Source organism: Nicotiana tabacum, chromosome 18 (genome assembly GCF_000715075.1).
Source record: "Nicotiana tabacum cultivar K326 chromosome 18, ASM71507v2, whole genome shotgun sequence".
Classification (NCBI taxonomy): Eukaryota; Viridiplantae; Streptophyta; class Magnoliopsida; order Solanales; family Solanaceae; genus Nicotiana; species Nicotiana tabacum.
Window position 1 is genome coordinate 280,297 of NC_134097.1, and position 72,089 is coordinate 352,385.

A 72,089-nucleotide genomic window follows, 5' to 3' on the forward strand; every position below is an offset into this window, starting at 1 on the left:
GTTTGAAGAAGAGCCTACAACTGAGAATAGGATTGTGCTTCAAAAGGCTCAATCTGAATTGAAGAAATACTTGAGTATTGAGGAGCAGTATTGGAAGCAAAAAGCTGGGATGACTTGGTTTGCTGAAGGAGATAGGAATACAAGTTTCTTTCACAATCATGTCAATGGAAAAAGAAAGAAATTGAAACTGAAGAGGATCAAAAGTGGCAGTGGGGTATGGAATAGACCAGGAGCAATTGGCTACAGCTGCAGTGGACTTCTATCAAAAACAGTTCACAAATGAAGGTGATGCTTCTGAATTTTCCTTGCTCAATAATGTACCGTCAATGGTCACTATGGATCAGAATTTGAAACTTAGCAGATTGCCAACAATTGAAGAAGTAAGGGCAACAGTTTTTGAGATTAGTGGGGAGAGTGCTAGTGGTCCTGATGGATTCACTGGCTTGTTTTATCAAACATGCTGGGATGTTATTGGTGCTGATATACACAACATGGTGCTACACTTCTATGGAGGAGCTGCATTGCCTAAATCCATCACTCACACCAATTTAGTGTTGCTGCCCAAGAAACCTAGAGTTGAGACCTTCTCTGACTTAAGACCTATTAGTTTGAGCAACTTCATTAACAAGGTCTTGTCTAGGGTGTTACATGACAGATTGGAGAGTTTTTTGCCATCTCTAATAACTCCTAATCAATTCAGATTTGTAAAGGGTAGGAGTATATTTGAGAACATCTTATTGACTCAAGAAATTATCACTGACATAAGGTTAAGGGGAAAGCCAGCTAATGTGGTGATCAAGCTTGATATGGCTAAGGCCTATGATAGGGTTTCATAGAAGTACGTATTGCATGTGCTAAGGAAGATGGGATTTTCTGAACACTTCATCAACATGGTGTGGAACTTGATGTCAAATAACTGGTATTCAGTATTGGTAAATGGGCAGTCCTCAGGGTTCTTTAAGTCAACAAGGGGTGTGAAACAAGGGGATCCCCTATCTCCAGCATTGTTCATTCTGTCAGCTGAGGTACTTTTCAGGTCTTTGAATAAGCTCTTTGAAGACAAGTCATTTGTGGGATTTGGAATGCCTAAGTGGTCTGATCCTTTAAACCAATTGGCATATGCCGATGATACGATAATCTTTGCATCTGCTCATCCTCCCTCTTTGAGCAAGATTATGGTAGTGTTGGGGAACTATGAGAAGATATCAGGTCAGATGATCAACAAAGATAAGAGTTCATACTACATGTATTCAAAGGTTGCTAATGGATTGTTTCAGGCAGTTGGAGCTATTACAGGATTTGCAAGAGGTAAATTCCCCTTCACATATCTAGGGTGTCCTATTTTTTACACTAGAAGGAGGAAGGACTATTATGAGGATCTTATCAAGAAGGTGAAGGCTAAATTGCATTCATGGAAAGGAAAGCTGCTGTCATTTGGAGGAAAGGCAACACTCATCTCTAGTGTGTTGCAAAGTATGCCAGTTCACATGTTATCAGTCTTTGATCCACCAAACAGCATCCTGGGCATCTACATAAGACTTTTGCTAGGTTCTTTTGGAGCACTAAAGAAGAAGGGAGAAGCAGACACTGGGCTTCATGGCAAAATCTTTGCCTTCCTAAAGAGGAAGGGGGCTAGGTTTTAGGTCCTTAAATGATGTCTCAAGGGCACTGTTTGCTAAACTATGGTGGAGGTTTAGGACCACAAAATCTTTGTGGTTTAATTTCATATGGAATAAGTATTGCAAGAAGGAGCTACCAACAATGGTGCATTTTAGGGGAGGGTCTCATGTTTGGAGATAAATGCTGAATGCTAGGGAAGAAGTAGAACATGAGATCGTATGGGAATTGAAGAGTGGAACAACTAACATTTGGCATGAAAATTGGACTGGATTGGGTGCACTTTATCATGTATTACCTGAAGACTTTCCAATCAATGAAGGTCTTCAGGAGGTGGCAGAACTGCGGCAAGGGGAAACATGGGATGATCAGCTGCTAGATCAAACTTTCAATGAGGAAATTGCAGAATATATAAGGCTAAATGTGCATTATGAAGGCAGTGAGGGATATTGGGATAGGCCATACTGGATGCCAACTCCTTCAGGCAAGTTCAGTGTTAGCAGTGCTTGGCAAATATTAAGGCATATGGCTGATCCTAATCAGGAATTCAAGTTAATGTGGATTAAAGGTTTGCCATTCAAGATATCCTTCTTCTTGTGGAGATTGTGGAGGCAGAAAATAGCCACCGATGACATGTGGAGGAGGCAAGGGCAAATGGTGATGTCTAGGTGTTGGTCTTGTCAGCAGCCCCAAGAGGAATCCATTGAGCATATATTTGTCACAAGTCCTACTACCTCTAAGGTATGAAACTTGTTCATGGGGGCTGCTGGAATTTCTGTGCAATTGATTCAATTGAAGCAGATTATAAGGCATTGGTGGTATGCTCAGTGTTGTCCAAAATGAAAGCCAATATTCCAAGCAGTACCAGCTATCATCACTTGGGAGCTTTGGAAGAGAAGAAATGCAGGTAAACATGGTTGTTCAGTGTCCACAAATAGGGTGATTCATGAGATAAATAGGACATTGCATCAACTGGCAAGGGTGAGGTATGCTTGGATCCCTAATATTCCATTGTTATGGCCAGATATGATTCAATACTTTGAAGGATATAAACCTATATTGATCACTACAAGAGTAACATGGCAGCTTCCTTTTCATGGTTGGTACAAATGTAATACTGATGGACCTTTAAAGGGCAATCCTGGACCTAGCTCCCTAGGCTTTTGTGTGAGGGATGATAAATGTGATGTGGTGTATGCTAGGGCAGTTGACCTGGGAGTGACAACTAATGTAGTGGCTGAAGCTAAGGCTATTCTTCAAGGGTTGGAATATTGTGTGGAGCATGATCTTCACCCTCTTATACTGGAGACTGATTCATTGGTAATGAAGAAGGACAATTGCACAGGATGTGAAGAAAATGTTGGTGAGACGATTCATTGGTGAGACGATCGCAAAAACGCTGCAATACCGCTATGGCAATGGTTTTTCTTATATACTGCATCGGTTTTTCTTGCGTTGCCATAAGTTTATTTTCCAGTAGTGCTTCCTCTCCTTCTTGATTACTCTGTCTACTAATACCCTCTCCCATTTGCCTTGGAAACGTTAGCTGCAATCCAGATTCTGCCAATATGTTGAACCCATTAATCATGCTGACTGTATCATCTCTTGGCTTCTCCCTGGTCCTAGCTACTGATTTCCCTATAGCTTTTTTCTAAGCATGTTCCTCCCCCCCTCTAGCTAGCCTTGTAGGTGAGCTTACAAGGTTATTGTTTGTATCATTTGCACCAGTAGGAATTGCTAACTCACTACTATTATTGGTTGCTGCAGGTGGATTACTCACCTTATCATTTGGAATAGCTTTGGGTTGCCATTTTTGTTTCTGTTTTTGCTGCCTAGGTCTGGGCTTAGGTGCTGGCTGCTCTTCTTTGTTGCACTTGTGTCCCACTTGCAGGTAGGTATGACGAAACTTAGGAACCCAGTCATAAGCTACCTCCTGCATGAATTCTCTCCCATTAGGATCAGTCACCTTAATAGCTCTGGGAAGTTCTTTAGTAACATCTATCTCAATTAGTACTCTAGCATAGGAAATTCGATCCAACTGCGTGGTACATGCATCTGCATATAAGGGAATCCCTAGTCCACTGCTTATCCTGCTCAATAACTTTGCTCCCAACAATTGAGTGGGAGATTAGGATACTTGACCCATACAAGAATGCTCTGCAGTACCTCCTTGTTGAAATCAAAATCAACTGACCATACTTTCATGATAATCGACTTATTATTTAGCATATGAGGTCCAGAATACAGAACTTCATCTCTGTCATTTGTAGAGTTAAACCTTACCACAAAATACCCATCATTATGGAAATAGACTTTTGATTTTGTTGTAAAATTCTATGCTGAAACAATAAAGCGTTCCATAGCTCGTATGGTTGGGGCTACTCCAACTACATAGAGGATTAGGGCTTGGTTCCATTTATGTGTCTCCTCTTCAACTTCTTCTTTGCCTGGTTCAACAATTACTTCACCATTTTTTATAGTTGGTGCAATGAAACTTAGATCCATTCCTTTCGCTGCCAACCTATTACCCATAAATAAATTTGCCCACGTCTTTTGGTCCTGCTCTGCATTCTCAGTTGGTAATTTGTCTTGGCTTTTATAAGCTCCTTCCCTGTCCCCAATTAACCCCAAATTTCCATTAATTGCTACTAGATTACTCACATATATATCAGTTCGCCTTGATCTAGGGTTAGCATTCTTCAACTGATTTTCAGTAGCTATCTTCGCGCCATCAATCATCGGTAAACGAATCATAGCAGGAGATGTTTTCATACATTCCTTCGTGGTTGATAATGGTGGCCACTATTCCATTGATGTTTTCTCTGCATCTACGATTTTAGCACTCTGCATCTGCGATACACATACATATATTTTATATACATACTATATAAAATATATTGACAAAGTAAACTATTTTCACGATCAACATAATATAAAGTTTTCTACCTTTTTTTCATGTTACCGATCAATGCTTATTATAAAATGAGTTAATTACAATTATTTTAAAGTAATTTAATTATAAGTTATTTAGAAAATATAGGAAGGTTCTATGATTTTATGTTCCCTTTTTCTTATCATCGTGGCCCCACATTTTTGTCTTGCGAGATTAGAGGCATATCAGGCAAATAGGGAATGGATGACTAAATATACTCAGAGCAGAAGCCCTTATAGATCGGAAGAAAAATCATAATGCCGTATTGCTTTCCTCCATATGGCATCTTCTTCTTTACCTCCTAAGAAGAAAAACAACAACCGCTATACTCTTTCAACAATTTTCCTTCTCCTTTTGTTCCTCTCAAGTCTCTTCTATTTCAGCAAAAGAGCTCTTGAACCTAAACTTTCTCTCTACAGAGACGTCCTTTCTCAATCCCCTTCGCTATTTTCTCCAAGATCTGCTGATACTGAACTTCTTGATAATACACTAACAACTCCATTTGGTGATACCAAAGTCCTAAAGACAAATATAAAGACACCTTTTACATCAAAATCTGAGACACCCCTTTTGTCAAAATCTGATTTTGACGATAGTTTGGATCAGAAAGTAACACCAATTTCATCAGAATCTAATGATACTGAAGGCTTAAAAGCTTCTAAGAAAACACCCATTTCTGATTTCAATGATAATTTAGTTGAGAAAAGCTCAGCACCTGTTTTATCAGAGTATAAGGAGGTATACAATGCAACAACAAAACGAGTGGTTGATTCTGCAAGAAATGAGGAGAAGTTGGTTGACTCTGATTTTAAAGTAGGAGGACAAAGTTGTGATCTTTACAAGGGAAGATGGGTGAAAGATGAGAAGCACCCAATATATAAAGCAGGGTCTTGCCCTTATGTTGATGAGGCTTTTGATTGCCAGAGCAATGGTAGGCCTGACTCAGAGTATCTTAATTGGAGATGGAAGCCACATGGATGTGATCTTCCTAGGTAAATTGCTGCTGCTTTTTTGTAATTGTTCTCTAATTAGATAATATATGTGTGTGTGTGTAAATGATGATCTAGTCCCTGCATATCTTATGTCTTATTCTGTAGTTTTTTGTCATGTGTCTATTGTCGAACTGAGCTTCTCTAAACAACAAGCAATGAGATAATTGTCAAGCCAAAAAAAGCATTTTAACCATTTTGAGATTCTTTTATTAGTGCTTTTATACTTCAAATGATTTCTTTTTCCATAATTGGTACTTTTGTCATGTTTGAAGATGTTGCACTAAACCTGTTTCCATGAAAATAAATGAACTTTGCTTCCAGAGTATCTTCCTTAAATGATAGCAATATTGAGATTCTGATGGCTATACCATTTATAGCACCTTCCTTAAAACCAATTTGCTGTAAATTTTCACACGTTACACCTATCTTTGATTCCCCTTAAGGCCTGCCCTTATTGTCCTTCAGCTGTCATGCTTAAATAGAAAGCTAGATTATATTTCTTACTATAGGATCTTTTACTTTGCTAAAGAGGAACAGTGGACATGATCTGAGAAAGAGTAACTGAAAACTCTTTATCTTTGCCTCTTTGGTGATAGGGACAGCGTTGCCAGCTCTGATGATATTTTCCTGTTTCTGCATTTCCATTTCTGATATAGTCTAGGGTCATTACTAATTATCAATGTTAAGTAGTAATGCTTTTCATATTTGATTTCATTATGCTTAGTTACCAACACGATCACGGTATATAGTCTTATACTACAATTTGCTTTCTCAGTCAAAACCTGTGTCTATAGGTGCTTTAAACTGAAAATCATCTGTCAACTTTCATTTCACTTTGTGTGAATTACTTATTATAACCAGAAAGAATTAACAGTCTCTCTGAGTTAGCTTTTAAGTCTCTTAGTGGGAAAGAGGATTGCTTGTATTTCCTGTTCCTTTTTTTTTTGTTATGTCAAAACAGAAAACTGAATCTTTTGAATTCCAAAGTCTTTCTTGTTTGCATACAAAAAGCTCAGTTGTGATGAACACTTCTTGCTTTATTTTTTTGTGGTGTTGGAGGAAAACAGTTTAAGGAAGTTTCCAAATTGCTCATGTTGTTAATTTAGGTTGGAATGAAGTTTCAACATCTCTTACTCTTTTACTAAAGACTATCTATCAATCCACCTAATTTCTTGTTGTACTTGTAAAACAAAAAAGTTTCTAATAGTAGAAGTCTTTCCATTTGACACTCAGACTAGACCATAGCCTTGGAGGCATTCCTGAGGATGTACTCTTGTTTTTGTATTGTGTTTTCAGGGCTATAATCCTGTTTGTTTAACTAATTTTTTCTCTTCGTGTTGTAAGATAAATTATAGTTAAAAATATCAAGGGTGGAGTTTCAATTTAGTAAAAGTTGTTTTCAAATAGTGTGCTCTACATATCAACTAAAAATAATTAAGAGTTACCTGGCTGTGTTTCATCAGGCGATCTGACTGAAACTTATGTACGAGAGCCCAGCGATGAGAAAATTCTTTTTTCCTAAGCTCATGTTGTCTTAAACTTAATGTTCATCTTCATAAAAAATGCTGTCATTTGTTCATACATTTGTATCCTGAAACCAGTTCTATATTTGTAGGTTTAGTGCTACAAATTTTTTGAAGAGATTGAAAGGAAAGAGGCTGATGCTGGTTGGAGACTCTATGAACCGGAACCAGTTTGAATCTCTCCTTTGCCTTCTTCGTGAAGGCCTTGTTAATAAGAGTAAAATGTACGAGATCCATGGATATAAGATAACAAAAGGAAGAGGCTACTATGTTTTCAAATTTGAGGTGATTTTACATATTCATTTATTGAAATTTCATTCCACCTAAATTGACAGCATTTGTATCGATTGAAGATCTCTTCTTTGTATGTATATGTAGAGAGAGATAGAGTTTGTGTACTTGAGTCAGTAGTTATCACTGTGGTCGATTATTTGATGGCAAGAGAATTGAGTTATCTTGCTGTCTGGTAGATTAATTTTCTAAAACTTAAAATGATGAATGTTGGAAAAGCTTATTCTAGGAAAGACAGCAGTGGACTAAAATATTGTGATTTTGCAGGATTATAACTGCACAGTAGAATTCGTGCGCTCTCATTTCCTTGTTAGAGAAGGAGTACGTATCAATGCTCAAGGGAACTCGAATCCAACTCTATCAATAGATCGCATCGACAAATCATCTAACCGTTGGAAGCAAGCTGACATTGTGGTCTTCAATACGGGCCATTGGTGGACACATGGAAAGACTGCCAGAGGGTGTGTGAGCTTTACATTTTCTCTCTGCTGAGATGCAACATATAAACTATCATTGCAGTTAAAACATAAGTGTCTCTTTTCTTTACCTTCCGCCACTTCTTGTGTTTTGGGTGAGATAGTTTGGAACTATCTGAGGCTCTTCGTTATGAGCGAGTGCATCAACTGGCTTATCCTTCTAATGTGATAAGAGAGCATTATGCTTACTTCAAAGTGTCGAGCTTATACACTAACATGTCTCATTAACATAATTTTTTTTTTTTTGATTTTCTTCTCTATGTAAAACTTATACTAGCTATCTAGAAAACTAATAAAGTACTGATCTGCAGCTGCCAGAAAAATACATTATCTCAGCTTTATTATTTTTGTTTGACTAAATGGAGCTGCTGAGGCATCTAAAAGAAAGGATTTGATTGTGCAGGAAAAATTACTACAAAGAAAGTGATCATGTTTACCCTAAATTTGATGCCGTTGAAGCTTACAGGAGAGCATTGAAGACGTGGGCTAAGTGGATTGATGAAAATATGAGTCATGAAAAGTTGATTATATATCGTGGTTACTCATCAGCTCACTACAGGTACTTATGCTTTAAGATATTAATGCTTCCACCATATAAAAGTTTGAAACCTAACGCTGAGGATTATCCAAAGAAGAGCTCGTCACATGACATATATTGCTGTCGCTGATCAATATTGGCCATTTTCTCCATTTGGTTGTATGAACTCAAGTGGATTGGTCTTACTGTTTGTGTAATTCTATATTAATGCAATTCTGGAAGTTGTATTTTTCAAATTTGGCTAGCGTGGTTTAAGTTTATTGTTATTTAAATCTTTGTATACAGAGGCGGAGATTGGGATTCGGGTGGCTCCTGTAATAAAGAGACTGAACCTGTTTCAACTGGGGCCATCCTTGGTAACTACCCTATGAAAATGAAGATTGTCGAGGAGGTAATCAACGAAATGCAGCATCCCGTGGTCCTCTTGAATGTAACGAAGTTAACAAATTTCCGCAAGGATGGGCACCCATCAGTATATGGGAAGGTTGCTAGTGGTGGTAGAAAGGTGAAGCAAGATTGTAGCCATTGGTGTCTCCCCGGAGTCCCTGATGCATGGAATGAGCTAATCTATGCCACTTTGGTCTTGCAACAACAATCATCTGTCAACCAACAATGAGCTTAGCATTTTCATCCTTTGGTTCTTGAACAAGCAGGTGATTCAAACCCCCCCCCCCCCCCCCCCCCAAGGGAGGACATCACAGGCTGATCAGACTGTTTTCAGCTACGTCAAATCCCAAGTTTTTGTAGATAAAAGAGGCTGATTATACCAAATGTAGTAGTGCCCCGCCGCAATGGTGTAACAGTTTTTGTAAAAAAGAGATGAACATAGTTATGGCGGAACTTGCATCTTTTCATTGTTATCAAGTTTCTGTACCAAAAATAGGCAGTAATATTGTATTCTTATTTCCGGGATCCACTGTAAGTCAGGTGATGATGCAATTTGTGCAATTTTTTCATACTCATAGTTAATATCCCAAATTCCCAATTGGTAAATGAGAATAGCTTATTAGTAGGTAAGAGAGGAAAAGTGGTTTACTGATGTTATATTTCAGATGATTTTTGCTATCCCCTGAGGATATCTATCTTTAATTTTCATGCTAGTTCTAACAAGTTATATACTGGACATGTTGTTGTTATAACCTGTGGCCCATGTCATGTTCAAGCCTCTAATCGACCAATTCTATTGCTCCAACTAGAAGTACCAACAAGATCCATAGCAATAACAAGAGTTGTGCCAACAACTTAATCCAAATCCTATTATGTTTTTTAATTAAGCTGTAAACCGTATCCATTTTTGACAACCCCTTAATGTATGTTATATCATATATGCAAGGGTTGAGATTTGAAGGCAGTTGAAGAGATCGTTTTTCAATTGTATCGTGAAAGAAGCACACTGGACGGACGTGCTTTAATGATTTGACCTTGTCTCTGCACCACAAGTCTACACTTGTAATTCAAATGATCTAATTTGGGAGGGGTTTTAAAAAAAAAAAATCAAATGATCAACTGCTTTCTTTTCTTAGTTAAAACTTAAAAACATGAGTTATCTAGCTAGTGGATCGAGGGAACACTTTTCTTTTTGACGATAAATTGTGTAAAAAAAAGAGTCTCGTGCTGATAACGTGTTATAAAATAAAGACTGTAAAGTAAAGACAAGTATAGAGAGAAACTGATATATTATTCAAACTTCAAACTTATGTACATAATGAACTGAATTCTCCTCTATTTATAGAAGAAAGGAAGCTGCTGTGTAAGCTGCTACTGCAAGCTGCTGTGTAAACTGTTGTGCCAGATATAGATAATCTTCTATCATGGGTAATATTTATCCATAACGGAGTACCGAAAGGATAAGCTTCTTCAGGAGGATTATTTCCAATAGAGTACTAAATAGATAAACATATTTATAACGGAGTCTCATATAGATAAACTTCTTCAGGAAGCTTATTTACAACGGAGTACTAAATGAACATCCATAATATAATATATTCATAACACTCCCCCTTGGATGTTCATTAGAAGATAATGTGCCTCGTTAAAACCTTACTAGGAAAAACCCCGTGGGAAAAAATCCTAGTGAAGGAAAAAGAGTACACATATTTAGTAATACGCATTGCTAGCTGCCTCATTAAAAACCTTATAAGGAAAACCCTGTGGGAAAAAACCTTAATAAGGAAAAAAGAGTACATCGCGTATTTTACTTCCCCTGATGAAAATCTTGTTTCAAATATTTAAATCTCCGCATTCCAATCATGTATACCATCTTCTCAAAAGTTGAAGTTGGTAAAGATTTGGTGAATAAATCTGCCGGATTGTCACTTGAACGGATTTGTTGCACATCAATGTCACCATTTTTCTGAAGATCGTGTGTGTAGAATAATTTTGGTGAAATGTGCTTCGTCCTATCTCTTTTTATAAATCCTCCCTTCAATTGGGCTATGCATGCAACATTGTCTTCGTATAAAATTGTGGGTCTTTTCTCACATTCCAAACCACATTTTTCTCGAATAAAATGAATTATTGATCTCAACCATACGCATTCCCTACTTGCTTCATGAATAGCTATTATTTCAGCATGATTTGAAGAAGTAGCAACAATAGATTATTTTGTGGAGCGCCATGATATGATAGTACCTCCACATGTAAACACGTACCATGTTTGAGATCTAGCTTTATGGGCATCAGATAAATAACCTGCATCTGCATAACCAACAAGATCTACACTATCTTTGTTAGCATAAAACAAACCCATATCAAGAGTTCCCTTTAAATATCGCAATATATGTTTAATCCCGTTCCAATATCTCCGTGTAGGAGAAGAGCTATATCTTGCTAGTAAATTAACAGAAAATACTATGTCAGGCCTTGTAGCATTAGCAAGATACATAAGTGCACCAATTGCACTGAGATAGGGTGTTTCAGGACCCAGGAGTTCCTCATCCTCTTGTGGAGGTCGGAACAGGTCCTTATTCACTTCAAGTGATCGAACAACCATTGGTGTACTCAATGGGTGCGCTTTGTCCATATAAAAGCGTTTTAAGACCCTTTCTGTATAGGCAGATTGATGCATAAAGATCCCATTTGCTAAATGTTCAATTTGCAGTCCAAGACAAAGTTTTGTCTTTCCAAGATCCTTCATCTCAAATTCTTTCTTAAGATATTCAATTGCCTTTTGGAGCTCTTCTGGAGTTCCAACAAGATTTATGTCATCAACATAAACAACAAGTATAACAAATTCTAATGTCATTTTCTTTATAAAAATACATGGACAAATAACATCATTTATGTAACCCTCTTTTAACAAATATTCACTGAGGCGATTATACCACATGCGCCCAGATTGTTTTAAACCGTACAAAGATTTTTGTAATCTGATTGAGTACATTTCCCGAGATTTTGAATATGCTTCAGGCATTTTAAATCCTTCAGGGATTTTCATGTAAATCTCATTATCAAGTGACCCGTACAGATAAGCTGTAACCACATCCATCATATGGCATCCATAACAGGTGAATATGTTTCTTCATAATCGACTCCAGGTCATTGTGAGAATCCTTGTGCAACAAGGCGAGCCTTGTATCTTTCAACTTCATTTTTATCATTCCTTTTTCGCACAAAAACCCATTTATGACCAACTGATTTTATACCAGCAGGTGTTTGGACTACTGGTCCAAAGACCTCTCTTTTAGCAAGTACACTCAATTCTGATTGAATTGCCCCTTGCCATTTTGGCCAATCAGATCTTTGTTGACATTCTTCGACAGATCGGGGTTCAAAATCCTCACTATCTTGCATAATGTTAAGTGCAACATTATATGCAAAAATATTATCCACCACTATTTCAAATCGATTTAAATTAATTCCATCACCAGTAGAACTTATTAAAAGTTCCTCGCTCACTTGAGTCTCGGGTTCATTGGTTTCTTCAGGAATCTCATAACTAATCAGATCTTGGGTCTCTTCAGGAGATCCCTTCATAATATCATTTTGATCATTTGTCGATTTTCTTTTTCTAGAATTTCGATCCTTAGAACCCACAGGCCTGCCACGTTTCAGGCGTGCTTTAGGTTCACTAGCTCTCATGCTAATAGATGGCCCTGCTGGGACATCATTTCGGATAGGCATATTCTCTGTAGGGATATGTGACTTAGTTATCCTTTTCAAATCAGTAAATACGTCTGGCATTTGATTTGTTATATTCTGTAAATGGATGATCTTCTGGACCTCCTGATTACATATAGGGGTACGTGGATCAAAGTGAGATAATGATAAAACTTTTCACATAATTTCTCTTTTGATTTCCTTTTTCTCTCCCCCTAATTGTGGGAAATTTGTTTCATCAAATTGACAATCTGCAAATCGAGCAGTAAATAAATCTCCCGTCAATGGTTCAAGATAGCGAATAATAGAGGGTGATTCAAACCCAATATATATTCCTAACCTTCTTTGGGGGCCCATCTTACTGCGCTGTGGTGGTGCTACTGGCACATATACAGCACATCCAAAAATTCGTAGATGGGCAATATTTGGTTCATGACCAAAAACTAATTGTGACGGAGAATATTTATTATAATGTGTTGGTCTGAGACGGATAAGTGATGCTGCGTGCAAGATAGCATGGCCCCAAACAGTAGTGGGCAATTTTGTTTTCATAAGTAGTGGTCTTGCTATTAATTGCAGCCGTTTAATGAATGACTCTGCAAGGCCATTTTGAGTATGAACATAAGCTATAGGATGTTCAACTTTTATCCCAACTGATAGGCAGTAATCATCAAAAGCTTGAGATGAGAATTCTCCAGCATTATCAAGGCGAATAGCCTTTATAGGATAATCTGGGAATTGTGCCCTTAATCGAATTATTTGGGCTAATAACTTTGCAAACACCAGATTGCGAGATGATAATAGGCACACATGAGACCATCTTGAAGATGCATCTATTATGACCATAAAATATCTAAACGACCCACTTGGTGGGTGAATAGGTCCACATATATCCCCATGTATACGTTCTAAAAAGGTAGGAGACTCAATGCCAACCTTCATTGGTGATGGTTTAGTAATCATTTTGCCTTGATAACAAGCATCACAAGAAAATTTATCATTTGTAAGAATCTTCAGGTTCTTTAATGGATGCCCACTCGAATTTTTAGTAATTCGTCTCATCATTATTGATCCAGGATGGCCCAAACGGCCATTCCAAAGCACAAAAGTATTTGAATCAGTAAACTTCTGGTTTACGATAGAGTGTGCTTCAACTGTACTAATCCTTGAATAGTATAAGCCAGAAGATAAAGTTGGTAATTTTTCTACAATGCATTTCTGGCGAGAAATATTCTTTGTAATACAAATATATTCCACGTTCATTTCATCTATTGTCTCAACATGATACCCATTTCGGCGGATATCTATAAAACTCAACAAGTTTCTTCGGGACTTGGAGGAGTACAATGCATTGTCGATAATAAGTTTTGTTCCCTTAGACAGAAATACAATAGCTCTTCCGGAGCCTTCAATCAAACTTATATTACCAGAAATTGTAGAAACATTTGCTTTTTCCTTATGCAAATAAGAAAAGTATTTCTGATCTTTGAATATGGCATGAGTTGTTCCACTATCAACTACACAAATATCTTCATGATTGGTCTTTGATCCAAACATAATTTGAGAATTATCCATATTCTTCAAAATGACATAAACAAAATAAATATGATAGTAAACATTATTATCAAAGCATAACTTTTATTTATGTACAACAATTACATAACCATACCATCTACTACAAATAACAAAAATTAAAATATTTACATCTCTACAGATTCACTACCGATCACATGATTTGTTTCTCCTTCTGGGAGTGCAAAGTAATCAGCTACATCCAAATGCATGAAGTCTAAATTATCTTCAGAAATAAAATTTGCTTCAGCATTTTTCTCTGTCTTCTTCAGGGAAGCTTGATATAGCTCAACCAGGTGCTTTGGTGTACGGCATGTACGTGACCAGTGACCTTTTCCTCCACATCTATAGCATGCATTTTTCTGGCTTTGCTGCTTGCACCGCTTCATGCTTTTGCTCCTTCCTTTTCCACTGCTGGTGGTGAGGCGGGTTCTTTGGTGCATTATTATTACCACGATTAGAGTTTCCTCCCCGACCACGGCCATGACCACGACTGGGGCCACGTCCTCTTCCACGTTTAGCTTGGTGGAAGTTCGTCTCATTCACTTCAGGGAATGGACAAGAACCAATAGGTCGGCTTTCATGGTTTTTCATTAATAGCCCATTATGTTGCTCGGTTACAAGAAGATGTGAGATAAGTTCAGAATACTTTTTGAATCCCATCTCTCGATATTGCTGTTGCAGGAGCATATTCGAGGCATGAGAAGTGGTGAAAGTTTTCTCCAACATATCATGATCAGTAATATTATCACCACATAGTTTCAATTGGGAAATAATTCTGAACATAGCAGAATTATACTCACTGATAGATTTAAAATCTTGTAGCTTTAGATGAGTCCAATCATAACGTGCCTGTGGAAGAACGACCATTTTCAGGTGGTCATATCTATCTTTCAAATTATTCCACAGTATGACTGGATATTTAATTGTAAGATATTCTATTTTCAGGCCCTCATCAAAGTGATGGCGTAGGAATATCATTGCTTTGGCACGGTCTTGGTTTGATGCCTGATTTTTATCTTTGATGGTGTCTGCCAGACCCATCGCATCAAGATGAATTTCGGCATCAAACACCCAAGACATGTAGCTTTTGCCCGATATATCCAGGGCTACAAACTCAAGTTTAGAAAGATTTGACATTATTTAGAAAAAGAAAGTTCGTACCTCTGATACTTTCAAAGTATTTTCTCGAGACGGCAGAGTCCCGTGCTGATAACGTGTTATAAAATAAAAACTGTAAAGTAAAGACAAGTATAGAGAGAAACTGATATATTATTCAAACTTCAAACTTATGTACATAATGAACTGAATTCTCCTCTATTTATAGAAGAAAGGAAGCTGCTACTACAAGCTGCTGCTCTAAACTATTGGGCCAGATATAGATAATCTTCTATCATGGATAATATTTATCCATAACGGAGTACCGAAAGGATAAGCTTCTTCAGGAGGCTTATTTCCAATAGAGTACTAAATAGATAAACATATTTATGGCGGAGTCTCATATGAATAAACTTGTTCAAAAAACTTATTTACAACGGAATATTAAATGAACATCTATAATATAATATATTCATAACATAAGAAATAATTTTAGACATATTTGAAGTTAAAACCTCATGCAATCAAAATATCTAAAGGTGGTCCTACAACAAGTAACGACCCACTTGACCTAATCACTTAAAACAGTGGACACAACACATTAATTAAGGATAAGTTTTAGCCTTTAAATCTCAATCGCTTTCTCTTTTTATGATTGTGTTCAACTGTCCTGTCGGTGCATGCCCGTGATTTTCTCCTAAACAATTCTCTAACAGTGTGAAAACTGCAGTACCCGACGCTATATCGGTTGTACATACCCTTAGTACGATGGTACTTCTACGCTTTGCTAGTTGCACCTAACTCCCTACTTAACGAATATTCTATTAACTGGTTTTACCTCAATCACTCCGCTTAACGTGCCTTCCCCGACAAAACCCTCTTTCTCTGTGTCCATAAATATAAGTTTTAAAAAAAATATATATTTGACATTCCCACTTTACTTTTGAAAATCTTGAAAAAGAATTAAAAGAAAAAAACTGTTATTTTGAGCTCACTCTTCAGTGAAACAGAGATTTTGGGTGTATCCTGATTCAGTGCATGAGTTGAAAATTAGGTGTAGAAGCCAGGTACAGAAAAAGTGTGTGTGTGTGTGTGTGTGAGAGAGAGAGAGAGAGAGAGAGAGAGAGAGAGAGAGAGAGAGAGAGAGAGATGCTGGGGTTTTTGATGAGCAAAAATGTGAGGAAAATACTGAAGAGGAAGGACAGTGATGCTGGGGAAAAAGGTACACCTCTTCCTTCATTGCATTCCCATTCTTTCTTCTTCTAATTTGAAGATTTATTTACCCAAGATTGCATTTTTATTTATTTTATTTTTCCTTATGGGGCTTTACTGTTGGGGATTTACCATTTAGCTAAAATGTGTATTCTTTTGCTGTTGTGCCTATTTTTTGTGTTTTGGTTAATATTTTGAATTTAATGATTGCTTGGGATTTTTGTGGTTAGAATTTGGGAAATTTTTTCTGGTTATTTCTTTTCTAGTGTTGACAAAAGTTCTGGCATTCTGTTGTTGAGGGATTTGGTTCTCTTTGAGGGGTATATTTGCACTTGAATTCTTCTTTTGCTTATCTGTAATCATTATGTTACTGGCTGTGATTCAAATTGGAGCTTAAGCTACTTTGTATTTTAAAAAGAAGGAACTTTTGTATGGTAATTGAGGTAACAATGAATCTGAAGGGAGGCACTTTATGGTGGTTTAAAGAGAGGGAGAGAGAGGAAAAAGGAATACCATAGCAACATTTTATGGTGGTTTAGTAAACCTCGTTTCTTTTTGCTATTTGGTTGTTTAGGATTTTGAAATTTCAATTTAAGTAGGGGCCAATAGGTAACAAAGAGTGCGTATGCTGATGCCGATTTCTAATGGGTCTCTACTGGTTATTCTGATGGGGTTACTTCTGGTACTATCAATGGACTCAGAGTTTCAGATGGTGCTAGCAATTGGAGGCAAAGTTCAACAAATTTGTTGCCATGGACCATGAGCTATAGGCATGGACAAGCTCCTATACTGTTGAATGACATGTAAATGATTCATAAAAATGCAAAAAAAAAAAAAGGAAAAAAAAAGGAGAAAGGCATTTTGAAATAACTTCCTTCCATCACCATTATAGTTTAAATTAAATGTAAACAGGAAAGGCATTTGGACTTATATTTGTCAAGTGCTACTTGATTCTGTAGTTCAGTTTGAACTTCTTTTTGTGATAAGTAATCACAGTTTGAACTTTGAAGCATGGACCAACGAAGTGCCTAAGATGGTCTCATTTAATAGAAAATGAGCATTTATTGATGTGCAAAATGAAGGACCATTGGTCTGAAATTTATGAACAGTTTCCGTCTTTACTTGAAATGTTATGAATACTTAAGCTCTTTCTTCTACAAGAGATTTGATGTAGATGGTCTAGTCCATTGTTCAACAATCTGTTTCTATGTTTCTTTTTCTTTGACGCAGGAAGAGCATTGGAGGAGGTACGAGCCTCTTTGTTTAGCAAGTTACGATCATTTGGAGGTGGAAAGCGTCAACAAGCTACCTTATGGGGGCCTACTGTTGCTCTGACATTCAACTTTTTTGTTTCTGTTAGTATTATATTAATGAACAAATTGGTCAGTCTACTTAACCTTACTCTAATTCGAAGTAGATATTACATCTTTTGGAGATTGTAACATTTGCTTTTCCCTTTTCCCCTTCCAGGTTCTTGTTACAGTTGGATTTAATTATCCGATTTTCCTCTCTTTCCTACATTATGTCTGTAGCTGGTTGATAATGGCTATTCTTAATGCTCTATCCATCCTTTCCTTGTCGACCCCATCAAAATCAACAAAATATTCATCGTTGCTGTCTCTTGGTATAGTTATGTCACTTTCTACTGGGCTTGCAAATGTCAGCTTGAAGTATAATAGGTGAGACCTACAGCATCTACTCCATTGCTTTCTCCTCGAAAATCTTAAAAGGTCTTGTTTCCTGATAGTTAACAAGCGCAATATATTTCCAGTGTAGGATTTTACCAGATGGCGAAAATTGCAGTAACACCGGCTATTGTTTTAGCTGAATTTGTTCTCTTTCGGAAGAAAATTTCTTTCCTGAAGGTAATTGCTGCTTGCTGTTAATATTCAGTTTATGCTGGTAGTCTAGTGGAGAGCTAGGTTTTAGTTGCATTATGCATTGTTTTTCTTTCCATATATCATTAATATTCTTGGAAAAACTTCCTACTTGTGCATGCCTGACTCTGTCAAATCTCTCCATACATGCAATTCTGCCTTTTCTATTTGATTTCTTTATGTGGAAGAGTTTTATTCCAAGGGGGCCAACCTCTTCAATGCTAACAATAATGCAAATGATATTCCCAGTAAAAGACATTTCATCGATACTTCACATATTAATTTTTCACATCCCAGCTCCTAAAAATTGATGAATTCAGAGTCTAGTATATATACCAATGGTTGTACAAGTTTCTTCTTAAAGTGACTTTATTAATCAATGCCAACTAGTACTGAACTAAACTGTTTCAGTCCACTGAAATGGAGAACTAACTCGGTAGATATCACTATCTAATGTAACTAAGCATTACTCATTGATGTGCACAAGTAATTCCGATTATCAAACATCTATTTCCCCTTGATTTGCACATTAATCTATAACCCGAAGTTGATGAGTTTATGTAAACTGAACATCATTAAGAAGAGGGAAGAGGAGAAAAGGTTACCCAAAATCAAGTATTAGATTAAGTGCATTAACTTATAATATGACAGATGGATAAATCAGTAGCAGTTTCATGTTAAATTGCGGCATAAGCAATACAAGCTGAAATAAAGAAAGGATATCTTGATTGGTGTCCTGTATGTGAATTAGATGACAAAATGGTTCGTCACTTCAACATAAGGGCTGCTACTCATGTGCATTAAAATTTGTTCTCTTTCTCTCTGAAAGGTTTCATGCTTCTAGATATTTCAAACAATCTTAGTTTGACAATCTTAGAGTTTGTTGAGAAGGACAAGGGCTGCTGTAGAGATGAGGTGAAGGATGTGGCCGTAATGTCAGCTTGTATCCTTCAAGCATTATGTAATATTTGTCAACATCTCAATTCAGAAACCATCTATCAAATTTCTACTACTATGTTAGTAAACAATCTGTGTCAAATTGGTCCATTTTTCTGTCTGTGTGCTGTATGGCCCTTGAGCACAATATGGCATATTGATCTTTTGGATGTGTTGGAATGTATGAGTAAGATTTCATTTAAACCCTTTGACTGTTACTTTAGAATAGATGAGATATGCTGCTAGGTGAGACTTGTTTTTTATGTTGTGTTTTTATCAAAAGAAAAAGGCAAAAACAAACACCATAGAAGCTCCTAGTCTATCACAAGCTGAGACAGATATTTGAATCTCATCTATTTACCTGCTTGGCTTTACAACCTATAGATGTGCTTTAATTGCTAGTTATCCTGCTTTGATACGGCATAACCCTATTTGCTATTTAATATAGGTAAGCATTTTATGATAACTGATAACTATGGTCGGTTGTTGTCCAACCCTATGATTTCTCTTTGATCTGCATCTCCCTTAAAAAGAAAAATGATCTTTACCCTGCTGGTATGTTTCAGGTGCTTGCACTCACTGTTGTATCTGTAGGTGTTGCTGTTGCTACGGTGACAGATTTGCAGTTTCACTTCTTTGGTGCTTGCATTGCAGTAGCGTGGATAGTGCCAAGTGCAGTTAATAAAATACTATGGTCCAATCTCCAGCAGCAGGAGAATTGGACTGCCCTTGCGTATGTTCCTAAACTATTGTGAATGATTTGCTTCTTTTATCGTTATTATTTTTAATCAGTTCATTGTATCTTGGTAGATATTACATCCGTAGCACCTAACGTCAAATTTGCAATTCTGGTCACAGGCTAATGTGGAAGACCACACCAATTACATTGTTCTTTCTGGTGATGTTGATGCCATCACTTGATCCTCCCGGCATCCTTTCATTTAATTGGAACTTTTACAACTCCACAATCATTGGTGCCTCGGCTGTTCTTGGCTTCTTGCTTCAGTGGTCAGGTGCTTTAGCACTCGGGTATGTGCTTTGAGGCATTTACAGGCTTCCGCTTTCACTTTGTGTCCTTAGTTCTAACCTTCTGAACTTGTCTTTGGTTTGTCTGATGTTTTCGGTTTTTCATTTCAACTGATCGACTAATGTTTTAGATTTGGAGAAGCAAACAAAGAAAAGAAGCCAAATTAATTAGTCAATATAGATCAAACATTAGCTTAAGTTTCTTATATGTAGTCTGCCGTAAAACACACAAGCGTTTTGTCACATCCTCTGTGATTTCACCACGTAATTTTGCATTCTTCCCACATAGAGCAGTGTCTTTGTATATTATCCCACAATATACCTGATTCTCTGCTCATCAACCTTGTGGTCCCCAATTCGTTAACCCCAACTTGAAAAGAAGCAGAGATCAAAGCCTGAGGGTATTTTTTTTTATATGATAACCTACATGTACCAACCTCCACCCCTCTCCCTACGAGCAACAATGGCCCTCTTCACTTTGCACCCTTAGTGACTCGAATCCCCAGCCTCAAGGTTGGAGGTGGAGGGTGCTTTCCGCTTGAGCTGCCCTCTCTTGTCCAAAGGCTGAGGGTTGTCAGACAAAAAAAAAAAAGAATAAAGATTGTGGGTAGAACTACTAGATAAAGATTGTGTTGGTAATACTATGTCTTTGTGCTTGCTTGGTACAATGAAAGATTATTGGAGTATGCCCTTCCAATATGACTTTTCTTTCAAGTCTTAAAGAAAGTTAAGTTGATCTTTCATATGCATTGCTACTTCCTTTGCAAATTGCAAATTTTCCTTATTATGCTTCTAATTCTGTACCTTCTTTTCTTTGTTTTCCGATAGGGCAACATCTGCAACGACCCATGTTGTACTTGGACAGTTCAAAACATGTGTCATTCTTCTTGGGGGTTTTCTTGTCTTTGGTTCAAATCCCGGTCCAACTAGCATATTGGGGGCAATTACGGCTCTTGTTGGAATGTCTTTCTACACTTATCTTAACTTGCATTCACAGCAGCAGTCATCCAAAACATCCTCCAGACAATCTCCATTCTCTCTATCCAAGTCAAAGCTCGGCAAAGAAAGTGCAGATGGTCGGGATGGAAGTCGTGCTGATGAATCTGTGTAGTTAACTGCATATCAACAGAGTAAGTTTTGTGACTGGAGAGCAATTCACTAACCACGGTTCAGTTGTAGCATTATTTGTGAGAAAATTTTTCCTGGTAACAAATGATAGCTAACATGAGCATTCTATGTAACACTATGAAAAGTTGTATATTGAAATAGCTTGTTCTGCAGAAGCAATGTGTATCACATAGTTCTTTCTTATTCTGATAAGCAGAAACCAATATGGATGAACTTGTATACTATTTTTTGTTTGAAAAGTACTCCCTTTATCTCAAAATAGTTTCTCTTTCTCGCAAAGTCAAACCACAGATGTTGAGACAGTATTTAGTATTTTTTTCTTTAGTTAATTGATCCTCGATAACTTTACTTTGTGCCTCACATCTCTTACTTAGCAACAAAAGAGAACATGCATGGGTTGCAGGATTGTGTAAGCCCAGGTGCAAACTGTGGCACGAAAACAAGGGCGAAGTGTATGAAATAGCCACTATTAATGCCTGTACTTATTAGCCACTGTTTCTAATGAAGATATTATCCTCTGAAGTTTGCAGTTGCACTACTATACGTGAACTTTTAGGATATTGTGTCCTAAAGTTTGTACTGCTACACATGAACTTTAGGACACTGTGTCCTGAAGTTTGCACTGCTAAATGTGTACTTCAGGACATTTTCAAAAAAAAAATAAAAAATATATTGCCCAGATCACAGAAGTTCCAACTTTTTTCTATTCATAGTCACATGTTGATGCATAACTATCTATCGTAAATGAAAGAAGGAAAAATGAAGCAAAAAGGAAATAAAAAGAAGTATAACCTACATGGAAGTAAAAGTACCAAATAACAAGGACAAATAACAAGAAGGACGATTACAACTTTTCCATCAAACACCTTCACATACAAAATAATAAAAAATTTATTCCGTTGTACATATGTTGACATAATAAAAATAGAAAATCTCTCTTCAAAATTTTCAAGTTCTTACTCCAGTTTTTTCTAGAGTTCACCTTGAAGGAACCGTGAGATTTTTTCAAAATTTTCAAGATTTTTCAACCCTGAGTTCCATATTTGCTTTCTTTTCCTCTTCACCCTCCCCTTTCTCCAATATATATAATAGAAATTAATTAAAAGAAAAAAGTCTTTTCGTAGTTAGAAAGGAACTTAAAATTTTAAGGCCAGTATACAACAGCCATAGTAGAATTTTATAGACAGCCTATGTGTACTTATTACACAAAATATTTTCCTTGAATTACTAACTAAGAAACTTCTCTCGTTGCAAAGTGTGTATTTAACCACATGGCCAAGAGGTCCTGCTATTTGGAATTTGTCACCTCTCCTGTTTACACAAACTCTCTTCTTTGAGTTTTATTGAAGACATGTCTCAGAGATTGCAGGAACTGGGTAAAATCTCAATCTGAATGCACTTCTGCTTTTCTTTTAGAATATTCACTGACAATCATTTTACAAATCTGTACTCAAGCTATAATCTTAAGCCTTTCTTTCGCTGTCCACGTGAGGCTGTAAAATACTGTGATAATAATATATTGCAATTTCCTAAGTCTTTAAGGGGACGTACGTACTGGATTTTTTTAATAAACAGAATCGAGTCACTAAATCTTTTGGTAACGTCGAAGAAGAAACTGCATGCACAATGGATTTAAATTCTGTGCACAAATATTGTATACCATCAATTTATATTAACCTACAACACCGTATAACTCTTCGTAACAAACTGATAGTACTATAACCTACATATATAATAATATAATAACCTGCTATTGTTTGTTAAATAATTAAATTGATGGTAAGTTACCGTCATTATACATTACTTAATTTACTTGTTTAAGTTAGAAGGGAACAATGCATCCTTTTCTTCTAACGGTTACAAAGTCTTAACGAGTTTTTATAAAAGTGTGCTGTTGTCGTGCTGGTAAGATCCATTTTGTTCAGACTTGGAGGAACATTATCACATGCATTGTTTGTAGGCAATTGATAATAAATTGCTACATAATTTGATTCAGAAAACGCCTTGTTCTTTGAACTAATTGATCAGAAGAATAGATTGACCCAATTATGGCCAAATGTTATTAAGTGTTTTGTCAATATCAATAAAACATTTCTTGTTTGGATGGTTTTTGATGGTGTTTGCCATTAATTAGTTCGTTTTCCTTTATGATTGAAGCTTAAAATTGTGAATATAGATTTTGTTTAATAAGGTTTATCATTAAATTACTCCGTCCGTTTCGAAATAAATGTTTCTTTTTGCGACACAACATACGTTTAACTCTTCGTTTAATCTACCTGTAAGTGAAGCTAAAATGTTGAATTTGAAACATGGTACAGATTAAGGTACAGGCTTATAGCACATAAATTTTAGGCACGAATACTCTCTAAAGGATTTTTGCGACTTGTATCATGCCTCAAATAACATGATTTCCTTAATAAAGTGAAAAAATAAGCATATTATCTATCACTTTTGTAGTTACTTGAATGTATTAGGTCCAAGAAACGAAAATGCATGCATGTCAAAGTGCAGTGGGTATATATATTTTAATTATCACTGCAATGAATTTTGTGCCATGAACGTACAATATTTGGTGATTGACGTGGATATACGCAAGGTAAATATTTATTTGAAGATCCAATTGACTTCAACGGAGTAAAAGGAAATTTCGCTCTTGGAAAACACCTATAAGAAAATTGATACTTTGGTTAAAAAACAAAAAGGAGCCTGATGCACATCGCAAGGTCTAGGGAAGAGTCTCATCCCAAGGGTTATGATTATAAATAGCTTATCCTACTGCAAGCATTAATGACTGCTTCCACAATATGAACTCGTGACCTATAAATCACACGAAAATAATTTTGCCGTTGTTACCTTTTATTTTGGTTGTAATGAATTAAAAAAGAATGTTCAGTTGAGTGTAGAGGTTTAGATTCAAAAGTGTCCAACTGTCTCGTTCCTACTAAAAGTGTCACATGATAGAGCAAATTAAAAAATTATCAAGATGCTTGAAACTCAGAATAACAAGTTTTTTAAAGAGGCAAATCTCGGAACAATGCTCTGAAGCTAAATTTCTCTTCTCCCTAGTATGATTATCCTTTATTATTGAATTTAAGCTTTCACGTGCATGTAGAAGTTTTAAGAACTCAGATGGTCAAATAAAGCCAACATAGCCGGAATAAAATAAATTGAATAAATTTCCGTAAAAATGAAATAGAATCCACCTCGTTTAATTTGAATTTTATTTTATTTTAAAATAAATTTTTGTCATGCTTAAACTGTACAAAAAGTAGAACAATCAGTATTTTTTTTCTTTAGTTCAATTACCACATTTTGTTACTTTTAGTAGAAAACTCTTCACCATAGAAACCGTCTATTCTTTTTTATTTTTTGAATTGGAGGGAATCTCTTTATTAAAGAAGTAGAAACTTCCACTTCATTTTATTCGTTTACCGCTTGTGTGAAAAGAGAACATCTTTTGCTTTCTTGAATTTAAAAAATTAGTTGACTTTGTTGCACCCACACACATCAATGTATCTTTGCTTTTGTTTATCATTAATTCGAGTTAAATAGGAGTAAGTAATTTTATCCGAACCGTTGGGGCTTCTAGAAGTGAGAAAGCAAATGAAGAAAAATATATACACGGTAGAAACTTTTTAATTTTAATATCTTTATAGAAAATGAAAAGGGAAAAAAACACAATCCCTTTTCTTTCTCCATTGTATATAAGAAAACGTAGGTTGTGATTTAATTATAAATTTGATCTATTGGCCTGTATTAGAGTACTTTTGGAGAACTTTTCTTCTTCTTCTTTCTTCTTCTTCTTCTTCTTCTAAATGAACAGGTTAATCAGCTGCACTAATGCTATACCTTTGCACTAGAACATTTGAGCGAGACAATAGTGTCAAATGTTTATATCTAAACTAAAACTTTGATATTAGTAAATGAAGTAATAATACATCAATAATTCTACTATTGACCAGTTCATCTTCCTAAGCTAACTATGGTAACAGCAATTAAATTACTACTACAAAAAAGAATTAAAATAAATTAATGCAGTTTTTGTATAAGAAGAAGTCCCAATAGCCACATGCAGGGGAACACATAGTTGTTTCCTGTTGTCTTTCTTCCCTGAATCCACTGCCTTAATTATTTCTTGGATTCATTGAACTTGTCTGTCTCTGTTCCCCATGTCTTCACCAAAACTTAAAGCCCAAGAAGCACGTAATAGAGTATTGTAATGGGCAAGGCAACTAGCATTCCAAATATAACCCTGCCAAAGAACAAAGAAAAATGAGAATTTGAATAATTTCGTATATATTTTCGAAACTATAACTTTTGTTTTATGTAGCTTTGTAATTCTATTATGCTCTTTTGACTTTTGAAAGTTGATTACAAACATCTTTGCAAACATTTGGAAGCCAAAAAGGAAAAAAATTGTGCTATATAAAATGATTCTCTAGCACTAAGCTCCAGCTATGCGCAGGGTTCAGGGAAGGGTCGGACCATAAGGGTCTATTAATTGTACGCAGTCTTACCCTTCATTTTTGCAATAAACTATTTTCACGGCTCGAAATTATGACCTTCTAGACATATGACAATAACTTTACCAGTTCGTCAAGGCTCCCTTTCAAGTCTAACATAACAATATTTTGATAAAATTTATCGTAGAAACTTACGCGGTGCTAAGGATGTCGGGGTGGACGTTGTATTCTTTTGCGAACACAAACGGAACAATGCCTTGGGGAAGAGCAGCCTGCAAGTTATAATAATGGCAATGTTAATTTGAAACGTTTTGATCACTAGACTATCAGTGCATAGAAGTTAAACGCGTAAAATATATGCGCAGATTTCAGATTATAAGGAAAAATTAATGTACCTGAACAATGGCTACATGTAATAATACACCGCGAAGGCCAATAGCGATTGAAGTAGCTGCAATGACTGCAGGTCCTGTTAAGAACCTTACTGCCATTGAAAATGTGGCAACAGATTTCCCACATGCTATGATCTTTGGTTGTAAAGCCATGAACAAACCTATATTTTAAAGCAATTAGTAAAAGATAATGTAAAGTTTATAAGAGTGTGCATTTTTTTTTAAAAAAAAAAATATTATACTAAGACAATCATATTTACCTAGACTGAACATAGCCATTCCAAGACCAGCATCTGATAGAATTGAGATTGATCCTTTCACTATGGAAGGCATTTGAATATTCCATCTGCACATTTTGGACACCAACATTAAGGTTGTAATAAAAAAGGCAGCCCGGTGCACTAAGCTCCTGCTATGCGTGGGGTCCGAGAAATAGCCGAACCACAAGGGTCTATTGTACGTAGTCTTACCCTGCATTTCTGCAAGAGGCTGTTTTCACGGGTCCTCCGTGATATTTTTCTTTTATTTTTAAGAAAAAGGAATTATTGTTAATCTAGACAACTTGGAACTATTAAGTCATGAAGTGGATTAGAGACACCCTTAGGTGGCCAAACTCATTCCAGCAATACAAAATAAATGAAGACAATTCAGATGGTTTTAATTATTTCATACATTAAAATATGTAGAAACATTTCAATTAATTGGTAGAAGAAGGAGAAAGAAGTAGACCTGAATGAGACCAGAGACCAAATGAGACCTAACAAACTTGAATATGTGTTTGGATTTCTTATCAATTTCCTCCACACCATAATAAGTATAAGCCTTGTCATAACACTAGCAGGAGGCATCTGTTGTTTCTTCTCTCCTTCTAATTCCATGTCTACTTTCTTCTGGCCAGAGAAAGGAGAGCCATTTCCTGAATACTTGGAACCTTCCTCAATCTCTATTTCTTTATCTCCAATTGCTTTCCCAACTGGACTTGCATTCTCTATCAAATAAGAAAAAAGACAATGTAAAAAGATGATAAACTTAAAGAAATCTTCAGTCTAGCATATACATAAAATGTTTTGTTGCCCAAGCTAAGTGGTTAGAAGGGAAGCCTTGTAGCAACGGTAAGGTTGCATCAAGGTAGGCTGCCTACATTATACCCTTGGGTGCGGTCCTTCCCGAACCCCGCGTGAAAGCAGAATGCTTCGTCCACCGGACCGTCCTTTTAAACCAAGCGGTTAGATTCATTAAGCAAGAGGGATAGCCCTCTTCAATCTCAAGCTTTAATTTTTATATACCGACACTTTAATTATTTTTACACAATTAAGTCACCTAAAAGCTACTACAGGTAGATATATGTGTTCTTAGAAAGTGAAATTAGTAACATGCAAAACATAACAGATTAAGTGCTGTAACATATTAATAAATATGTAGTAGTATATAATATTTTAACTGTATTATAAGGTAAATCCTTAATGATTGAAGAAGGTCAACTAAGAAAAAGTGAAGAAGAAAGGACTAAATAGGAGCCAAAAATGTCAAAAAGGACAGAAAATAATTAATTGTATGTATGCACTAGAGACAAATTTTGAAGATGAAAAAAAGGACTTTAATTTACCTCTTGCTGCAGCTATCTCTTGTTGAAGAACAGCCTTAGATGCATCAAGAATCCCAAGTTCAGTTGAACCAGATTTGTTAACTGCATTTCTATGATTACCTTCAGATGTAGGAGATGCACTTGAACTCCAAACAAACATATGAAGCTCTTTATTATTATTATTATTATTATTATTATTATTATTATTATTATTATTATTATTGTTATTATTCTTTAGAAGATAAACAAATGCACTGGCACTGGCAGTGGCACTCCGCTCCCACTTCCCACTTCCTTTTTCCTTTGCCCTGCAAACATTGGATTTGGTGGTGGATATAAAGGTGGTGCTCCTAATCCATTAGCAGAAGCAGTACTACTACTGTTGAATAGCTCCCCGCTCATACTCCTACCTGTCGAGACATAATATAAATTAATTAATTAAAAGTATGATCTTTGTAAATGAGATGATCACACAATTTAATACTACGTACCTCCCCTTGTCTTCTTGTTGGTTCCAGTCTTCAACATATCCTCTTCAAAATTTGAGGTTCTTGGAGTTGGCCCTTTAGATGATTGCAAAGAGAAAACATCCCCTCCAAAACTATTTGTATAACCATGCTTTGGACTTGCTGTTTTACTAGCAAACATAGCATAAAAATCAGTCTGATTAAAACTAGATGCCCTAGGAGTTGGTCCTCGGGACGATTGAACAGAATAAATCTCAACACCAGTTAAATTCGAAGCTCTTGGAGTCATATTATTTGACTGCAAATGTGACTTGTTGTATGATGAAATAATAGAAGAAGCAGAGGACCTTCTTACAATAACATGCAATTTCCCATCATCTCCTATTTCAGCATCAGCTTGTAATGGTTCACGACCATTAAGAGAAACAACATCTGATTCAACACGAAATGAAGTTATAGAAGCAGCTGTCTCAGGAAATTGCTCACCAATTAATAACTTAGCACCTCTATACTCAAACATAAAGAGCATAAGTGTATACCAAATTACACTTTGCATAACCACAATTTGAACCATAAGATTCCCTGAGAAATCACCATACATAGCTTTAAGCAAAGGAATTCCCATAACTAAAGTGTTTGGAAGTGTTGATAAGGAAAAAAGAGTGATCATCCATTCTAAACTACCATTTTTGGTCACGGCTTGCCATACGAAAAGTGCGCTAAGAATCACAACTTTTTGAAGTGAATCAGCAGCAATGAAATGGTAGTTCATAGCATAAGGATCATTGGTAGAAATGAAGTGAAAACCAAGCAATGGAACGGCAAAAACCGCCACGAATCGATTGATTCCAGAGCATTGATCTGGTGTGAAGATTTTCCACCAACGGACTGAGCCATAAGCTAAGATCATAGCAACATATAATGGTATAATTGCAGCAAGAACATCATATATGTCTTTCCCATTAATCATGGCTACTAGCAAAATTAATCTCAAACCAAGATAGAGAAAGAAAGAAGAAAAGGGATATTATGAAAGTGATATAAAGGATTTAAGAGAGATGAAATGAATAGATGGTCAAGAAGGTGGGGATATAGACTAATTAATGAATTAATTAACTGCTCGAAATAGAGAGAGAGAATCTTATTAAATGAGTCTTCACTTAATCTTCCTCTTCATGGGATTGTTGCAAACGAAAATCAATGCAAACGTTGACAAAGTATTCCCTTGGGTAAGTGGCGGTGTAAATTTGTTTTGTATTCTTTTTGAAGGAGGTTTACGTACACACTACACTCCTCATATCCTACTTGTAAAATTTCATTGGGTGATTGTTGCTGTTGTTATTGTTACAATACTCTTTTTGAGAGGATTTTAACTTATATATAGTGACTTGTTTTTGTTCTCACTAGTGTAATTTAAGACTAGTGAGAACTTTAAAGACTATCATATCCATGTTCCTGTCACGACCCAAAATCTCACCCGTCGTGATGACGCCTATCTCAATACTAGGCAAGCCGAAAATCTCAATAAACCACAATTTCTCTCAAGATTGAAAATATAATATTTAAATACAATACAAACATTCCCTAAAACCTGGTGTCACTGAGTACATGAGTATCTAATAAGAATACTAAGTCTGGAAAATATAATCTATAATAGTCTGAGACCAAATACGGTAAACAAAGAGATAGAGAGTGAGAGACAAGGTCTGCAGAGCACGGCAGCTACCTCAAAATCTCCTGAAAATCAACCGCGCAAAAGGATTAACACCCGCTATGTCCGAAAATACTTGGATCTGCACATGAAGTGCAGGGTGTAGTATGAGTACAACCAACTTAGCTAGTAACAATAATAAATAAGGAACTAAAGATAGTAACGAGCTACACAGTTATGGTTCATTTCGAGTAATTCCAGCCAAGAATAGACATGCTATTAAATCTGGCAGATTAATGTCAAATCAATTTTTATACAGTTCCTGTTCATGAAATCCGTATATCAACAATCTTTCAGAGATTTTTCAAGAATGACAAATAGCAACTAAGTGCAACAACAAATGGAAATCAAGTACAACCTCTTAGGACAACAATCACTCCCTGGGCTCCCAACCCTCAGCACTCTCTCAATGGGTACCCGCGCTCACTGGGGGTGTACAGATTCCGGAGGGGCTCCTAAAGCCCAAGCGCTATAATCTGCACGGACAACTCACATGCTGCACGAATAACTCACGTACCATAATATAAATATCTGGATCCGCACGGCCAACTCACGTGCTATAGTATAACATAAGGATCCGCACGGCCAACTCACATGCTGCACGGCCAACTCACGTGCTATAGTATAATATAAGGATCCACACGGACAACTCACGTGCCATAGTATCAATATCTCACAATCAGGCCCTCGGCCTCATTCAGTCATAAATCTCTCCAGTCTCTCGGGCTCTCAATAATCATGAAATCAGCCCAAACAATAATGATATGATGTATCAATAATAATAACAGAGACTGAGATGAAATGTACAAGTAAAAATTGAGACTGAGCAAATATAGCATTTAGCAGGCAATTCAATAAGTACACGACCTCTGTGGGTCCCAACAGTACTATCACATAGCCTAAGCATGATTTCTAATATGATTTACAGTTTTTATCAATACATAGAGAGCATATAGCTAACAACAATTTATTCAACTTTACGGTTTCCCGGGACGCACCAAGTCACAATCCCCTTGGCGCACGCCCACACGCCTGTCACCTAGCATGTGCGTCACCTCCAAAATAATTACATGATACCAAAATCCGGAGTTTAATACCCTTAAGACCAGATTTAAAACTGTTACTTACTTCAAGCCGTGAAATTCTTATTCTGCAATGTCCTTTCCTCGTGAATTAGTCTCCAAACGCCTCGAATCTGGTCATAAATAATTCGTTTCAATCAATAAAATTCATTGAAATTAATTCCATAAGAAAATAATGATTTTTCATAAAAATTCAAAAATTAGCTCAAACTTCGCCCGTGGGGCCCACGTCTCGGAACCCGACAAAAGATACAAAATTCGAAAGCTCATTCCACCACGAGTCTAACCATACTAATTTTACCAAAATCCGACATCAACTCGACCTCCAAATCATCAAATCTTATTTCAAATCCCTAAGTTCAAAACCCCCGATTTATACCTCAAAAATATGTAATCTAGTCGAATTATTCGATGATAATTCAATATTCTGGAGTAGAAATGATCACAAGGGACTTACCTCAAGTTTTCCCGTGAAAACCTTGCTCAAAATTGCCCAACCCGAGCTTGAAATGCCCAAAAATGGCAAAAGTTCGGAACTCCTCTATTTTTGTACTGCCAAGAGGTTTTCGTACCTGCGAAAACTTGGCCGCTTCTGCGCCAACCGTATATTTGGAAAAAGTCCCGCATATGCACCTTTGCTCGCATTTGCGCCCCTATTTGCGCTCCTGCGTAAGCCGTTTCTGCGCGCGTCCCTCCGCATCTACGCTCACGCAGGTGCGAAATTTCCCTCGCACCTGCGACCACTGCCCCACAGTCCATTTGCGCATCTGCGCTTGCCAGGCTCGCTTCTGCGAGCTCGCACCTGCGATGGAATTTCCGCAGGTGCGATTGCAGCAGAGGGCAGAAACTTCAACTATTTCTTCTAAGTCCGAATTTGATCCGTTAACCATCCGAAACTCACCCGAGGCCCCCGGGACCTCAACTAAATATACCAACAAGTCCTAAAACATCATACGAACTTATTCGAGCCTTCAAATCACATCCAACAACACTAAAACACGAATCACATATAGATTCAAGCCTAATGAACTTTGAAATTTTCAATTTCTACAAACGACTTCGGAACCTATCAAATCACGTCCGATTGATCTTAAATTTTGCACACAAGTCATAAATGACATAACGGAGGTATTTTAATTTTCAGAATCGGATTTTGACCCCATATAAAAAAGTCAACCCCCCGGTCAAACTTTCCAAAAATTCAACTTTCGGCATTTCAAGCCTAATTCCACTATGGACCTCCAAATAATATTCCGCACACGCTCCTAAGCCCAAAATCGCCATACGGAGCTATTAGAATCATCAAAATTTAAATCCGAGGTCGTTTACACATAGATCCATATCCGGTCCATTTTTCTAACTTAAATTTTTAATTATGAGACTAAGTGTCTTATTTCATTCCGAATTCCTTCCAGACCCGAACCAACTAACCCGATAAGTCATAAATCAATTGCAAGACATAATTTGAGCAGTAAATGAGGGAACAGGATTATAATATTCAAAACGACCAGTTGGGTCGTTACAGTTCCCATCTAGTATGTCATAGTATAATATGCAACGTAAAAATAATTTGAGTTTAACTAATATACTCCGGCGATGATATGTGCAAATTATCCTTCTTAAAGTGTGTGTGTGTGTGTGTGTGTGTATATATATATATATATATATATATATATATATATATATATATATATATATATATATATATATATATATATATATATATATTAAAGGAATAAAATTTGCATTGTAGTTAAGTCAAGTGGCAAGCTACTATAAAGTCATTTGGTAATTTAAGATAATATTTGTAATAACATTTAATTTAATTTAAAAGATAAGATTATTTTTTAATAAATGGAAAGATAGTAAATAAGATTCTTTTGAATCTGAATGTAAAGAAAATGAATATTTTTCTAAGGATACAACCTACTGCCATATCTTAGCTAATATATATATTTTTTTAAAAATTGAATTGAAATATAAATATAACACCCTATCTTAACTAATTATGAAGATACAGACGGAGGTGCTATCAACACATACTAATACTACTACTACTACTACTAAAGAAATAAATTTTGCATTGTGGTTAAGCCAAGTGGTAATCTATTATAAAGCTACTTGGCAATTTAAGATAATATTTAATAACATTTAATTTAAATTAAAAGGCAAGAATATTTTTTAATTTAAATGGAAAAATAGTAAATAAGATTCTTTTGAATTTGAGTGTAAAGAATATAAATATTTTTCTAAAGATACAGCCTACTGCCATATCTTAACTGATATATTTTAGAAAGAAATTGAATTGAAAGATAAATATAATACCCCTATATTAACTAATAATTATAAAGATACAAATGGAAGTACTATCAACACATACTACTACTACTACTACTACTACTACTACTAATAATAATAATAATAATAATAAGGACAACAACAACAACAACAGCAACAGCAGCAACAACAACAACAACAACAATAATAATAGTAATAATAATAAGAGACATAATTTATATATCTTCTTATTTAATTGTTAAATCAAATCAACTCAAATATTATCCAAGCTTTTGAATTGATAAACAAAACAAATCAAATTTTAGCTAAGCCTTTGAATAGGAAAAAAAAACTACAAGGACAAAAAAGATACCTTGAGTTTTTGGTGAGGTATAAAGTATGAGCGTATGCATTTTTATTTTTTTTTTATCTATTATTGAATTAATACTAAATAATTAATTATATAAACATTTATATTTGGAAAATAATATAGAAAGAGGGGGTAGAGATAGTGTTAGAAAATTTATATTTTGAATTAAGTTAAAAAAAATAAAAATAAATAGTAAATAATACTCAAAAATATGATAAATTTAAACATTAATCTGGGTAGTAGAATAAAAGAATAAAATATATAAAAAATTTATTATAAAAGACCACATTTATCTATAATATATTATAATGGGTGTAGCTGACATGGATATGAATAATTCTACGTTATGCATAACACAATTACATGGACAAGAAATTATAAAAAAGATAAAATATGTAAATAAATAATTTAATGTAGAGATATATAGAAGGATAAGACTTATTTGACTTTTGAGAAGAGAAATTTTGTAAATAATAACGAGAGAAGTCATACTATATGGATAAGATACGTATTTAAAAATATTATAAAAGATAAAAGTAAAATAAAAAACATAGACAATTGACACAATTATAAGAAACAAATTTAAAGACCTGCTTCTCTCTAGGTGCTGGTTAGTCTGACGTGCACCCTGGAGTCCCATGGGAAGGGGGCGAGGTCGGGGAAGAGGAAGACCTAAGAAAAAGATACAAATTGCTTTTGGTAGTGTTGTGCATGCTCAATCCAAAGTAAATGCTTCAACATCCAAACAAACAACTACTATAAATCCAATAGAGCAGTTACCCTTATTGGAACCATCTTCGAGCTCAACAGTCACGATCCGACAATAGATGGAGCCGGTGGAAGGGGATAAAACACCAGATCAAGTGAGATCTCTGACAGAGGGTGAAACAAACTCGATTTTAGATGAGGCTCCGATAGTTAATCTGCCTATTCAGGCATGAGGTGATAAAACCCCAGTATAGAGTAACCTAGAAATTAAGGAAGCAAATCAGCAGATTCCTACATAGCAAGAGCCACCTACGAACAAACCTAAATCAAACTCTTTATTTGCCGAAAATAGAGATGCGAAAAATGGTATGACCTTAACCTATTTTTCCCTTCAAATTGCTAATGGAGAAACTATAGTGCAACTAGATACATCTGAGGTAGAAAAGGAAGCGGAAAAATGGAAGAATGCCCTTATTGTCTATGTTATGGGCGAAACACCAGGGTATTCCCTAATGCATAGGGATATATCCCATATGTGGAATAACATAGCTACACCGGATTTGTATCTTCATGAGGAAGGTTACTATGTGGTTCGATTTCAAGATGCTAAGGATATGAGCGAGATCCTTTTCTCTGGACCTTACACTATTCGAAATCGACCAATTATTTTGAAACCATGAACTCCTGCTTTTGATTTTAGCCAGGAGTTTATGACTGAGATCCCATTATGGGTTAAGTTCCCAAAATTGCCTATGAGTTGCTGGGGATGTGGTTCCTTGGGAAGAATAGATAATGCTTTAGGAAAACCTTTGTTTGATGATGAGTGTACAACTAAGAAAACTAGGATTTCATATGACAGAATGCTAATTGAAGTGAATGTTTCCAAGCCACTACCTGACAAAATCACAGTTATGGGGCCCATTGGACAAAATTTTCAACAGGAGGTGGAATTTGAATGAAAGCCCCAATTTTGTCCTTAATGCTTAACTATAGGACATGTCTGCTCCCTGAAGAAACCTGAACAACATCCGTTGGAGAGTCAAATACACAATAAGAGAAGGGGCGAACAAAAAAAGGTGGTACAAGAATGGAAGCCTAAAGAAGTACCATAAACTAGCCAACCTGTGGACAAACAATAAATAGATCATCTTGAGGTAGCTCAACCTAGACTAGTTATTAATGAAGGCAAATATCAACAAAAAGAAGTTGATTCACAACTCCAAGTAGCAACGCCAGATGGAATAGTTGGGAATGTTTCTAAAGGCAAGCAGCAAATGTCAAGCCCTGAATTGAACCTGATCAACTTCCCAAAGTTGAGTGTTGTTATAGCTAGCAAATCTAAGACTAGAAGACTAAGACTTTGCAAAGAGAGGATCGGAGACCAGACAAGTTAAGCCTCCAGACTTAGGAGGTAAAACAAATTCTCAATGGCTTGGCTTATATGAAACATTAGAGGTGTAAATAAAGTGTACAGATAGAGAGAGTTAAAGAAGTATATAAAGTAAGAAAATATCAAATTAATAGGGCTGCTGAAAACCATGGTTAAGCATCACAGATGTCCACAAATTGCTAATACTATTTCTCCTAATTGGGGTATACTTAATAACTACTATTTTGCTGCTAATGGAAGAATCTGGCTGATGTAGGATCAAGGACTTACAATGTAATAGTGCTGAAAATTGAAGCCGAATTACTCCATTGTGAAGTTAGGGGTTTCTCCTCTAAATTCAAATGTGTTCTGACAGTTGTCTATGGGTTCAACACTGTGAAGGAAAGGATATCTTTATGGGACACTCTTTAAAATATTTCACACATTACTACCTGCCCATGGTTTTGACAAGAGTGGGTTGCTATAGTGATGAGCACCCTCCACTTCCAACCAAGAAGTTGTGAGTTCGAGTCACCCCGAGAGCAAGGTGGGGAGTTCTTGAAGGGAGGGAGCCGAGGGTCTATCGGAAACAGCCTCTCTACCCCAAGGTAGGTATAAGGTCTACGTACACGCTACCCTTCTCAGACCCCACTAGTGAAATTATACTGGGTTGTTATTATTGTACCTGCCCATGGTTAGTGTGTATGAACTTTAATGCAATATTGTATGCTACTGATCGAATGCGCTGCCATCCAGTGAGTTTCAATGAAGTGAAGGATTTCTCAGACTGCATTACTGCCACTCTACTAAGTGAATTATAATGGAAAGGAGAATTCTTCACATGCTCAAACAAACAAACAAGGATCTGATAGGGTTTGGAGCAAAATTGATAGAGCATTTGGTAATTGTGATTGGATGATGATTTAGGGCCATATTGTCCTAGAATATGACCTCCCTAACATTTCATATCATGCCCCAATGCTGCTGATATTGAATACTGTGAATCATAACATTAGAGTACCATTCAGATTATTCAACATATGGAATGATCATGCATAATTCTTGGAGCTAATAGATGCCAACTGGAAGAATAAGTTTGCTAGAGATCCTATGCAGAATGTGTGGATCAAACTAAAGGCTCTGTGACCAGTCTTCAGACAGCTGAATCAAAGAGAGTTTCAATCCACATCATTGGGAATTGAGAAGGCAAGAGATGAATTACAATGTATCCAAGCTGCACTTGTAACTAGGTATGATGATGTTCTGGTGACTAAGGAGAATGAAGCTCCGATGAATCTTGAAAAATAGAATTTGTTTGAGGAGAGTATCTTAAAGCAAAAATCTAGAGCCCAATGGATACAGTTGGGGGGCTTCAATTCCAAGTATTTTGCTGCAGTCATGAAAAAAGTAGCCAAAGGAAGCAAATCATGGAGCTCAAATCCCTTTCAGGCGCTAAGCTAACTGATCCTAAGGAGCTTAGAGATGAGATTGTATCATTTTACAAGGGGTTACTGAGGACTTCTAGTACCTCACTAAAGGCTGTCAAACAAAGTTACAATGAGCAAGGGACCCAAGCTAAGTCATGAGCAACAAATTTCCTTGTGTGCTCCAGTTACTGACCAAGAAATACTCAATGAACTTAGTTCAATTGGAAATGATAAATCTCCAGGGGTGGATGGGTACAATGCTTATTTTTTAAGAGGGCATAGAGTATAGTAGGTCCAGAGATTATCATTGCTGTAAGAAGATTGTTTGAGAACGGTAAGATGAATATAGCTTTTAATTGTAATTCGCACACCTTAATCTCTAAAACCGATCACCTTGCTGATAGTGAAAGAGTGTAGACCAATTGCTTGTTGTACTGTTCTGTACAAAATTATTTCTAAATTTTTTGCCTCAAGACTCCAGAAAGTTATTGCATCAGTAGTATGTGAAGCACATGCTGGATTTATTCCAGGCAGGAAGATATCAGATAACATCTTTCTTGCTCAAGAACTGGTGAAATCTTATTCAAGGAAGAATATTTCCCCTAGATGTATGACAAAGATAGACCTTCAAAAGGCCTATGATTCAGTGGAATGGATATTTATGGAGTAGGTCCTAGATGAACTTGGTTTTCCTAGACAATTCACTATGTGGACCTTAGAACATGTGAAGACAGTCAATTACTCTATATTGATTAATGGTGAATCAACAGCCCCCTTTGATGCGGCTAAAGGACTATAATCGGGAGACCCAATCCTCTCATTTCTCTTTGCTTTAGCCATGGAATACTTAAGCAGGAAGCTTAATGAGTTAAAAGGGAATAATTAGTTCAATTATCATCCAAAGTGCTCTAAACTAGCAGTGACTCATTTATCATTTGCAGATGATCTACTCTTATTCTCCAGGGGAGATGTTGAATCTGTTTCCATATTAAATAGGCGTTTCTTGGATTTCTCTTCTGCTTTTGGACTTCAAACTAATAGTGAGAAGAGCTCCATTTATTTTGGAGATTTCACCCAGGTCATTCAAGAACAAATCTTACATCAACTAGGATTTCCAAAAGGAGAGCTCCCCCTCAAATATCTTGGAATCTCCCTTTCCACAAAAAAGATCTCACTAATACAGTGACAGCCTTTGATTAACAAAATGGTATCCAGAATCTCCTCTTGGACTGCAAAGAAACTCTCATATGCTGGGAGAACTCAGTTAATCCAAATAGTCCTCTTTGGTATTTAAGCATATTGGTCTCAATTGTTTGCTATTCCTTCAAAAGTACTAAGTACAATTGAGGCCTATTGTACAAGCTAATTATGGTCTAGTACAAACACAATTACAAGGAAAACTCTAATAGCTTGGGATAAGGTGTACACTCCAAAGTCAGTTGGGGGTCTAGGCTTGCTTAACATATGATTATGGAATAAAGCAGCAATAGCTAAGGCAAGCTGGGACATTGAGCATAAGGCACATAGGTTGTGGATCAGGTGGTTACATGCCTATTACATCAAGAACCAATAATTTAGTCAAATTCCTATTTCTCAGCAGGCAGGATAGATGGTGAGGAAAATATTTGAACCAAGAGACACAATGGCACTACTCCAAGATGCCAATTCAGGCAGCTTAATCAAACAACTTTACCTTCAGCTTATTGGTGATAATGAGAGAATACCTTGGAAGGCTTTGAGATTTGGAAATGATGCTAGACCAAAAGCTCAATTCACAGTTTGGCTGCAAATGCATGGAAAGTTAATGATTGTTGATAGACTTGCTTCCTGGGGGATTTTTGTAGTTCCTATTTGCAGTCTATGCAACAATCACAATGAAACGAGAAACCACCTATACATGGAGTGTCCTTTCTCTATCAAGGCATGGGAAGGAGTGTTGAAATGGCTGCAAGTTTCTCTCTTCAGGACTTCGCGATGGGAGCAATTGGAGAAATAGATCATCAAAGAATCAAAGGGCAAATCACAAAGAGCTCAAATTTTCAAATTAGCTTATACTTAATGGGTGCATACTATGTGGATTGAGAGGAATCAAAGAAGATTTGAGAAAATAGCAAAGAATCACATTTAGTTAGTGAGGGAGATAGCATATGTTTGTAACATCGGGGCGTCTATAAGAATTAAAGCTCAGGTCCAGCAGGTTATTATTTAGGTTAGTTCTGGTAGCTTAGTAGTTGTCTTACTCTGTGTATTTTTTGTTGTTTGCAATAGGCCATGATTAGATAGCAGACTGTGATGTAGTCTAGATAAAAGTAAAATAATAAACATAGACAATTGACACAATTCTAAGAAACAAACTAAAAGACAATTATCATTATTCCAAGACACAAATTAAAAATATAAGTATATAGATTTGAATTTTTATGCAATTAATTTTAATAAAAATTAATTAAACTTCCATATAGATAAAATAATTATATAAAATTTTATAGTAGGGAAATTAATATTGGGGGGGGGGGGGAGGGGGAGTAGAGATAGTATGAGAAAAGTTATACTTTGAATTAATTTGAAAAATAAATCATATCTCTTGCTCAATTAGCATTTCAAAGTTTGAGAATCAAGATGTGTGATTTATATAGTTTGGATTCGAACAATTTTAAAGTGATTCTCAAAAGAAAATGATCATGTGCATGCAGTTTGATAAGATTCGTTATAAAGCAAATCCAATGATGTTGAAAGAGAGTTAAATCAATTATAGATGTATAGAAGAATAAGAGAAATTGATGGCAAGACATACATCAATGTGTTTTATCGGGTTAATATTTTAAAGTATGAAACTACTAGACATCAATTGAATTCAATGTCAATTACATTACCTTACGGTGAAACTAATTATACAAATTTTATAGTTTGTCTTATATCTCAATTGTTTGGAAGCAATACATATTCTTTTTGGTTTTTCTTATTTATTTTGTAGTTGCTATGCTAAAAATAGATAGTAATAGGAGTATAGATTCTTCTCTAATGGGTCATGTATGGACCGTGACCTTTTAGTCCGTTATTGATATTTATGTTCTCCAATATTAGTTGAGCCAATCGATTAAGCAATTGTTGGGATCGGTATATACATGTAAATTAGAATGAAATAGAATTGAGCGGGATAAACATATAGAGGAGTATAATTGCACTATCTGAGATTGTTATTACACAAAATAAAGCCAACTACAAAAATTAAAGATAAAATTTATTTAATTAAGAATTACCAGTCAAGCAATAGGAACTCATCTTTGTTTAAGATATGTGCAAGATAGAAGAAAAATATTAGAAGTACGTGTTTATCTAATTGGAAAAATGATTGATTCTTCTAAAATAAATTGCTAGGTAAAATTGACACCCATAAAGTTGAAGAGTTTTATCGAATATCCTTACTTACAAATAGTGAAGTAAATTATTAAAAGTAAAGTAACTCTAATTATGTGGTTAAAATTGAAGCAACATCAAAATAGTTGAGCAAATCCCGATCCAATTGTTCTATATGTTGGTAACTCTCAAAAGTGAAAATATGTTGGTTGTCAATAAATAATCATATATGAATATATTAGTTTGTCATTCAATATTAAAATATTAAATGTAATAAATGTAATTTTGCAATTCTAGGTTGGTAGAAGTTTATGTTATTGAGATGTACTCCATTAAAGATAATAATAGAATATATTTTTTGTAATTTAAATTAAAATATCAATAAATATATTTTATTAATTATTACTCCTTATAATATTATTTAATTGAATCATATTATACTTTTATTTGTTTGTATCACTAATTATATATGGGGTTATAATATTTGAGTTTCTGACAATAGTTATTCATATGATTTTTTTTTTGCTTGTTTATAAAGTTAAACAGGATCACAATATTATTCGCACATCGCGCGAGTACTAATACTAGTTATAATATTAAAAGGTAAAGATGATCTGACAGTGTAAAACTTCTTTACATTGTCGGGAACTCAAATAATTTAACAGCTTTAAATCCAAAATTATATTAAATGTGTAAATTCTGACCTAAGACAATTTACAAATCACCTAAAATCAAAAGGAGACACCATCCAATAATTCAGCTATAAGTTATGTCTAAGATCATATGTAAAGCCACAGGATAAAATCACTTATAAATATTTTGAACAGATAGAGAATCTTGTTTGTGATGTGTTTAGATCTGGGGTTTAGCTTGAGATAAATATATATTTGTGAAATTTTATGTTAAGATAAACGAATAGCTTGATCTACTCCTAACTCGTCGCCACAGCACACGTTCATGCACATGCAAAATCTCATTTTAAATTAGGGGACAATTGCTGCAATCCTAAATTATTTATATCTAAGCTGCAACTATAATTTAATGATACTCTATTTAATATATTCTGGTGGATGAGCATGTAACGTATAAGAAACTATTGGAGGTTGAGCCAGCTGTATATTTGCACAAGCCAAATAATAGTAGTAAAATTTATTGTAACAAAATAAAGTAAACAGATAGTTCTTCCTTAAAGAGCAAATTTAGCTTTTAGTACCTAAAATCTATGCGTTTATTTGTCCTGCTCATTTAGTTGTGCATCTGATGGCCTAGTTTTATACTAATACTGTTGGAAAATGGGATTTTATGTAGCTTTTTAAGCTAATTTTTCTTTAGATATTCATTCATCTATATCGGTAAGTGCATCTATTTTCTCCAAAATGGGCAATAGACCAAATTGTTAAGAATATCATTTCACTTTGCAATTTTAGCAACTGAATTGGGATATGACTTTGCAAGTGGTTTGTCCTTTTTTCTTTTGGTAGGAAGTGGTCGGTTGTCCTACAATTTCTGTTTATTGCAAACTAAACTGCAATTATTTAGCATTGCTACCACTAGGGGGCGTTCAGTTCGGATTGAATATGAGAATTTCGGTTTGAATTTTCGATTTTCGGATCGAAGAAATGACAATCCAAATCAGATCGGATTGGATCGGATTTTTAAGTTTGGTTTCGGATTAATCGGTTTGGATATTATGGATTTTCGGTTTTGAGCGTATAAGTTGAGATGTTTCTACTTTTTACAGAAAATGAATATCCAAATGAAGTACTCATGTTAAATTGCTTGAAAAGTTTCTCATTCTTGTCGCAATCATCCAAATAAAGTATTCAAGTAATAAAATTATTATAAAAAAAATATAACAAAGACATTAATACGACCGATAAGAAGTAGCAATAGTAAAATCATGTCCAAATAAAAAATATTCTGACAATAACTTAGTAATTAATATTGAATAGATGAGATAATACCTAATGGGTAGGGTATTGAACTTATTACTATTGACATATGGATAATGGACTAAATATAAAGTATAAAAATTTTGAATTTTCGGAGTACCAAATCCAATATCCAATCCGAAATCCAAAAATTTTAAAAAGTAAATTCAAATCCAATCCGTAATCTGAAAATCCAAAAAAATGAATTTCGATTTTGGATTTCTGAAAGAGAGATATTGACCTTTAAGAAAAGTATGAGTCTGACGCCCAAGAGGCCGAAGATCAAATAGGATCTTTACACAAATAGCCGATCATATTCATTGTTTACCTTTTTTAGCAATATACATAGATTATACACAATTATACATATATAATACATAAATTATGCATATATTAATCTCCACCAACTATTTTTAATTTAAGTAATTGAGTGGGCTGCTATTTGAGTTAATTCTTCAAAATCCGAATCCAAAGATTTTGGCCTATTCATGCAAAATTAATAGCTCAAATTTTTCCTTACAACAAAATTATGGAAGTACTCAAACACAGTTTTTGGAGAAATTCTTATATTACATTTCCTTGCTAGATTGAGAGCTATCCTATTAACAACCAAAACATTTATGGACCCTAACTTAAATAGCCCTCCAATTGATCCCTTAAATTAAAATAGCCGACAAACGTATAATATATGTATAATAAATGTGAATCCGGGCGATTATTTATTTAAAAAACCTTTTTTAGCACGAACACTAACCAGAACTTTATAATGTAAAGCCCACTACCAATACGCCTCACTACGCGCTACCCAATGAGCCCACTAAACAAATAAATGGAAATATAAGCCCAACCCTCAAATGGAAAGAGATTTTTTCCTTCATATATAATATTTAAAACTTATTTATTAAAATTGTCCAAGTTTTATATATTACCCGCCCTAAATAAGTTTTTCTTATAATTTATATACAATCCATTATTAGTGCCTTAAATTAGGGGATTCTTTGCTTGAAAAATGGTGTAACAGAAGGGAACGAAGTTCAAATTGTCTTTCCATCTAAATAAACCTCCTTCCAGTTATGTGTTACCTATTTTAAGTCATAATTAGTGCAGCTCTTCTCTCTCTTTGCCATAATTGCCTATTTTAAGAAAAGAATAATTTATGGTACAACAACATACAAAATAAAAATAAATTTTATACAAATTTAATATAAAATTGATATATCTACAACTGCATACATACTAAACATAAATTTCAAACAACTAATTATACAGTATATAACTTTTTTATAACTTATCTACAACTTTCATACATCATTCTTGCCCAATTAAATACAACTATAACATCATACAACTTAAATATAATTTTTATATAAATTTTATACAATATGTCTTTTGTATATACTTCTTCTTCGAATTTCAATCTAAACATCCAGCCAAATCAAATCTAATCTTCATCAAATATCCTCAAAATCGAGATATAAACTCCATAGAATATTCTCAATCCTTTGCAATAACACCCAATCCAAACAAATAATATTTTTTAAAAATCCAAATTGTAATTCAAAGTTTTGAAACTTTTTAATGGCTGTCAATGGTGCAGAGTCAAACACCTTCAAATTTATTAATTAACAAATTCAATTCGAACAATACAACCAAATAGATAATATACATCTACTGCTAGCCCTCCATCGGAACACCAACAAGAAAAGGGGAAGCCCGAAAAAGCTCCAAACTCCAGCCATGGCAAAATTCAAATCGATAAAAAATTAATCCCCTTCTTCGCGGAAAGAGCTAGGTCTCGTATAGAAGAAGGGGTTTTTTCGCTTTTCGACAGGAGATGATACATAAGCCATTGTTAGAGAAAATTATGAGCTTTAGAAGAAAAAACCTTTTAGAAATTGGTGTAGAAAGAGGGTTGATTTCAAAGAGAGAAAGAAGAAAATACTTTAGAAAGATTGGGGTTTGTCTGGGTAATTAAGGAATTGTGAGGATCTTTAGGGATTTACTAAATTAAAAGGCTACAATCAAGGGATACTCATTTAAAACTAATTTGTATACAATTGGTAAATTTTATATGATCATGTAATTAAGTTAAAACTTGATTATGGCGGGTAATTAAGTTTCATATGTAGTATAGGGAGGTAAAAATATCAAATAAAAATCCACAATCTCCAAAACACAGATAATAATTTTAGGAAAAATTACACGATATATCAAACATTTACATTGTATTTATTATTGGTAGCTATACTTTCAGCAAATTTATAATTCGTAGATATATTTGAATTTTAGTAAATTCATGAAATAAGAGATTAATTGTTTTGAACTAAAATTAGAGAGGAATAAGCTCTCGTAGCTTAGTTGGTTAGAGTACATGCTTAATTAACAGAGGTCTTGAATTCGACTCTCAACAAGAACAAATTATTTTTCATGTATTTCTGTATTTCGTCTTAGTTTTATTCGTTAGGTGAACATATTAATAAAAAACTAAAAATTGAATAAGAAAACTAGCTTCAACCAAGCCTCCATTGACCAAATTAAATGATAGAAAATACTATATTCGGTTACAAGAGAGTTTTAACCTCAAATCTCAATAGCTTCTAAATAAGAAATCCACCACAAAAGCCAAAATGAACATTTAAAGAGTTAATTACTTAAATAGTCAATGAAAATTATCTAATAAAATTATTTTTTTTAACGCAAAAGTCATTTTTACTTTACTAGTTTTACACAAAGGCGGATATAGTGTGGGTTCTATTGAACCCATAACTTTCGACGCTGAGTAGAAATTTATATATAAAAATTCATTAAAGTTGTAAAAATAATAGATTTGAACCTATAACTTTAAAAATATAATGGGTTCAATGCTTAAAATCTTAAAAGTTGAACCCATAGAGTTTAAATTCTGGATCCGTCTCTAATTTTACACTCATGGTCATCATAGCCTGAAAGTGTATATTTTTGGGTTAAAAAAAAAACAATTCAATGACGCAGCGCACATATTCTGAAGGTGTTATGAAATATAACTCAAAGTAATAATATAGAATAACAAAAAATAAGCTAAGAGATATAGAGAGAAAGAGAGGAGAGATTTTTATTTCTTCTTCAATTGTGTGTATTTTCCTATCTATTACAAGGCCTTTATATAGGCTTGAAAAGTGAAGAAAAATATGTTATTGAATATGTCATTAAGCATTTGAGAAGATCATGGAGGAAGAGTAGACATCCACCATAAATAGAATTTTCTTATAACACTCCCCCTTGGATGTCCAAAGATAATATGCCTCGTTAAAACCTTATTAGGAAAAAATCCTATGGGAAAAAAATCCTAGTGAAGGAAAAAGAGTACACATGTTTAGAAATATACCTTTTGGTTGCCTCGTTAAAAACCTTGCAAGGAAAATCCAGTGGGACAAACCTTGTAAGGGAAAAAGAGTACAACGCATATTAACTCCCTCTGATGAGAGCATCAATTCACATCCTTGAGCCTTCGCATCCCAATCTTGTATGCTAGTTTCTTGAATGTTGACGTCAGTAGAGATTTGGTGAACAAATCAGCCATATTATCACTTGAACGGATCAGTTGCACATTGATATCACCATTCTTTTGAAGATCATGTGTGAAAAATAACTTTGGTAAAATGTGCTTTATCCTATCCCCTTTTATGAATCCTCCCTTCAATTGGGCTATGCATGCTGCATTGTCTTCATACAAAATTGTGGGTAGTTTGTCACACTTCAAACCACATTTGGATCGAATAAGGTGTATCATAGACCTCAACCATACTGTCACGCCCCAAAATCGAGGAGCGCGACCGGCGCTCAACCGAGTGAACCCAGTCGAGCAAGCCTACGTTACATCAACCTCTCATCATAACTCATGCATGATTTATCAAAACATAATTAGATCATAACTTTCATATTGAATACATTTGGCTCAATGGCCCATAGTTGTTTTTTCTTTTCTTCTTCACTCATGATGGGTACATAACTTCATAAATATCTGTGAATATAAATACATGATGAAACTCAAAACTTAAGTACATGACCCACAACGTACATGGAGCTTATATGACAATAGATACCTAAGTACATAATACTAACTAGACTCGAGTGCCCACTGAAATTGTAGCAGACTCACCATAATCTGATGCACAGAAGATCCCTACCAAAGATCCATATCATCCTGTAGAAGTATACCTGCATCCATTAAAAGATGCAGCGCCCCCGGCAAAAGGGACGTTAGTACTATCGAATAGTACTAGTATGTATAACTAAACACCCTCTCAATAGAATAATTAATATTACAACGAGGAATAATCACAAAATCAATGAAAGTCTCGAACAATACCAAAACATCAAGTGTCATGTAAATTCCCATAATTTCAGATTAGTGAGTCTTAGCACCAATATACCATTGTTCACAATACCATTATTCACGATACCATTACCACCGTCCTCTCAGCACGAAGTCCAATCACGACCCGATCGACTAGGCTGTCTTATTCGAGACATCAAACCCTTTGTTTTTTATATCAATCACAACATTTCATATTTCTTTCATTAAAGTACATCAAAAGACTACAAAACATCGCGTAGGTTGAAATATCAAGCCTTATTATACTTGCATCATTCTAAACTTCTTTTAGGGTCAACTGAGCCATATGATCTATACGCGGAACACATAATATAAAATAATTGAAATAACATGTACAAACAAGGCCAATGAAAATGGCTCATAATGTCTGCGTTGACAATGCGTCTTACTTGACCGTCCATATCCCTCTCTTATCTTACCCCTATGCATTTCATAGACTGTCCCTAGTATTCACATATTTTATTATACACTTATGCGTTTCATAGACCGTTCATAGGATTCACATATACCATACGATACACCTGTGCGTTTCATAGACCGTTCACAGTGTTTACTTACACAATACACCTGTGCGTTTCATAGACCGTTCACAGTGTATACTTACACAATACACCTGTGCATTTCATAGACCATTCACAGTGTTTACTTACATAATACACATGTGCGTTTCATAGACCGTTTACAGTATTTACTTACACACTACACCTGTGCGTTTCATAGATCGTTCACAGTGTTTACTTACATAATACATATGTGCGTTTCATAGACCGTTCATAGTGTTTACTTACACAATACACCTGTGCGTTTCATAAACCGTTCACAGTGTTTACTTACATAATACACTTGTGCGTTTCATAGACCGTTCACAGTGTTCACATATCATATTATACACCTATGCGTTTCATAGACCGTTCACAAGATTTCATAACACATCATTATGCATATAACCACGTATAAACTCAAAGCGACATGATTAACATTACATTAAGGTCGTAAGTTCCCGGATCATTGGAACACTTCATGTTCATGCTCATCATGGAGAAACATAGCACATTATATTAGCACATGCATGGTGAATCAATAAGTCGATTTCAATGGCACATAAGCCCAATTTCCTTTCTTAAGGTTCATCATCATTTAGCATAGGACATCTTCCTTCCATCTCATTATTCACTCACTTGACATCTTGAGTTCATTAGCTAAGTTCATGATTCTTGAGGACTTAACATCGAAGTCATTTACATACATTATTTCAGAATCATACAACTATAGTTGAAACCATTTGGGACATACAACACCTTATAATTCTCATTTAGGCGAACAACCACATTTCATCTTCATACTATCACTTCATTAGTACTTTCAATTACATAAAACATCATTATTTCATTGGTTTCCTTTTTGCCATACATATTATTCTTCATTCATGGCACGGTGGCCGTATCTTATATTCCATATTTTTATTTCATTGGCTCTATTGGCCACAATCATAACTTTTATTATTAGCACGGTGTCTACACTTTATATCCCCAACTCACTACTTTCACTTTCAAGCATCTTTATAAACTATCGGCAACAAAGAATATCAAATCACGACTTTTAATACACCTATGAGCAAATAAGAGTCTTATGTACATTGAGACTTCTTACACAATTTGGCATAATAGCATTCACTTCAAACGCTACTTGGAGTCATAATATTTTTATACCCAACTCATGCTTTGAATACATTCCCGAAGGATAACATCATATGATAAAAGTATCCGAAATATATTTTGAACAGAGGCGGATCCAAGATTTAAATCCTATGGGTTCAATTTTAAGGTTTTTAACATTGAACCCATTATATTTTTAAAGTTATGGGTTCATATCTACTATTTTTACAATTTTAATGAATTTTTACATATAAATTTTTACTCCGCGTCGAAAGTTATGGGTTCAGTTGAACCCGTACATAGTATACTACATTCGCCTCTGATTTTGAATATATACCTTTCAACACAAAGCTTATTTGGAATAATTAATTTATAAAGAATAACTCGGGACTTACAAGAGCATCATGGAATTCAATTCTATGAAAGAAGTTTAGCCAACATACCTCGCTTTGAGCTTTCCTTAAATTACTACAACGTTCTGAAAATTCTAGCAATTCCAATCTATTTTGAGACATAATAAAATTGAACCATAATTAGGAAGATATTCATGGTCTCACCTTGTTTGAGAATTTTATCAAACACCAGGTGTGCAAATTTAACTACAAGGTTCTTCTACAAGATTTTCTTCACTCCATAACTCAATCTTTACTTATTTGAGCTCAACAATCTTCCCACAAAACCTTATTGGTACAAGCATACATACATAATACTCTTACACCCAAGAATCATACTCCTAATCACCAATCTTTTACCCCAAACTCAAAATTGAAGATTAAGGGTTTGAATCTTACCTCTTAGATGAAGATATTGTGATTAGCTTCCTTGATTATTGAAGATTGGTGCAAGATTGGATGATTATAATGTTAGGTTCCCTAATTCTCTCTCTAAAATACTCTTACCTCTCTCTAAAACCCTCAGAAAAATACCCCAAAATAAGCCCCAAAGCCTATTTATCAAAATGGGGTCGGGTTATGAAAATAGAAAAATTGACCCTCCGAACTCAGCTATGCGGTCGCACAATGGACCACACAATTGGTGTGCGGGTCGCATAATGGTCGCATAATTCGGTGCCCCGAACTGGGCAGTTCTGGACCATTTTGCAACCATTTTGCGATCGCATAATGGTCGCATAATTTGTCACAGAATCGCATTCTGCCAGCCTTTGGTAATTTGGTCATAACTTTTTGTAGGAATGTCCAAATGACGAACAGTTTAAAGCGTTGGAAACTAGACTCCAAAGGCTTTAATTCTATTGGTAATAAACCATATAATTCTTCATATCAAGATAGGTATGATCGTTTAAATTTAAGTCTTGTGCGAACTCACTTGAAACTTTATTCTATCATGAAATTTTCAACTTGCCTTAGCCTTCGGGATCTTCTTAGACCATAAACCATTCTTAATGCACCTCATACATATATTATCATGATAAATTGATATAATTCATATAATAGTCCCTTTTCTACACACAAAATAATATAATTAGTGCACATCAACTTTCTTACTAGCGCTCAAGTACTTCGAAATATTTTGGGGTGTTAAATTCTCCCCCACTTAAGAACATTCGTCCTCAAATATTTTACAATTCCCTTCTAAGAATAGAGTTACCATCATTTTACCTCCAACCGTTATACATAGGCACTTATGACTACATGGGTCTTATACTTCCTATCCAAAATCTCAACTTACTTAGGGCCCTTAAAATTTGGCTATCTTTATAAATTCTTAAAAAGTTCGGCAGAGTTTCCCCTGTAACTAGGCCTATCCACCTGTCTGAGAATCCCAAAAATAAATACTAAACAACATATAGATAATATCACTTTGCACCATATATATATATGAAATCAACAACTATGACTCTCGAGGCCAACGTTATGATCTTTCTTACCTTTGGTCGTATCATTGGCTTTTTCTTTGTCCATTACGAGGACAATTTGGTACCTCACACATTATGACTGTCATGTGCGTCATTCCTTTAATTCTTAGGCCTTTCTCATTTCATAGCACGATGTGCTACATTCCTTGGTATTAACAAAGGAACTCCGAGACTAACTTGGAACATTAACGCACGATCAGGGATAGAAGAAGAGAAACATTTCCTAAATGTCGTTGTAGCCTCCCTATTATAAGTGTGGCCGGCAACACACCGATAAGAGGGACTCTACTGACATAACTCCATGACACCTTAGGACTCCTTAACCATGCTCTGATACCAAGTTTGTCACGCCCCAAACTCGAGGAGCGCGACCAACGCTCAACCGAGTGAACCCAGTCGAGCAAGCCTATGTTATATCAACCTCTCATCATAACTCATGCATGATTTATCAAAACATAATTAGATCATGACTTTCATATTGAATACATTTTGCTCAATGGCCCATAATTTTTTTTTTCTTTTCTTTTTCACTCATGATGGGTACATAACTTCATAAATATCTGTGAACATAAATACATGACGAAACTCAAAACTTAAGTACATGACCCACAGTGTACATGGAGCTTCTATGATAATAGATACCTAAGTACATAATACCAACTAGACTCAAGTGCCCACTGGAATTGTAGCAGGCTCACCATAATCTGATGCACAGAAGATCCCTACCAAAGTTCCATATCATCCTGTAGAAGTATACCTGCATCCATTAAAAGATGCAGTGCCCCCGACAAAAGGGACGTTAGTACTGTCGAATAGTACTAGTATGTATAACTAAACACCCTCTCAATAGAACAATTAATATTACAAGGAGGAATAATCACAAAATCAATGAAAGTCTCGAACAATACCAAAACATCAAGTGTCATGTAAATTCCCATAATTTCAGATTAGTGAGTCTTAGCACCAATATACCATTGTTCACAATACCATTATTCACGATACCAATACCACCGTCCTCTCAGCACGAAGTCCGATAATGACCCGGCTAGGCTATCTTATTCGAGACATCAAACCCTTTGTTTTTATATCAATCACAACATTTCATATTTCTTTCATTAAAGTACATCAAAAGACTACAAAACATCGCGTAGGTTGAAATATCAAGCCTTATTATACTTGCATCATTCTAAACTTCTTTTAGGGTCAACTGAGCCATATGATCTATACGCGGAACACATAATATAAAGTAATTGAAACAACATGTACAAATAAGGCCAATGAAAATGGCTCATAATGTCTGCGTTGACAATGCGTCTTACTTGACCGTCCATATCCCTCTCTTATCTTACCCCTATGCATTTCATAAACTGTCCCTAGTATTCACATATTTTATTATACACTTATGCGTTTCATAGACCGTCCACAGGATTTGATAACACAATATACCATACGATACACCTGTGCGTTTCATAGACCGTTCACAGTGTTTACTTACACAATACACCTGTGCGTTTCATAGACCGTTCACAGTGTTTACTTACACAATACACCTGTGCGTTTCATAGACCGTTCACAGTGTTTACTTACACAATACACCTGTGCGTTTCATAGACCGTTCACAGTGTTTACTTACACACTACACCTGTGCGTTTCATAGACTGTTCACAGTGTTTACTTACACAATACACATGTGCATTTCATAGACCGTTCACAGTGTTTACTTACACAATACACCTGTGCGTTTCATAGACCGTTCACAGTGTTTACTTACACAATACACTTGTGCGTTTCATAGACCATCTACAAAATTCACATATAATATTATACACCTATGCATTTCATAGACCGTTCACAGAATTTCATAAAACATCATTATGCATATAACCATGTATAAACTCAAAGCGACATGATTAACATTATATTACGGTCGTAAATTCCCGGATCATTGGAACACTTCATGTTCATGCTCATCATAGAGAAACATAGCACACTACATTAGCACATGCATGGTGAATCAATAAGTCGATTTCAATGGCACATAAGCCCAATTTCCTTTCTTAAGGTTCATCATCATTTAGCATAGGACATCTTCCTTCCATCTCGTTATTCACTCACTTGACATCTTGAGTTCATTAGCTAAGTTCATGATTCTTGAGGACTTAACATCGAAGTCATTTACATACATTATTTCAGAAGCATACAACTATAGTTGAAACCATTGGGACATACAACACCTCATAATTCTCATTTAGGCGAACAATCACATTTCATCTTCATACTATCACTTCATTAGTACTTTCAATTACATAAAACATCATTATTTCATTGGTTCCCTTTTTGCCATACATATTATTCTTCATTCATGGCACGATGGCCGTATCTTATATTCCATACTTTTATTTCATTACTTTCAATACTCATCATCATATTTCACACATCATTTCATTTCATTGGCTCTATTGGCCACAATCATAACTTTTATTATTGGCACGGTGTCTACACTTTATATCCCCAACTCACTACTTTCACTTTCAAGTATCTTTATAAATTATCGACAACAAAGAATCTCAAATCATGACTTTTAATACACCTATGAGCAAATAAGAGTCTTATGTACATTGAGACTTCTTACACAATTTGGCATAATAGCATTCATTTCAAATGCTACTTGGAGTCATAATATTTTTATACCCAACTCATGCTTTGAATGTATTCCCAAAGGATAACATCATATGATAAGAGTATCCGAAATATATTTTGATTATATACCTTTTAACATAAAGCTTATTTGGAATAATTTATTTATAAAGAATAACTCGAGACTTACAAGAGCATCATGGAATTCAATTCTATTAAAGAAGTTTAGCCAACATACCTCGCTTTGAGCTTTCCTTAAAGTACTACAACATTCTGAAAATTCTAGCAATTCCAATCTATTTTGAGACATAACAAAATTAAACCATAATTAGGAAGATATTCATGGTCTCAGCTCGTTTGAGCATTTTATCAAACACTAGGTGTGCAAATTTAACTACAAGGTTCTTCTACAAGATTTTCTTCACTCCATAACTCAATCTTTACTTATTTGAGCTCAACAATCTTCCCACAAACCTTATTGGTACAAGTATATATACATAATACTCTTACACCCAAGAATCATACTCACAATCACCAATCTTTTATCCCAAACTCGAAATTGAAGATTAAGGGTTTGAATCTTACCTTTTAGATGAAGATCTTGTGATTAGCTTTCTTGATTCTTGAAGATTGGTGCAAGATTGAATGATTATATTGTTAGGTTCCCTCCTTCTCTCTATAAAATGCTCTTACCTCTCTCTAAAACCCTCAGAAAAACACCCCAAAATAAGCCCCAAAGCCTATTTATCAAAATGGGGTCGGGTTATGAAAATAGGAAAATTGACCCTCCAAACTTAGCTATGCGGTCGCACAATGGATCGCACAATTGGTGTGTGGGTTGCATAATGGTCGCACAATTCGGTGCCCAAAACTTGGCAGTTCTAAACCATTTTGCGACCAGTTTGTGATCGCATAACCATTTTGCGATCGCATAATAGTCGCATAATTTGTCACAGAATCGCATTTTGCCAGCCTTTGGTAATTCGGTCATAACTCCTTGTAGGAATGTCCAAATGACGAACGGTTTGAAGCATTGGAAACTAGACTAAAAGGGATTTAATGTGATAGGTAATACAACATATAATTCGTCATATCAAGATAGGTATTATCGTTTGAAGTTAGGTCTTGTGCGAACTCACTTGAAACTTTATTCTATCATGAAATATTCAACTTGCCTTAGCCTTGGGGCTCTTCTTAGACCATAAACCATTCTTAATGCACCTCATACATATATTATCATGATCAATTGATATTATTCATATAATAGTCCCTTTTCTACACACAAAATAATATAATTAGCGCACATCAACTTTCTTACTAGCGCTTGAGTACTTCGAAATTTTCCGGAGTGTTACACGTACACATTCTCGACTTGCTTCATGCATAGCAATTATCTCAGCATGATTAGATGAAGTAACCACGATTGATTGCTTAGTCGATCGCCAAGATATGGAAGTGCCTCCATATGTAAACACATAGCCTGTTTGAGATCGAGCCTTGTGTGGGTCAGATAAATACCCAGCATCGGCATAACCAACAAGATCGGGACTACAATCATTGCCATAAACTAATCCCATATCGGTAGTCTCTTTTAGATACCGCAATATTTATTTGACTCCATTCCAATATCTCCTTGTAGGAGAAGAGCTATATCTTGTTAAGACATTAACTGAAAAGTTACGTTAGACCTTGTAATGTTAGAAAGATACATTAGTGCACCAATTGCACTAAGATATAGTACTTCGGGAACAAAGAAGCTCTTCATTATTTTTATGAGGTCGGAACGAATCTTTATTTATATCAAGTGATCTTACAACCATCGGGGTACTCAATGGATGTGCTTTATCCATATAGAATTGCTTTAAAATCTTTTTAGTGTATGTTGATTGTTGGACAAAAATTCCATCTTTCATATACTCAATTTGTAAACCAAGAAATTATTTTATCTTTCCAAGATCTTTCATTTCAAATTCTTTCTTTAAATAGTCTACTAGTTTAGGAAGCTCCCTAGGAGTTCCAATGATATTTAAATCATCAACATACACGGCGATTATAATAAATTTAGATCCATATCTTTTTATAAAGATACAAGGACAAATTGAATCATTCTTGTACCCTTCTTTCAACAAGTACTCACTCAGGCGATTATACTACATGCGCCCTGATTGTTTCAATCCGTATAAGGATTTTTAAAGCCTTATTTAATAAATTTTTTGGAAATTTTAGTATGCTTCAGAATAATTTTAATCCTTCAATGATTTCCATTATATGCATACCACGATTTTCTTGTATTGCCAGATTAAAACCTGAAATGACGACATCCACCACACGAGAACATGTCTCTATATAATCAATGCCAGGATATTTACAAATCTTCTTGTGACACAAGTCGTCTTTATGTCTTATCGACTTGACCTTTTTTTCGCACAAGAACATATTTATACCTCCAATGGCTTTATACTTTCAAGTGCTGGGACTATCCGTCCAACTTTATATTTTTTAGGTGAAATCAATTTTCATTGCGTATTTTTTATTTGGCCAATCATTTATCTGTCCAAATTTCATGACAAATTTGAGCTCAAGATCCTCGTCAATATTAATAATATTGAGCGCTACATTATATTAACAATATCGTCGACGATCATTTTATATCGGTTCTACTATTACCCAATAAAGACATAACTTATTGAGATATATTTATCTTATTATTTTCAGGTACCTGGGCCTCTCCCATGAGGTCTTATGAAGTGTTATGTCGTGGCGGTCTTCTAGAGCACTTGCCTCCTTATTATGACCATCTTGAACATTTGCTCCTCTCCTTCTTCAAGGAGTTTTATCTTTGGAACCGATTAGTCTATTATGCTTCATGCATGACATTGATTCTATTCATTATAAACTTTATTTTATTTGGAGCATTAGAAGCTGAATATGACATTTAGCTTTGGGTCAGCAAATATGCCTGGCAATATTTTGCAAATGAATTATCACTTGAACTTCAAGTTCACATTTTCTCGTACGACGATCTAGATGTACTCATAATAATTTATTACATGCATTACTTTTTCAGCTGTCCATTTTCTCCCCCTATTATTGGGATCACCAATACATATCCCTAGCCTTATTTGGGGATTCATCTTTGTGTATTATGGTGGAATAATTAGATCATATAGCACATTTATATTTCTAGATGGAAATTATTTGTTCCTGACCCTGAACCGATAGTGATAGGGAGAACTTATCATAACTTGGCTAGATGCGTACAAGTGTTGTTGTATATTAAATAATACATCACATACCAAATTTTATTTTGGCAGTTTTGTTCTCATAATCAATGGTTTAGATATAATTGGAGGCATACAATTTCTGCTAAAACGACTTGGATTTAAACCGGTATTATCAAGATAAATCATCATAATTTATATTCTAAAACTGTGCTCTAATAATTTGAGCAATCAATCTTGCAAAAGTCAAACTGCAAGTTGATAACAAATGCACATGTGGCCATAGAATAAATTCATCTATTAAAATCATATAATAGTAAACAGTCCACATGGCAGGTGACTGAGCCCATATATTTATCACCTTTTATTTGTTCCAGAAATCAAGGGATTCAATCCCAACCTTAACTAGTATATCATGAGAATAAGCAGCACAAGAAAATTCTTGAAGAATTTTCTATTTCTTCAATATATGCCAATGTAATTCTCAATTAATTTTCCGCATCATAATTGAACCGGGATGGTCAACTGGTCATGTCAACTAATATTTGTTTCTGTAAACCTCTAGCTTACTTGTGACATATGATTCCATCATCATGCTTATATTTGTGTGGTATAAATAGAAAGAAAATCGGGTAACCTTTTATATTTACCCGTTATGATTATAGAAATATAAAGATATTCAATATTCCTTTCATTTATAGTCTCAATATGCCAACCACTTTGATTTATACATTTGAAACTCAAAAAGTTTCTTTTAAGACTTTACAATATCAATGTCGTGAATAATTTTATTCATTCAGGTAGTAACAAATTAATTTTTTCGGAGCTCTTAACAACTTTTGTACTACAAGATCTTTTGTCACACCATTCATATAGTAAATATCTCTTTCACGAAGAAAATTATATCATAATAAATTATCATGGTCAAAATCACCATAAGCATAATCATTTCTTGCTTTAATTTTACCTTAATAACCTTTTATAAGGCACAACAAAATATATATTTTTTTTGGCGTATCATATGTACGCGACCAATGACATATTCATGTAACCACACAATAATATTTATTCTCTTTATTTCACTCAAACCTCCCTTAGAGGTGAGTTGTGTGGTATTCATATAATCATGCACTGCATGTCTTTATTCATTACTTTTATCATATATTGCCACATTCACCTTTAGGAATGGGTTTGCATTCTCAATGCTTATCACAAGTCACATTCTCTTCAAGGAATGGATCATAATCAACGGCGTGCTTTATTATTTTTCATACCAATTTGATGGTAAACATTGCTTTCACATTTTGAAAGACTATTTTAAGAACCCTTATTGTTCTCCTTTTATAATCATAGTAATGATTTTTATTATTTTGATCTTTGGAACACCCACATTTATTGTTCAACCACTTGTCTTCATTTAGACTTATTATGCGCTGATATCACATCCACTTCAAGAATGGAGCAAATCAAGTAGGATAATATTTATGCCTTTTCATGAAAAATATATTATTTTTATTTAGTTATTATTATATCATCAATATGGTATAGTGGGACTCAAACCCAATGTCTTACTAATATAAAGGTATGTTAGACCATAATGAATTGGGACTCAAACCCAACTCTTATCATCATGGAGCATCAGGACTTGATCCTGATGTCTAACCCTCATGGTGCATTGCGACTTGAACTCATTGAAGTTGATATCATTAATAGCAAAGGACAAAATAATTTCAAATACGAAGGAAATGCTTACCTCTTGAGTTAAACTCTTCATAATATTATTTGGATATAATTCTCAACAATAGATTTTCATTTACTCAAATAAGCTAAGTAATTAGTGTCAAACAGATATATGAAAATATAAAATAATATTGAAAATTCACATGTGGTCTTTGCTGCAATAAGCTTACTTCAAGATGAAAGTGATATGACCAGAACATTAAGGAAAAATTATATATCAAATAGAATAATAGTACTACTAGTTACCATGTACTTTTGTGGAAACTAAGTACTATGTTCTCTAGAAAAACAAAAAGATATAGCAGAACCTTTAAGTTTAATCAGGGAATCAAAAAAAAATAGGGGACAAATCTCTGTCTACTATCTACTACTATATGTTTTCCATATAGAAATGATTCAACATGTTAATTTGATAAGAACTATCACAAATGAAAAATTTGGTGTAGTACATACTTCTTGTACTAATATTTTATCTTATTAAAATAAAATAGTTACGAGTATTATTATTATTATATTATATTTGACAGTAAACTAATGTATAATCATTATACTAGGCATACTAAAATCGTATTATAAGGTAAAACCATAAGCATACATAATAAAGTATAATTTTAGTTTTGTAGATTATTTAGTATACCGCTTGCCATCTATTATTTAGTTCATGAAAATTTAACAAGGTGACATCCTTAGCAGCCACATAAATACTAATTTTTTAATAATCGGGTCATTGCTTATTCCAAATATTGGTATAAACTTATATGGTTTAAAGCTCGGACTTGTTGCTGTAGCAGAAAGACGTGCCTGTAACACAGAAGTGGAATTCAACCTTGAGGTTAGAGACTTCGTGCTGATAACGTGTTATGAAATATAACTCAAAGTAACAATATAAAACAAGAAAAAATAAGCTAAGAGATATAGAGAGAAAGAGAGGAGGGATTTTTATTTCTTCTTCAATTGTGTGTATTTTTCTATCTATTACAAGGCCTTTATATAGGCTTGAAAAGTGAAGAAAAATATGTCATTGAATATGTTATTAAACATAGAAATATGTTATTGAATATGTCATTAAGCATTTGAGAAGATCATGGAGAAAGAGTAGACGTCACCATAAATACAATTTTCTTATAACAGAAGGCAAATTATAAGAACACAAAAAATAGATTTGGACCGTAATAGGACCCATCCGTCCTACTCCCCGACCCGAACAATCCTTTTTTAATTTCCCAATGCCGCGCGAACAAAACTTAAGATACACTCGTTCAAAAAGTATTAATTTAGGTACACTTGTAATTAACTTGAGTATTAAAACACATTAATTTAGGTGCACTTGGTAATTTTTCAAGCTAAAAAAAATGTTCAGTGATCTTCCCAGCATGTTCTCGCTCTTTAGTAGTTAATAAATGTATCTTTACGTAATGTTCACTGGTCACAAACACTAAATATGATTTTATTAGAAAATTTTCATTTGTTGACTGACCATTTAAAATAATAACTACATTTAACACAGAGGTAAGGCAGATCCGTAGCTGGTATTGTGCAAAGAGCCAAAAAACGTCAACGATGAGTGTTAAATAAATTAGGAAAAAAGCCCAAAAATAATTTTGTGGTATTCGAAATGGATCAATTATAACCCTCGTTTAAACTTGAGTCCAAAAATGACTCTGCCGTTATAGAATGAGTCTAATAACGCCCTTGTGTTATACGAAATGGATCAATTATAACCCTCGTTTAAATTTGAGCCCACTAATGACCCTGCCGTTAAAGAATGAGTCTAATACTGCTATTTTCCTCAGTTAGTAATGATTAGGAGTGTAAATGGATATTTAAAAACCAACTAAACCGATAGAATTGTACTGTGTCGAACCAATTTTTAGGTTTCTTTTAATAAAACCGTAGGTTTTTATATAAATCTATAACTGTACCGATAATTAAGGTAGATTTTTTATTTTATAAAAATAAACCGAAAAAATATCGAACTGTACCGAATAAATTTACAGGTGAATATATGTTTCACATGTAAATATATTCGAACCGTACCGAATAAATTTACATGTGAATATATGTTTCGCATGTAAATATATCGGACCTATTATTAGACCCAGTATAAATATATGTTTTACATGTAAATTTATTCGGTACAGTTCGATATTTATATATTAAGTTTAAAAATGATAATGAGTCTAATATTTATAAAGAATGGGTCTAATATTTATATTTATAAATAATAATGTATTAATATAAATAATGTACAAATTTTAATACATTATTATTTTTAAACTTAATATATAAATATATATTTCACATGTAAATTTATTCGGTACAGTTCGATAGTTTTTCGGTTTATTTTTATAAAATAAAAAACCTACCCTAATTATCGGTACGGTTATAGATTTATATAAAAACCTACGGTTTTATTAAAAGAAACCTAAAAATTGGTTCGGCACAGTACAATTCTGTCGGTTTAGTCGATTTTTAAATATTTATTTACACTCCTAATCATTACTAACTGAGAAAAATAGCAGTATTAGACCCATTCTTTAACGGCAGGGTCATTAGTGGGCTCAAATTTAAACGAGGGGTATAATTGATCCATTTCGAATAACACAAGGGCATTATTAGACCCATTCTATAACGACAGGGTTATTTTTGGACTCAAGTTTAAACGGGGGTTATAATTGATCCATTTCGAATACCACAAGGTCATTTTTGGGCCTTTTCCCAATAAATTAATAGTATTTTTGGCCAAACTTCTAAAATCAGTTTATTTTGAAAAGTATTTTTTGTCAAAAGTGTTTTTCTCAAAATTACTTTTAGTGAGGAACAGTTTGTGTTTGGTTAATTAATTTGAAAAACAGTTCTGAACAACAATTATTGTTTAGCTGCTTTTAAAAAATATTTCTAAGTATATTTTTATCAAAAGTGTTTTTGAAAAAAGTACTTTTTGAAAGAAGTTATTTTTTCCGTTTCTCCAAATATAACTTTGTTTCTACTCAAAAGTATTTATTTTTTCTTCTAAAAACTTTGTCAAATACTTCAATTTTGGAAAAAAACACTTTTTTTTTTTTTAAAAAAGAGAGTATTTTGGGCCTTGAAAAGCTGGGCTAAACAGACTTAAGAAGACCTTGTTGATGAATCTAAGAAGCAATTATAAATCTAGAGACATTTGGAAGACATTCAACCGATTATAACTTTACCTTATAGGGATGATGAGGATTGAGGATTATCAGAAAATTTTAAAAACTAATATAAATACAAATTATGAATATCACAATCAATTACAGTAGCAAATTTGAAAAAGCAGAAGACTTAAAACAGTTAAACAGAAAAAATAAAACTGCTTTTTTGACATGTTGACGTTTTTGACCATAGGATATTCCTATATCCTTTCTTCAATAGTAACAGGGAAACCTCCTTCATCTTGGCCGTGAGATACGATATGAACACTGGCTCCGCCCCTTGTTCCACCACTGGAACCACCTTGAATCGCCGTAAAACACCAGCCACCACTCTTTTCATTTGCAAAAATGCCATTTCTTTCCCTAAACAAACTCTTGGCCCCGCTTGAAACACAGGATATGTATATGCATCTTTTGACACAAATGTCCAATTCCCTGTCACTTCATCTTTATCCAACCATCTTTCTGGTCTAAATTCAGCCCAATCTTTGCCCCACACTTTCTCTACTCTTCCCATTGCGTAAGGATGATAAGTTACTCTATTGCCCTTTTTCACAAATGTACCATCTGGCAATATATCATCTTTTGTTGCTTCTTTAGTGTCCATTGGAACGGGCGGATAAAATCTCATGCTTTCACAAAGAGATGCATGAGTATATATCATGTTCTTTACTTCATCATAGAGTAATAAAGATTCTGATTTCTCTCCAATTTCTTTCAAGATTTGGGATTCCACTTCAGGGTGTTTAGAAATTAGCCAAAAGAACCATGTTAAAGCTGCTGAAGTTGTGTCACGTCCTGCCAATATAAAGCTGATTACAATATCAGTAACAAAGTTTTCATCCGAATGCCCTGTACTCAAGAATCTTGACAATAAATCAGCTGAATCGAGCGATGATTTATCTTTTAGCTCCCTTTGTTTTTCTCTAACAATCTCCTTGGCAAATTCACGTACTTGTTCTACAGCAAACCTTAGTTTCTTCTCTGATCCGATGTTTAAAGCTCGTTTCATTTTCCAAATAAGAGGGAAAGGAAGAATGAACCTTTCAGTGCTAAGACGAACAGCATCTTCAAAAGCAACTGCAAATTCTGCCTCGGGAAGTGATGGTAACAAATAACCAGGATCATATCCAAAAGCAATTTTACAAATGTTGTCAAAAGCAAACCTTTGGAGTATGTCTTGGAAATCAAGAACAGTTTTGTTAGCAGCAGCAGTGGCAAGAATAGGTATCAAACGTTCGGACAGTTCAGTATCAACAACTGTCTCTACAAACTTACGTAACGACCTAGTGTTAAATTCATGGCTTGCAACTTGTCTTTGGTACTTCCATATGTCACCATCGACATTAAAAATGCCATTACTAAGGAAGTCTTTAAGAGTAGTGTTCGAATTGTGGCCTTTTTGGTAGACTTGAAAATTTGTTTTGAGCATGTGCTGGACATTGGAAGGGTTTGCGGTGAAAATTGTATGGAAATTGAGAGGGCGAATGAGAGTAAAAGTGAGGTTAGGGGTGCTTAGGATAATATCGGATATCCATTTTATTCGCTGGTCGTGATTTGCCAATATGGAAAAATAGGAACCTATTAGAGGATAAGATCTTGGTATCTTACTAGAGTTGGACGACAAAAGGGTATTAGTTATTGTTTTGTTGAATTTGATGAAGAAAAGAAAGAGCAAAGGAACAAGGCAAAAGAGTAATGAGGTTGAGGGTTGTAGGTCTAATAGTGCCATTGCCTAAAGTCGTTTTTTTTCTCAAGAGGGTGGATTTTGGACTTGTGGTTTTTGATTAATGGAAGACTAAGATTGACAATGAATTGAAGCTATGGTCTACTAGAAAGGTTATTTATAGAAGTTTTGATGTCTCATGATTTTCTTGAGACTGCTACACCTACACTTTTACCATATGCTCACGTCTTAATATGCCACGCTAAGACGCGTTGATAAACAGGCCCTAGCATAACTTGGGCCATAAGCAAGTTTTGTAATAATTTATGGGAAATAAAAGGAAAAATGTCGTACTATCTAATTCCAAATTGATGTCTCAGCAGAGTACTGACGTTTGCTAACACGTCAGAATTATACATTTTTTTTAATTGTCTGAACCATTCCGAATTCTCAAGGTTAATGGAGCCTAACGATACACGGTACTATTAGTACATCATGTTCTTTTACAATTTATAATTTAAGAAAATGATATTTTTATATTTTTATATATAAAAAACAGATCTCTTACCTATAAAAAAAAGGCGAGTCATAAAATTAAAAACAAATTTGTAAAGAGGCACAAAACCGATTGACCTCGATACATGCTCACCTATTATGGCTGGGCATATGGGGGCGAAATCGATAGCCCGAACATATAATTCATCCAATATGATATTGTGTACTCTTTTTTTTCAATCCAAATTTTCTTTTTCTATCCAAAGTCCAATCTAGAAGGTCGATCGGCCATTCTTTCCTTTAATTATTTGAACTATGTTCACCATGAGTATGGGACTTGTTGACCAGTAAAAGGTGTGCAACTAAAATCATTTCAAACTTCTCTTAATAGGGTTGAGTTGCCGTCACCATAGAAGTTTCCCACGTCCGGACCCTATTGTCTTTTAGAAGTCAAAGATTTCTAATAAATTAGAGAACAAACTAACGTCATCAGTTAGTTCATTTTTTTTTCATCAAAGCGTGTAGATAGTCCGTTGTCCATACTCAATAAAGGCCCCTAAAGAGTTTCTCCCTTTGGATCCTTGTGATTAGGGGCAGAGCTAAAAGTAAGGAAGGAATTCACTTGAATTTCCATGCATCCGAAAAGTTAGAAAAAACTAAATTTATTACCAAAATTATTCCTGGGTGGAGTTAAATGTGTGTTAATTTTTTTTGGCGTCTGTTAGTTGAAGGATCAAAAGCGCACACACAATATAATTGAATATAGCATTAACACAGGGAGTAAAAGTGCTATTTATCCCTTTTTAAAATATTATGGAGAGGTAGCAGCTCGGTAAAGTTTATGGGGTTGATCATCAACCCTGTATAGGGAGCACCTAGGGAGGGAAAAATGAATGACATTTTTTTAACAGTGCCCATTCTAAACACCACGAACGTTCAATTAAGAATGTTATAAGCTCTCAGACACTTATCAATCGCACAAACTCCATTCGAGTATTAAATTTGTAACAAATTGACAATTCTTCATAACTAGTACCTTACCTCGCCCAACAACTTCATTTTAGGGCGATTGTAGTCATGTAACACGAATTTATGATTATATTCAATTTTTCATGTGTATTAGTACATGTTGATTTCTATAACTTTTTTTGGTGGACCCTAATTGGCTTGAAATTTCATAGGTCCATAGGAAACGACCTAGTGACCAATACTTATTGCTTCGCCATGACTTTCAGGTTCATTTTATGGCGTTTCGGGGTCATGCAATACGAATATGTGATTATATCCACTTTTTCGTATGTATTAATACATGCTGATTCTATAGAATTTTTTTGTCGGACTCCGATTGGCTTGAAATTTTTTAGGTCCATAGGAAACGGCCTAGTGACCTACTTATTGCTTCACCATGACTTTCGAGTTCATTTTATTGCATTTCGTGTGCTAATGTTTGTGCTATCTTCCTGAATTCGGACGACCGGTCGCCTAAAATTTTGTTGGCCTATCAGAAATAACCTAATGAACAATAGTCATTGCCTCGCCATAACTGTTCCTCATTTTTTGGCGTATTAGGGTCATGAAACCGGAATTCATCATGATTTTCGATATTTCATATGCTAATGTTCATGCCATGAATTTGGCCGATCGGCCCCGAATCGCTTAAAATTTTGTGGGCCTATCACAAACAATCTAATGAACAATAATCATTGCCTCGCTATGACCCTTCCTCGTTTTTTATGTTTAGGGCCATAAAACAGGAATTCAACACGGTTTTCGATTTTTCATGTGCTAATGTCCAAGCCATCTTCATGAATTCGGGTGACCGACCCAGAATTGCCTAGAATTTTGTGGGCCCATAAGAAATGATCTAATGAACAATCGTCATGTCTTCACCATGATCTTTCCTCATTTTTGGCGTTTTAGAGCCATATAATAGCAATTTAGCACAATTTTCGATTTTCGTGTGCTAATGTCCACGTCATCTTCATGAATTCGGGTGACCAACCCCGAATTGCCTAAAATTTTGTGGGCCCGTAAGAAATGACCTAATGAACCATAACCATTTCTTCGCCGTGACCGCTCTTCATTTTTTGGCTAGGGCCATAAAATATGAATTCAACATGATTTTCAATTTTTCGTGTGCTAATGCCCACGCCATCTTTATGAATTCAAGCAACTGGTCTGGAATCGCCTAAAATTTTGTGGGCCCATCATAAATGACCTAATAAATAATAGTCATTCTTTCGCCATGACCATACCTCTATTTTTTTTATTTTTTTAATTTTTATTTTATTTTTTTGCGTTTACGAGCCATAAAACAGAAGTTCAACATGATTTCTGATTTTTTATGTGCTAATGTATACGTCATCTTCATGAATTTGGATGACCGGCCCCGAATTGCCTAATACTTTGTGGGCCCATCAGAAGCAGTCTAATGAATAATAGTTAATGCTTCTCCATGACCGTCCCTCATTTTTGGCATTTCAGGACCATAAAGCAGGAATTCAGGACGATTTCTAAATTTTTTTTGTGCAATAGTCCACACCATCTGCATGAATTCGGGCGTCCGACTCCGAATTTTCAAAATTTTTGCGGCCCATAAAAAATGACCTAATGAATAATAGTCATCATTTCGCCATGACCGTTCCTTATTTTTGGCGTTCTAGGGCCACAAAATAAGAATTTAGGATGATGCCAGATTTTTACGTGCTATAGTCCATGCCATCTGCATGAATTCGGGCGACCAGCCCCGAATCTCCTAAAGTTTTGCAGGCCCATAAAAATGACCTAATGAACAATAGTCATCGCTTAACCATGATCGTTCTTCATTTATTTGGCATTTTAGGGCCATAAAATAGGAATTTCAGAACGATTTTCAGATCTTCATGTGCTATATTCACCGTCAGTATGAATTTAGGAGACCGACCTCGAATCTCCTAAAATTTTTCCGGTCATAAAAAAAGATCTAATAAACAATAGTCACTGCTTCGCCATGATCATTCCTCATGTTTTGGATTTTTATGGCAATAGAACAGGAATTCAGGACAATTCCAACATTTTCGTGTGCTATAGTCCACGCTATCTGCATGAATTCGTGCAACCAGTCCCGAATCTCCTAAAATTTTGCAGGCAAATAAAAAAAGACCTAATTAACAATAGTCATAGCTTCTCCATGACGGTTCCTCATTTGTTGGCATTTTAGGAAATAGGAATTCATGACGATTCCCAAATTTTCGTGTGCTATAGTCCACACCATCTGCATAAATCAGGCGGACCGACTTTGAATCTCCTAAAATTTTGCACGCTCATAACAAATAACCTAATGAAAAATAGTCATCATTTCTCCATGACCGTTCCTCATTTTTTGGCGTTTTAGGGAAAAACAGGAATTCAAAATGATTCCTAGATTTACTTGTGCTATAATCCATGCCATCTGCATGAATTTTGGTGACTGGCCCTTAATCTCCTAAAATTTTGCATGCCCATAAAAAATAACCTAATGAATAATAGTCATCATTTTTCCATCACCGTTCCTATTTTTAGTGTTTTATGGCCATAAAATAGGAATTTAGGGCGATTCCCAGATTTTCGTGCTATGTAGTCCACGTTATCTGCATAAATTCGGGCGACCGACTCCGAATCTCCTAAAATTTTGTGGGTCCATAAAAAAGACCTAATGAACAATAGTCATCATTTCTCCATGACCGTTCCTCATTTTACGGCATTATATATAGGGCCATAAAACATGAATTCAGTACGATGCCCAGATTTTCATGTGCTATAGTCCACACCATCTGCATGAATTGGGGCGACCGACCCCGAATCTCCTAAAAGTTTGCGGGCCTATAAAAAAGACCTAATGAACAATAGCCATCGCTTAGCCATGGCCGTTTTTTTTTTTTTTGCGTTTTAGGACCATAAAACAGGAATTCAGGAAGATTCCCAGATTTTTGGGTACTATAGTCCACGCCATCTGCATGAATTCGAGCGACTGATTCCATTCTCCCAAAATTTTGCGGGCCCATCATAAATGACCTAATAATTAATAATCATTGTTAGCCATTACCGTTCCTCATTTTTTGGCATTATAGGGCCATAACATAAAAATTCAGGATGATTTCTAAATTTTTGTGTGCTATAGTCCACGCCATCTACATAAATTCAGGAGACCGACCTCTAATCTCCTAAAGTTTTGCGGCCCCATAGAAAATGATCTAATGAAAAATAATCATTACTTCGCCATGACAGTTCCTCATTTTTTTTGCGTTTTAGGGTCATACGACAGGAATTTAGGACGAATCCTAGATTTTTGTGTGCTATAGTCCACGCCATCTACAAGAATTCAGGCGACCGACCCCGAATCTACTAAAATTTTGTGAGCCCGTCAAAATCGTCCTAATGAAGAATACTCATCGCTTCGTCATTACCTTTTCTTATTTTTTTTGGCGTTTTAGGGCCATAGATTCTCAGATTTTGGTGTGCTCCACGCTATCTGCATGAATTCAGGCGATTGTCCCCGAATCTTCTAAAGTTTTGTGGGCTCATCAAAATTTACCTAATGAATAATAGTCAGCCCTTCGCCATGACTGTTTCTCATGTTTTGGCGTTTTAGGGCCACAAAAAAGGAATTCATGACGATGTCCAAATTTTTGTGTGCTATAGTCCACGCCATATGCATGAATTCAGGAGACTAGCCCTGAATGTCATAAAATTTTGTTGGCCCATAAAAATGATCTAATAAACAATTATCATCGCTTAGCCATGGCCGTTCCTCAGTTTTGGTATTTTAGGGCCATAAAATAGGAATTCAAGATTATTCTCAGATTTTCGTGTACTGTAGTCCACGCTATATGCATGAATTCGGGTGACCGTCCCCGAATCTCATTAAATTTCACGGACCCATAAAAAATGACCTAACCAACAATATCCCACGCCATCTGCATGCATCTAGGTGATCGGACCCGAATCGCCTAAAATTTTATCGGCCAATCAAAAACGACCTAAGGAACAATATCAATTGCTTAGCCATGACCGTTCCTCACTTTTTGGTGTTTTAGGGCCATAAAACTTGAATTCAGTATGATTTTCTAATTTCTATGTGTTATAGACCACGCCATCTGCATACATCCGGGCGACCGGACCCAAACCACCTAAAATTTTGCCAACCCAACCAAAATAATCTAACAAACAATAGTCATTGCTTCGCCATGATCGTTCCTAATATTTTGACAGATTAGGGCCATAAAACTGGAATTTTGCCCAATTCCCAGATTTTCGTGTGCTATAGCTTACGCCATTTGCATGAATCTGGGCGACGAGACCCAAACTGCCTAAAATATTACCGGCCGATAAAAAATATCTAAGGAATAATAGTCATTTTGTTCCATGAATGTTCCTCGTTTTTTGAAAGTTTAGGACCATAAAACTAAAATTTTGCCAGACTCATAGATTTTCTTGTGCTACCCCACACCATTTGCTTGAGTCCGGGTGACCAGACCCGAATCGCCTAAAATGTTTCCGTCCCATCCAAAATAAATTTAGGAATAATAGTCATCGCCTTGCCATGACCATTCTTCATTTTTTGGCGTTTTAGAGCCACAAAACTGTAATTTCGCCCGATTTTTAAATTTTCGTGTGCTATAGACCACGCCTTCTGCATGGGCCCGGGGCGACTAGATCCGAATCGCCTCGCTATGATTATTCCTTATTTTTTGGCATTATAGGGCCATCAAATTAGAATTTCATCCGGTTCTCAGATTTTCGTATGCTATAGCCATGCCATTTACATGGGTCCGGGCGACAGGTCTAGAATTGCCTAAATATTTACCGGCCCATCCAAAGCGGGACAAGAAACAATAGTCATCACCCCGCCATGACTGTTTCTCATTTTTTTGGAATTTTAGGGCCATAGAACTAGAATTTTGCCCGATTTTTAGATTTTCGTGTGCTATAGCGGACAACCGAACTCGAATCGCCTAAAATTTGGTGGCCCATAAAAATGACTTAAGGAATAATAGTCATCGCCTCACCATGACCGTTCTTCATTTTTTGGTATTTTAGGGCCATAAAATTGGAATTTCGTCCAATTCTTAGATTTTCATGTGCTATAGCCCACGCCATCTGCATGGGTCTGGGCGACCGAACCTGAATCGCCTAAAATTTTGTCGGCCTATCCAAAATGACCTAAGAAACAATCGTCATCGCCTCGTCCTGACGGTTCCTCATTTTATGGCGTTTTAGGGCCATAAAAATGTGTGCTATAGCGTACGCAATCTGCATTAGTCTAGGCGACCGGACCCGAATTGCCTAATATTTTGCCGGCCCATCCAATGCCCTAATAAACAGTAGTCATTGCCACTCCATGATAGTTCTTCATTTTTTGACATTTTAGGGTCATAAAATAGAAATTTCCCCCGTCGACCTAAGGAATAATAGTCATCTCTTCACCATGACCGTTCCTCAATTTTTGGCGTTTAGGACCAAAAATCTGGAATTCCACCCGATTCCTAGAATTTCGTGTGTTATAGCCCACGCCAGCTGCATGGGTCCGTTTACCTAAAATTTTTATCGGCCCATAAAAATTGACCTAATGAATAATAGTCATCGCTTCTCCATGACCGTTCCTCATTTATTGACGTTTTAGGGCCATAAAACTGAAATTTCGCTTGATTCCCATATTTTTGTGTGCAATAGCCCACGTCATATGCATGGGTCCGGGCGACCAGACCCGAATAACCTAAAATTATGCCGGCCCATCCAGAATGACGTAAGGAGCAATAGTCATCTCCTCACCATGACCGTTCCGTTCGATTCCCATATTTTCGTGTGCTATAGCCCACGTAATCTGCATGGGTCCTATCGACCGGACCGAAATTACCAACATTTGTTTCCTCCCCATAAGAAATGACCTAATGACCAATAGTCATCGCCTCACCATGACCGTTCCTCGTTTTTTGGCATTTTAGGGCCCTAAAATTTAAATTCCGCTCGATTCCCAGATTTTCGTGTGCTATAGTCCTCGCCATCTTCATGGGTCCAGGTGACCCGATCCGAATTGCCTAAAATTTTTTCGGCCCATCCAAAACTACCTATGGAACAATACTCATCGCCTCGCCATGACCATTCATCAGTTTTTGGAATTTTAGGGCGATAAAACTAGAATTCTGCCCGATTTCTGGATTTTTGTGTGCTATAGCCCACACAATGTGCATGGGTCTGGGCGAGCGGACTCAAATCGCCTAATATTTTGCCAGCCAATTTAAAACGACCTGAGGAACAATATACATCTCCTCGTCATGATCGTTCCTCATGTTTTGGCATTTTAGGGCCATAAAACTAGAATTCCTCACCGAATCCTAGATTTTCGGGTGCTATAGCCCACGCCATTTTATGAGTCCGGGCGACCGGACGTGAGTCGCCTAAAATTTTGCCGACCCATCCAAAACAACCTAAGTAACAATAGTCATCACCTCGCCATATCCGTTCCTCATATTTTGGCGTTTTAGTGCCATAAAAGTTGAATTCCGCTTGATTTCTATATTTTCGTGTTCTATAGCCCACGCCATCTGCATGGATCTGGGCGCTCGGGCCCGAATCACCTAAAATTTTGTCGGCCCATAAAAAACGAACTAAGAAACGTTAGTCATCGCCTCTCCATGAACGTTCCTCATTTTTTAGCGATTTAGGGCCATAAAACTAGAATTGCGCTCAGTTCCCATATTTTTGTGTGCTATAGCCCACACCATTTGTATGGGTTCGGGCACCCAAATCCGAGTTGCCAAAAATTTTGTCGACATGTCAAAAATGACCCAAGGAACGTTAGTCATCACCTCGCCATGACAGTTCCTCATTATTTGGCATTTTAGGACCATATAAATAGAACTCCGGCTGATTCCCAGATTTTCATGTGCTATAGCCTATGCCATCTGCGTGGGTCTAGGCGCCCAGACCCGAATAGCCTAAAAATTTGCCGGTCAATCAAAAAACTACCTAAGTAATGTTGGTCATCGCCTCGCCATGACCATTTTTAGTTTTGTGGTATTTTAGGGCCCTAAAAGTGTAGTTCGCCCAATTTCCAGATTTTCGTGTGCTATAACCCACGCCATCTACATGGATCCGGGAGCCCGGACCTGGGCCGCCTAAAAATTGTTTGTCCATAAAAAATGACCTATGGAACGTTAGTCACCGCCCCGCCATGGTTGTTCTTTATTTTTTCGCGTTTTAGAGCCATTAAAGTGGAATTCCGCCAGATTCCTAGAAATTTTATGTTCTATAGCACACGCCTTCTACGTGGACCCGAGCCACCGAACCCGAGCCACCGGACCCGAACCGCCTAAAAAATTTTCGGACCATCAAAAATGACCTAAGGAACAATATTCACCGCCTCGCCATGACCGTTCCTCTCTTTTGGCATTTTGGGGCCCTAAAACTGGAATTCGGCTCGATTCCAAGCCTTGCATGTGGGCCCGGGCCACCGGCCCCGGATCACCTAATATTTTTCTAGACTATAGAAGATGACCTATGGAACAATAGTCACCGCCCTACCATGATCGTTCATCAGTTTTTGGTATTTTAGGGACACAAAACTGGAATTCGGGTGACCGTCCCCAAATCTCATTAAATTTCGCGGACCCATAAAAAATGACCTAACCAACAATATCCCACGCCATCTGCATACATCTAGGCGATCGGACCTGAATCGCCTAAAATTTTATCGGCCAATCAAAAACGACCTAAGGAACAATATCAATTGCTTAGCCATGACCGTTCCTCACTTTTTGGTGTTTTAGGGCCATA

The 72,089-nt window shown here is 35.4% G+C and overlaps 3 protein-coding genes and 1 pseudogene across 5 annotated transcripts; 2 read left to right on the plus strand and 2 right to left on the minus strand.

Moving 5' to 3' along the window:
- Nucleotides 1-4,758: 4,758 nt before the first annotated feature.
- On the plus strand, nt 4,759-9,363 carry LOC107817212 (protein trichome birefringence-like 5). The gene is made up of 5 exons (XM_016643002.2): nt 4,759-5,541; nt 7,157-7,349; nt 7,623-7,816; nt 8,235-8,390; nt 8,655-9,363. Exons 1-5 carry the CDS (start codon nt 4,829-4,831, stop codon nt 8,983-8,985), a joined length of 1,587 nt encoding a protein of 528 aa, XP_016498488.2. The 5' UTR covers nt 4,759-4,828; the 3' UTR covers nt 8,986-9,363.
- A 6,431-nt stretch (nt 9,364-15,794) lies between these two features.
- On the plus strand, nt 15,795-21,575 carry LOC107817211 (nucleotide-sugar uncharacterized transporter 1-like). Its single transcript, XM_016643001.2, has 7 exons — nt 15,795-16,359; nt 17,580-17,731; nt 17,820-18,028; nt 18,121-18,214; nt 19,729-19,895; nt 20,021-20,191; nt 21,017-21,575. The coding sequence occupies exons 1-7, from the start codon at nt 16,287-16,289 to the stop codon at nt 21,297-21,299; spliced, it is 1,149 nt and encodes a 382-aa protein (XP_016498487.1). The 5' UTR covers nt 15,795-16,286; the 3' UTR covers nt 21,300-21,575.
- A 3,628-nt stretch (nt 21,576-25,203) lies between these two features.
- On the minus strand, nt 25,204-29,394 carry LOC107817210 (auxin efflux carrier component 2-like). 2 transcript variants are annotated; one of them, XM_075235981.1, is made up of 8 exons: nt 28,248-29,394; nt 27,998-28,166; nt 27,778-27,962; nt 26,901-27,159; nt 26,432-26,517; nt 26,175-26,332; nt 25,975-26,051; nt 25,204-25,568 (listed from the first exon to the last, which is right to left on the minus strand). In XM_075235981.1, the coding sequence occupies exons 1-8, from the start codon at nt 29,191-29,193 to the stop codon at nt 25,502-25,504; spliced, it is 1,947 nt and encodes a 648-aa protein (XP_075092082.1). In that variant the 5' UTR covers nt 29,194-29,394; the 3' UTR covers nt 25,204-25,501.
- A 31,778-nt stretch (nt 29,395-61,172) lies between these two features.
- LOC107784573 (cytochrome P450 94A1-like) lies at nt 61,173-63,012 on the minus strand (annotated as a pseudogene). The gene has a single exon (XR_001647714.2). The product of XR_001647714.2 is annotated as a cytochrome P450 94A1-like (transcript).
- Between the last annotated feature and the right edge of the window lie 9,077 nt (nt 63,013-72,089).

Bases quoted from the DNA above. Each gene is read 5' to 3' on its own strand.
- LOC107817212 (XM_016643002.2), top strand. From the start codon at position 4,829: ATGGCATCTTCTTCTTTACCTCCTAAGAAGAAAAACAACAACCGCTAT. The intron at 5,542-7,156 runs GTAAATTGCTGC...CTATATTTGTAG, and splicing joins CATGGATGTGATCTTCCTAG to GTTTAGTGCTACAAATTTTT. The intron at 7,350-7,622 runs GTGATTTTACAT...GTGATTTTGCAG, and splicing joins ACTATGTTTTCAAATTTGAG to GATTATAACTGCACAGTAGA.
- LOC107817211 (XM_016643001.2), top strand. From the start codon at position 16,287: ATGCTGGGGTTTTTGATGAGCAAAAATGTGAGGAAAATACTGAAGAGG. The intron at 16,360-17,579 runs GTACACCTCTTC...TCTTTGACGCAG, and splicing joins CAGTGATGCTGGGGAAAAAG to GAAGAGCATTGGAGGAGGTA. The intron at 18,029-18,120 runs GTGAGACCTACA...ATATATTTCCAG, and splicing joins GTCAGCTTGAAGTATAATAG to TGTAGGATTTTACCAGATGG.
- LOC107817210 (XM_075235981.1), bottom strand. From the start codon at position 29,193: ATGATTAATGGGAAAGACATATATGATGTTCTTGCTGCAATTATACCA. The intron at 26,518-26,900 runs GTCTACTTCTTT...CAAAATGTGCAG, and splicing joins TGGTCTCTGGTCTCATTCAG to ATGGAATATTCAAATGCCTT. The intron at 26,333-26,431 runs GTAAATATGATT...TTTAAAATATAG, and splicing joins AATGGCTATGTTCAGTCTAG to GTTTGTTCATGGCTTTACAA.